Source organism: Staurois parvus, unplaced genomic scaffold (assembly GCF_062004578.1).
Source record: "Staurois parvus isolate SC_StPar_1 unplaced genomic scaffold, SC_StPar_1.0 ptg000931l, whole genome shotgun sequence".
NCBI classification, from domain to species: domain Eukaryota; kingdom Metazoa; phylum Chordata; class Amphibia; order Anura; family Ranidae; genus Staurois; species Staurois parvus.
In genome coordinates this window covers 528,600-600,688 of record NW_028318727.1, presented here as the reverse complement: position 1 = coordinate 600,688, position 72,089 = coordinate 528,600, and the positions used below count along the sequence as shown (strand labels likewise).

The window sequence follows — 72,089 nt, the reverse complement described above, 5'->3', positions numbered from 1 at the left end:
CCACCGCCAATGGCGTGTAGCTGGTGGAAGAAACAAAAGAGTAGTCAGACAAGCCGGGGTCAACAACAATAGGACAAAACAGTACAGGACAGCAGACGAGAATCACAGGTCACAAGCCGGGTTCAGCAACAGAGGGTCAGATCAAAGGAGAATACAAAGAATAGTCAAGTCACAAGCCAAATCAGAATACCAGGAGAGTCACGAGAGTCAGAACAGAGTAATAGTAACCACAAGACACAAGTGCAAAGAGCATGTGCGGGCCACAGGCTTATATGTCATCAGCCACGCCCCTCTGGGGGGTGGACCTCAGAGACCTGAAGGCATAAAAAGGATTCCCATCATGCACAGCAGAATCCAAAATGGACGCCAGCACATGGAGTAACATAACCTCAGGGAAAAGGTAGGACCTTGACACAAACTTTTTAGGAACCTACCAAAGCTGGTCCTTCAAGTGCTTGGTGGTGGGAATACACACTTGGTTGAGGAAAGAAAAAGACCTGAAGGCCAAAGTTTATTGAGTCACAGGAGTGACTGTGCCTGGCTGTGGGTGAAACTACGGGAAAAGACCTCATGGACCTAAACAGCAGGCATATTCAAGCCATTTTTAAGACACCACAGGGTTTATTTACTAAAGCTGGAGAGTCCAAAATCAGACTCACTTCTGCATAGAAACCAATCAGCTTCCAGGTTTCATTGCCAAAGCTTCATTGAACAAGCTGAGGTTAGAAGCTGATTGGTTTCTATGCAGAAGGGAGTCTGATTTTGGACTCTCCAGCTTTAGTAAATAAACACCCACCTGTCTATATGCACTAGCTCCAGCATGGGTTGCACCTCATTACCCTGGACCGGCTGCCGGATAGTGACCATGGTGGACCACCCAATGGTTGTCACCAAGGCCGTTCATATTCTGCACCAATGTGACAACACAAGAGCATAATTGGAAGTCAGGGACAGAGCGTAGTCACCCCACAAAAGGAAGTGCCTAAACAAAGGACCTTCTTGGCAGGTCCCCATGTGCCATTTTAAAAATAATTTTCCAATTGAAGTCTATGGGAGGCATTTTCCCGTTGAAGTCTATGGGAGGCATTTTCCTATTGAAGTCCGTGGGGCAGGACTTCCCTTTGAAGTCCGTGGGGCAGGACTTCCCTTTGAAGTCCGTGGGGCAGGACTTCCCTTTGAAGTCCGTGGGGCAGGACTTCCCTTTGAAGTCCGTGGGGCAGGACTTCCCTTTGAAGTCCGTGGGGCAGGACTTCCCTTTGAAGTCCGTGGGGCAGGACTTCCCTTTGAAGTCCGTGGGGCAGGACTTCCCTTTGAAGTCCGTGGGGCAGGACTTCCCATTGAAGTGCGTGGGGCAGGACTTCCCATTGAAGTGCGTGGGGCAGGACTTCCCATTGAAGTGCGTGGGGCAGGACTTCCCATTGAAGTGCGTGGGGCGCGACTTCCCATTGAAGTGCGTGGGGCGCGACTTCCCATTGAAGTGCGTGGGGCGCGACTTCCCATTGACGTGCGTGGGGCGCGACTTCCCATTGACGTGCGTGGGGCGCGACTTCCCATTGACGTGCGTGGGGCGCGACTTCCCATTGACGTGCGTGGGGCGCGACTTCCCATTGACGTGCGTGGGGCGCGACTTCCCATTGACGTGCGTGGGGCGCGACTTCCCATTGACGTGCGTGGGGCGCGACTTCCCATTGACGTGCGTGGGAGAGAGTGTGCAAACCCAGGCGTCAGGATGCAATTTCTAGTCGCCATGGCAACCTGGCACCTGGGATTTGTTGAGCCCTGTTTGGGGTGGTTGGCTGAGGGTGGTCACAGCGAGGGCCGGAGGGGTGAGCGTTCTGGTGGTGGTGGGGAGCCCCCAATTTTAGTGTTGCCAAGTTCTGTATTCATGAATGAACCCTTACTTGTATTTTTTGTTTAAAACAAGCAGTGTAAGTACCCAAATTTGAGTTGATATCAGCTTCTTGCACAGCAAATCTCAGACTGTAAGTGTAAGGAGAAGGATAAGGAGCCAATCAGGTGTGCTGCAAGTCAAGGAGCATGCTGATAGGAGGTGAGAGCAGAGATGAACTCATCACTGTGCTTCTTCTCCTTTTACAAGGTGGGGGAGGGGACAAAACCTACAACTGTAACAAATAAAAATCAGGTCTTCTGCCCCACTAAAAGGGGGTGTACTGTGTGGCAGAGCTGTGTAATTCTTATACCTGGATGGACAAAAAGACAAACTCCTTGGCAGGCAGCAAAACTCCCGTATATGGAGTTCAGCTTTAGCACCAAAGCAGACTTTCTCTTGGGAACCGAAGACTCAGGTGGTGTTTTCTCAAACGCAGAACTTACTGTACGGCGAGCGGAGACAAGTAGATTGACACAAGTGACATAAGAATCCTCATGAACACATAAAACAAACAATAAAGACATCGGAGCAACAATTGAAACAACAATTACAGCCAGACGGAAGAGTTATATAAGCCGCCGATCTTCGCTACCCAAGTACTGGCGGAGGGCATGCCGGGGCGGGAAGTCCTTCTTTGGAAAGGCTGCATTAGGTAAAATGCGTTACGTAACTTCAATCTTCTTAAAACTTTGCCATTGAAACAGCAGCAGCTGACCCCAGGATAATAAACATGGGAGGTTCATTAACCGCTTGCCCCCCGCACTATAGCAGAAGTACCGCTACATGGCGGCAGGGCAGCGCAAAATCACCTATATATATATATATATACATGATTTGTATTTCTGGGTAGTGGGCGTGCATGCATGCAGCCCTACCCACGCCGCTATTGGTGGCTAGAGATGTCAATCAGCGATGCCCGGCCATTACTCAGTAATCATCGAAAGCTGACAGGGGAGAGACCGGTGTGTAAACAACACAGGTCTCTCTCCTCTCAGCACGGACATGCTGCTTTGTATCTCTCTGCACAGAAGAGAGATACAAAGCAGCGTGTCTCCCTAGTAAAACACACACAGCACACAGTTAACCCTTTGATCACCCCAAATACTGAAAATTGTAAGTGAGAAATGATAACCTCAGAATTTTAACCACATCCCGCCGCCCTATAGCAGATATACTGCTACAAGGCAGCAGGGGTGTGCAAAAACACGTATATATATGTGATTTTGCAATTCCAGGTTAGGGGCACTTGCGAGTGCGCCGCCATTCACGGCCACGGCTGTCAATCACTGGGTCCTGGCTGGTGATTACCCTCCGGCACCCGGTGAATATCGAGGATCTCCGATGGGGAAGGGGGCTGCTTTGTTTATTAACAGCCCTCCTCCCTGTCGGCTCGAGCACACTGCTTTGGATGGCTGGGCACAGCACAGCTATCCAGAGCAGTGTGATTAAAGTAAAGCCCACACACACCACCAGTAAAACACTCCCACTGCACAGTTAACCCTTTGGTTGCCCCAGATGTTAACTCCTTCCTGCCCAGTACCATTAGTACAGTGTCAGTGCTTTTTATTAGCACTGATCACTGTATTGGTGTCACTGGGGATGTCAGTGGCAGTTAGTTCCTTCCCCCCCACTGTCAGAATGTCCACCACAGTTCCGCTATAAGTCGCTGATCGCCACCTTACTAGTATATATATTAAAAAAAACAGTTTGTCTATATACTGCCATTTGTAGACACCATGTTAGTTCCCCTCCCCCAGTGTCAGAATGTCCGCCGCAGTCCCGCTAAAAGTCGCTGATCGCCGCCATTACTATTAGAAAAAAAAATCCCATTATCTATACCGCCATTTGTAAACGCTATAATTTTCACTTAAACCAATTAATTTACATGTATTGGGATTTTTTTTTAACAAAGACACGGAGCAGAATACATTTTGGCCTAAATTTACGAAAAAATTAGATTTTTACGATTTTTTTATTTTATATTTTACTGTTTTATAGCAAAAAGTCAATAATATGTTTTTTTTCCTTCAAAATTGTCGGTCATTTTTTGTTTACAGCACAAAAAAAAAACAAAAAACGCACAGGCTATCAAATACCACCAAAAGAAAGATCTATCCGTGGGGAAAAAAGACATACATTTCATTTATGTGCAGCGTTGCATGACCGCACAATTGTCAGTTAAAGTAACGCCGTGCCGTATCACAAAAAATGGCCCGGTCAGGAAGGGGGGTAAATCCTCTGGAGGGCGAGGGGTTAAAGACTTGCATCACACCAAAATAAACTGGACAGGGCAATTAGGCAACACATTTTATTATGGAGCTCAATATAGGCTCTGCGATGGTCCAACTGCACCACCCAGTGGACATGAGAGGAACTTCTAGAGGCAGGTATAGGAACAACAGGGAACACTAGGTTTTGCTTTTTCATTTTTTTAGATAGCCAAGTATACACCATCAACTTAAAGTATTTGCAAAAGAAAACTTTTCTCTGCTTATAGATTGACTAGGGAAGGATTAAACCCTCAGTTGCTAAAATAATGGACCCAAGATGGAAATGCCACACCACAGTTTAACCCCTTGACCTCCAGAGGATTTACCCCCCTTCCTGACCACGCCTCTTTTTGCTACTCGGCGCTGCAGTAATTCAACTGATAATTGCGCGGTCATGCAATGCTGCACCCAAACGAAATTTACGTCCTTTTTTTCACACAAATAGAGCTTTCTTTTGGTGGTATTTGATCGCCTGTGCGCTTTTTATTTTTCACGCTATAAACAAAAAAAGGCCAAAAATTTTGAAGAAAAACAATATTTTTTACTTTCAGCTATAACAAATATATAGTAAACTCAAAGTTGGTTATAAATTTAGGCCAAAATGTATTCTGCTCCATGTTTTTGGTATAAAAAAAATCCCAATAAGTGTATATTGATTGCTTTGTGTGACAGTTATAGCGTCTACAAACTATGGTATAGATACTGCAATTTACGCCATTTTTCTGCTATACAGCGCTGCACTAGTTTAATGGACAATTGCGCGGTCATGCAATACGGTACATAAATGAAATTTACATCCTTTTTTTTTCCCACAAATTGAGCTTTCTTTCGGTGGTATTTGATTGCCTGTGCGGTTTTATTTTTTGCGCTATAAAAAAAAAAGCTGACAATTTTGAGGAATAAAAACAATATTTTGGACTTTTTGCTATAAAACATGTCCAGTAAAAAAAAATTTAAAAATCAAATTTAGTCATAAATTTCTGCCAAAATGTATTCTGCTCCATGTCTTTGCTAAAAAAAAAAAGCCAATACGTGTAAATTAATTGGTTTACATGAAAGTTATAGCGTTTACAAATGGCGGGAAAGATACTGGGATTTTTAGTTTTTTTTTATACTAATAATGGCGGCGATCAGCGACTTATGGCGGGAATGCGGCGGACATTCTGACATTGGGGGGTATTGATTTGGGTCACTGACATCCCCAGTGACACCAATACAGTGATCAGTGCAAAAAAAAAACACTGACACTGTACTAATGGCACTGGGGAGGAAGGGGTTAAGTTTATTTTTCAGGGAAGGGTTATCTGTGTGAGGGGAGTGTTTTACTAGGGGGCGGGGGTGTGCTGGATGAAGACAGGCTGACCGGGAGAGAGAAACTCTTCTGTCTCAATCAGCGTGTCCTGGAGCTGTCAGGGAAGTGACAGAAAGCGCAGCTACTGCAGCTGTGCTCTCTGTCACTGATTGCCGCCGATCGCCGGGAGATAGCCGGTAAGGACCGGCTGTGACCCGGCGACTGACATCCGCGGCTGTGATCGGTGGGAGAGGTAGGGCAGCGGCGCGCGCGCGTCCCCTACCTGTTTACAAAACACACGTTTTAAAATGTGGTTTTACCTGCCCGTGCCGCCCTGCCGCCGTATTTCTACAGTGGCTGGGCGGCATGTGGTTAATAGTCCAGATACAAGTTTGTTCCAATGTAAGGTCCGGTAGACAATCAAATGAAGGAGGCAACACTTTTTGGGGGCCTGATATCATCCCCTTTACCTGGGCTTAAAAAATGTACATAGATGAAGGCTCCATTCACACCAAGGCGTTTTTTAGTGCTTTTTGGAGAAACACACTACAGTCCATTTAGCATAGTTTCCTATGGAACATGTTCCCATCAATGATTTTTGAAAAGCAAAAAGCAGCATTTTTGCTACAATAGCGTTCAATGGAGAAGCTGCTGAAATGCGTAGTAATGCAGTTTTGCTGCCTGCTGCATTTTTATTCTGCCCAGCAACAAAAAAAAGTCCACTTTACAAAAAAAAAAAAAAAGAGCTGAACAAAAACACAAAACACAGTAAAAACGAGTGTATAAAAATGCAAAAAACCCTGCAAAAAGTACCGGAAAAAGCATGAAATGCAAAATGCATATACAGTATCTCCCAGAAGTGAGTCCACCCCTCACATTTTTGTAAATATTGTATTCTATCTTTTCATGTGACAACACTGAAGAAATGACACTTTGCTACAATGTGACGTAGTCAGTGTACGGACAGTGTTTGCTGTCCCCTCAAAATAACTCAACACACCGCCATTAATGTCTAAACCGCTGGCAACAAAAGTGTGTCCACCACAGGGGCGGACTGACTATTCGAAAACTTGGGCACTGCCCGAGGGCCCGGGGTCAGTAAGGGGCCCCATGAGATGCCCCTGGTAGCTTTCATAGGCTTTTTTTGGGTGTGGTTTGAGTGTGGGCAAGGACACAGGGGCCCCATGATTCCCTATTGCCCGGGGGCCCCATGAGTTGCCAGTCCGCCCCTGGTCCACCCCTAAGTGAAAATGTCCAAATTGGGCCCAATCAGCCATTTTCCCTCCCCGGGGTCATGTGACTCATTAGTGTTACAAGGTGTCAGGTGTGAATGGGGAGCAGGGGGGGGTTAAATTTGGTGTTATCGCTCCCACTCTCTCATACTGGTCACTGGAAGTTCAGCATGGCACCTCATGGCCAAGAACTCTCTGAGGATCTGAAAAAAAGAATTGTTGCTCTACATAAAGATGGCTGAGGCTATAAGAAGATTGCCCAGACCCTGAAACTGAGCTGCAGCATGGTGGCCAAGACCATACAGCGGTTTAACAGGACAGGTTCCACTCAGAACCACTCAAAAGACAGAGAGTGTGAAGTCGCATCAAAGTTGTATCAAAGTCACACTCAATACATTTCTTTTGGCAAAAAAAGAAAAGCAAAACGCATCAACTGCAACACTTGCATTTTTGTGGTTCAATTGAAGTCTATAGCACCAAAAACTCAATCTGCTATGGAAAAAAAAGTCCCTGTCAATTTTCAAAAACGCAGCAGCTGAAAACGCATAGATGTGAATGTGTCACATAGGAAACCATATTAAATGTACTGTAGTGAACTTCTGAAAAATGCAATTAAAAAGGCATACGTGTGAACCAGGCCTAAGTCTAGGTTCACACCTATACGTTTTCCGTTGCGTTTTGCAGAAACGCACAGCTGTCCATTTAACATGATTTCCTATGGGACAGGTTCACATCTCTATGTTTTCACCCAATGCGTCTTTTGGAAAGGGTCAGGGCAAAACACTGCGTTTTTGGTTCTATAGACTTCAATGGAGATACTGCAGAAAAGCATGTAGTGCATTTTTGATGCATTTTTTATGTGTTTTGCAGTTTAATCTGCACAGCAACGAGTTAGAAAAAAAATGCTTAAAAAAACGCACCCGCAAAAAGCATTGCAGAAATAGATCAAACACAAACTGCATAGGTGTGAACCTAGCCTGAATGAGGCCTAACCCTTGGTTCACATCTTTGCTGGTGTTGCCACTGGGACCCGCACAAATACCTGCAGCTGCACCACCCACACTGACGAATGTGAGATCCGCAAACAGGTTCCATTAATTCTAATGGCACGTCGCCCGCACTGGAAATGGTAACCGTACTGGGAACCTTGGTTTCCGTGCAGGCTGCGGTTTCCTAAGTAGTGCAGGGACTTCTTCCCTGGGTGTCCTGGGCACAGGAGTCCATTCAAATAATTGGGCTCTCGTGCCCGCTGAAATTGTGGCCCGCACGGCCGCACAGATGTGAACGAGGGGTAAGGCTATGTTCACATTTGAGTGTGTCAGAAAAAAAAAATTGCACGCTTTCCCACCATGCACAGAAATGCCGTGCCCTTCAGCAGACGCACAGTGGTGTGATTCATTCTTACTGACACTCCTACACATCTGCCAACACACCCGTTTTTGTGCATGCCAAAATGCATGGTTTCACAGCACCAAGCGGGTCAGTGTGGCACAATTCCGCAAAAGGGTCCGAGATTTCTTTGGTGCATTTCTTGCTCTAGAAATTAATGGTCTGCCCTACGTGCGCTGCATGGGAACGTGTGTGCATTCTGCCGCACCTGCGTAGTGTGACCAGTGCCCAGGGGCGGACTGACAACTCATGGGGCCCCCGGGCAATAGGGGATCATGGGGCCCCTGTGTCCTTGCCAAAACTCAAAAAAGCCTATGAAAAGGTACCAGGGGCATCTCATGGGGCCCCCTACTGACCCCGGACCCTTGGGCAGTGCCTGAGTTTCCAAATGGTCAGTCCGCCCCTGCCAGTGCCTAAGTATCCCGCACATCTCCCCTATGAAAAATGGTTCCCGCAGTAGCTAAATGGTTAGCACTTCCACCTGGCAGTACTAGGGTCATTGGTTCCAATCCCAACCACGGCACCACCTGCCTGGAGATTATATGTTCTCCCTGTGCCTGTGTGGGTTTCCTCCAGGTACTCCAGTTTCCTTCCACACTCCAAAGACATGCTGGTAGGTGAATTGGCTCCTGTCTAAATTGTCCCTAGTATGTGTATGTATGAATGTGAGTTAGGGACCTTAGATTGTACGCTCCTTGAGGGTTAGGGACCTTAGATTGTACACTCCTTGAGGGTTAGGGACCTTAGATTGTACGCCCCTTGAGGGTTAGGGACCTTAGATTGTATGCCCCTTGAGGGTTAGGGACCTTAGATTGTACGCCCCTTGAGGGTTAGGACCTTAGATTGTACGCCCCTTGAGGGTTAGGACCTTAGATTGTACGCCCCTTGAGGGTTAGGGACCTTAGATTGTACACCCCTTGAGGGTTAGGACCTTAGATTGTACGCTCCTTGAGGGTTAGGGACCTTAGATTGTACGCCCCTTGAGGGTTAGGGACCTTAGATTGTACCCCCCTTGAGGGCTAGGGACTGATGTGAATGTACAATATATCTGTAAATTGATGGCGCTATACAGTACCTGTAATAATAATTATCTTCAATGTCCCAGTTCTCCCCATTCTCACGCCGCATGACATCATCAAATTTTTTGCGTCCGGCGTGGATGTTTGCCCTCGCTGTATAAAGCATGAGCGTACAATAGAGGGATATTTTATTGACGGTAATGAAATTGCATTTATTGGTTTCGGTAATAAAGAGAAGACAAGCGGCTTTGATGAAATGTTTGTCTTCTAGTTCTGAGTTAATATAAAACCCCCGGGAGAGCCGAGTCTGCCCACCAGCTGACAACACGGGATCTCTCTGTCCCCAAACACAGTCCCGGCTACGTCACTCCCTCCAGAAGAGAACTTCACAACACCCAAAGCTGAACTGTACATACATCAATAGGAGCCATCTTACCTGTCAAAGGATTTCTATGTCTGTCCATGCAGTCCTGAGATTTACACAGCTCTGCCACTTTGGTGACCTGACTGCTGCAGTTGGGCAGCATGGCTAAGTAATCTCCCCGCCCACTGCCTGTGATTGGACAGTAAAGGAGAAGTAGCAGACTAATGAGCAGGGGCGGACTGACCATTTGGGAACTCGGGCACTGCCCGAGGGCCCTGGGTCAGTAGGGGGCCCCATGAGATGCCCCTGGTACATTTTCATAGGCTTTTTTGGGTGTGGTTTCATTGTGGGAGAGGACACAGGGGCTCCATGATCCCCTATTGCCCGGGGGCCCCATGAGTAGTCAGTCCGCCCCTGCTAATGAGATCATCTCTCTGCTTTTCTCTGCTGTGAGTTCCTTATCAGCACATGTGTATGCAGAGAATTCGCTGGGACCCGGTGATTGGCATATCCAGCAGCCAATAACGCCGCGGGTAAGGTGGTGTGCACGCACGCCCCTATCAGTAAAAATGCTAAATTGCATATACAGAGGTGGACTGACAACTCATGGGGCCCCCGGGCAATAGGGGATCATGGGGCCCCTGTGTCCTTGCCCAAACTCAAAAAGCCTATGAAAAAGGTACCAGGGGCATCTCTTGGAGCCCCCTCCTGACCCAGGGCCCTCAGGCAGTGCCATTATATGTGTAGCATTATATCTGCTATGGGGCGACTCTTAAGTGGTTAAATAAAGCCTTTCTATTTTCAATATATACCTTATTTTAGACCCACTGAGTCTCTGTTCTTCTCTATGCAATGCAAGCAGATCATGGCTGGTGGGAGGGGCCGGCAGGGTGCTGTACATAGCTTCTTAAAAACATCACAGATCCCTGCCTTAGCACTCCTCTACAGAGCCCTGACTCAAGCAGTGGGCTGGCTCTTGGGAGGAGTTATGCAAATATTAAAATGACTTGATGGAGGAGTGGGCGTACCCAGGCACGTTGTATTTGCATTCAGACCACCCTTGATAACACCCCATAGGATGCTGAGCCTCCAATAATTGAAAACAAATTCAAAGAATGAAAGGGGCGTGGCCAGGGACAGTCAGGCTGGGGAGGAAAGCGCTAGATGATGCCGGAGGGCCTCCAGCCAGGAAATGAGGCGGAGCTCTATCTGACTTGCTGCAGCTTCTAATGCACATTGTGAGGAGCTCACAGTGTGCAGTGAAATCAAAGGAAGTAATTTCAGTCCAGGAGAGGAGCCGGTACAACTGCGGGAAGTGACACTGCAAGAGTTAACCCCGAGGCGTGAGTCACCCACGATGGGGTCATTGATACGCTTGGGGTGATTCCCGCATTCCACCTTATCTCTGTTTGGGTTCCTCCTGACGAGGATGTTTGGACGCTCTGTGTGTCCTCGCTGGAGACACGCGGTTCTGTGCTACCGGAACACCTCCTGGCAAAGGCAGCCAATGGGTGCTGACAGCGGCCGAGGATTATGGGAACGTGGTGACGATAAAGCCGGGCTTGGCATCCCTGCGCGGGCGGCCGGACATTCATCATCCCGGGGTTGTTTACAAGACGAGACCTTGGACTCTGCGTTCTGTTTCTACACAAGACGTCTGTCAATAAATGAATGTGATACTCCACACACCCAAACCAGCCATTAACCGCTTGTGACCGCGCAACGCATCAGCCATTAACCGCTTGTGACCGCGCAACGCATCAGCCATTAACCGCTTGTGACCGCGCAACGCATCAGCCATTAACCGCTTGTGACCGCACAACGCATCACGCATCAGCCATTAACCGCTTGTGACCGCGCAACGCATCAGCCATTAACCGCTTGTGACCACGCAACGCATCAGCCATTAACCGCTTGTGACCGCACAACGCATCACGCATCAGCCATTAACCGCTTGTGACCGCGCAACGCATCAGCCATTAACCGCTTGTGACCGCGCAACACATCAGCCATTAACCGCTTGTGACCGCGCAACGCATCACGCATCAGCCATTAACCGCTTGTGACCGCGCAACGCATCACGCATCAGCCATTAACCGCTTGTGACCGCGCAACGCATCAGCCATTAACCGCTTGTGACCGCGCAACGCATCAGCCATTAACCGCTTGTGACCGCGCAACGCATCAGCCATTAACCGCTTGTGACCGCGCAACGCATCAGCCATTAACCGCTTGTGACCGCGCAACGCATCAGCCATTAACCGCTTGTGACCGCACAACGCATCACGCATCAGCCATTAACCGCTTGTGACCGCGCAACGCATCAGCCATTAACCGCTTGTGACCGCACAACGCATCAGCCATTAACCGCTTGTGACCGCGCAACGCATCACGCATCAGCCATTAACCGCTTGTGACCGCGCAACGCATCACGCATCAGCCATTAACCGCTTGTGACCGCGCAACGCATCAGCCATTAACCGCTTGTGACCGCGCAACGCATCATGCATCAGCCATTAACCGCTTGTGACCGCGCAACGCATCACGCATCAGCCATTAACCGCTTGTGACCGCGCAACGCATCACGCATCAGCCATTAACCGCTTGTGACCGCGCAACGCATCACGCATCAGCCATTAACCGCTTGTGACCGCGCAACGCATCACGCATCAGCCATTAACCGCTTGTGACCGCGCAACGCATCACGCATCAGCCATTAACCGCTTGTGACCGCGCAACGCACAGAAAGTGGGCTTCCCTGCCCAGCCACTGCACGCATCGGCCATGGCCGCTTGTGACCGCGCAACGCACGGAGAGTGGGCTTCCCTGCCCAGTCACTGCAAGCATCAGCCATGGCAGGATGAGGGTTGGGCGCTGAGAGCACGCTCAATTCACGCTCACAGTTGTCACTGTCAAGGCTCCTGATTTGTAGCCAATCATAGCTGAAGCCACGCCCCCTTCTGGGCATTAAAGCCCACCTAGTGGCCCATCAAGAGGAGGTGCTAAAGGGTTAACAAATAATGAAATTGTTGACTGTGGATCTGTGACTAGTTTCCACATGGAAAGTTTATTGATGAGATAAGCAGCCTTGATTCATGGTGGATACACAGGTATCAGTACGATCATTCAATCGAACATTCACTGCGACTAAACGGATCAAATCTAATAAAAACTGCACACCGCAGACCCTTCATTCCATCAATTTAAAGTATAACTAAAGGCCAAACTTTCTTTTTTTTGAGAGGGAGAGGGAGAGGGAGAGGGAGAGGGAGAGGGAGAGGGAGATGTCTGTTTTGGTTACAGCAGTCAACCAGTCTTTTACTTTCATCTTCCAGCTGAAAAGTGAGAAGTGGAATCTGATTGGTTGCTATCGCATACACAGACATTTACAATTTCATACGGGGGACGTGGCGGGGGGTGCTTTAGCCAAGATTCTTATATATTCACACATTTTCCTGATCTGAGATGAATCGGTAGGTGGAAAGCAGAACTAGTGGAACTAGTTACAGGATATTTGTTTTTCTCTTTTATATATGTAACATTTATTCAGCTCCATCTTTGGACTGCACACAGTTGCTCCTAAGAAATCACATACAACCATAGAACTCTTGCAGGAAGCCATATATCTGATCACAAGGAGGCTGCCAATGAGACTGAGATGTGTGTATAAATGGTGCTACACTGCCCCTGCGTGGACAGATGAGATACTGCATGTGGTGAGAAATTGTTAGGAATAGTATACCCCAGGCACAAGTTGTGCCCTGCCTTCCTGATCTTGTGTCCCGGATCTGGAACAGACATGTGTACAGGGGTGGAATGACCATTTGGAAACTCAAGCACTGCCCGAGGCTTTTTTGAGTTTGGGCAAGGACACAGGGGCCCCATGATCCCCTATTGCCCGGGGGCCCCATGAGTTGTCAGTCCGCCCCTGCATGTGTATCACATGTTGGGAACATGAATCTTAAAACAAAAACAGCGATGACAGCAGCTGCCTTATTCGTCTTACATCCCTAAAGCCTCACAGTATCATTATGTTCAATTTGTCCTATGAAATCAGACTGCATAAAATATTCTTTTGTATCTTTTTTTTTTTTTCAAGAATACTGCTCCAGCCATGTGTCTAGCTGCCTTTTCCTGGCATGGTATACAGATATTCTTGATACTTTCTGATGCAGGGTGTGCTCACACCAGGCGCAGTGCGGGAACATGTGCAAAATCACGTGTTTTCCTGCACTGCAGAAACGCACAGTGCCTCTTGCAGACATGTGCAGTGCTGTTAATTCCTAATGGCACCCCCCTCACAGATCTAGCAATGCACGTGGGTTAAGTGACCACCAAAATGCAAAAGACATCAGTTCCATGCGTTTTTTTGCAAAGTATTTTTTATTTTTTTTTATAAATCATGCCGGCACCTTTTTTTTGCATGTTTCACACACATAGAGCAGCACTCTGAAATTGGTCTTGGATGTGCCTCCTGGTGTGAACAAACCCTAAATCACAAACACAACTGTACTAGATGAAAACATGGTTATGGTTGGATCTTCTATTGCAGAAACCATCTATTGCCACCAGTTGTGTATATTGTTGGGGATACTGGGTAAGAATGAGAAAAAGGGGGAGATGGAGAAGAAAAAAAAGTGAGGGGAGGGCTGAGGAGAGAAGGTAGGAAAGGGTGGGGGATAGAGAGGGGTTGTAAAGTGGAGAATGGGGGATAAATATATTGCAAGAGTAAGGAAGGGGGCAGAGAGGGAGGAGAGAGGGGGGTAGAGAGGAGAAGGAGAGGGGGAGATTGAGAGGGAGGAAGGGAAAGACAGGAGAGGGGAGGGGGAAAAGAAAGATGGAGGAGAGAGTGGGGGGGGGGGAGTGGAGGGAAGGAGAGACAGAAGAAGGGGGGGGGAAGGAAGGGAGGGGAGAGGTATGAAGAGCGGGAGGGGGGAGAGAGAGAGAGGAGGGGAGGTAGACAGAGAGAGAAGTGCAGGAGGTGGTGGGAAGAAGAGGGGGAGAGGGAAGGTAAGACAGAGGGAGGATGAGGGAGAGAGGAAAGGGAAGGGGGAGAGGAGGGGGAAAGAGTGGGGAGAGAGAGAGGAGGGGAGGGAGACAGAGAGAGGAGTGCAGGAGGTGGGAGGGGGAAGAAGAGGGGGAGAGGGAAGCTAAGACAGAGGGGGAGAGGAAAGGGGAGGGGGATGGAGGAGAGGGGAGAGAAGGGGGAAAGAGGGGGGAGAGAGAGAGGAGGGGAAGAGAGAAAGGGGTGATAGAGAAGGGGAGGGATGGAGAGAGAAGGTGGATGAGAGAGGGAAGAAGGGGGGGAGGGAAGGAGAGGCAGAGAGAGGGAGAGAGAAAATGGGGAGTGAGGAGAGAGAAACAGAGGGGAGAGAGAGGGGGGAGGGAGAGAGGGAGGGAGGGAAAGACAGGAAAGGGGAGGGGGGAAAGAAAGAGGGAGGAGAGGGGGAGATTGGAGGGGAGGGGGGGAGGGAAGGAGAGACAGAAGAAGGGGGGGATAGGAAGGGAGGGTAGAGGGATGAAGAGGGGGGGGGAGAGAGAGGAGGGGAGGGAGACAGAGAGAGGACTGCTGGAGGCGGGGGAAGAAGAGGGGGAGAGGGAAGCTAAGACAGAGGGAGGATGCGGGAGAGAGGAAAGGGGAGGGGGAGAGAGAGAGGAGGGGAGGGGGAGAGAAGGGGGGAGCGAAAGAGGAGGGGAAGTGAAGAAAGATAAGGATGATAGAGGAGAGGGCTGGAGAGAAAAGGGGGATGAGAGAGGGAAGAAGGGGGGGAGGGAAGGAGAGAGAGAGAGAAGAAGCGAGGAAAGAGAAAAGGGGAGAGTGAGGAAGGGAGAGAGATGGGGGAGAAAGGGAGAGAGACAGGAGGGGGGGAGGGGGTGGATAGGGAGGAGAGGGGGAAGAAGGAGAGAGGGAGGAGGATAAGAGAGGGAAGGGGAGATAAATATATTGCGAGAGAATGGGAGGGAGAAGAAAAAAGAAAGTTATAGATATAATAACAAGAGCAAGAGAGTCATTGATTCATCCAGGGCTGCTATTAGAAACCACGGGGCCTAACACAGCCAGCCTGGCAGGTCCCCCTCCCCCCTAAAAAAAACAGTTTACTATGCTTCAGTTATGAATGAACAGAGTGAATGATCGGTACCGATCACTCATTGTGATCATTCAGGAAAGGAAGGGGCTGGTAAATGTCACATATTAATCGAACCCTTCCCCCCTCTCCATCCTGAAGGATCTTGTTGTGTACTTGCAGATGCCAGTGATAAGGAGAGGAGGAAAGCTGGCAGCACTGAGGGGGAGGGGACACACGGCGGAAATGTATGGTGCAAAGGGAGGGTGATGGGTGTGCTGGGGGGGCAATTACTGGAATCATTGGGAAAGAGAGAAGCCAGGTTTCAGCTGCTGCAGAGGGAACCATAGAGGGGAACAGTTCCAGTAATGCCCCACCCCCTTCCTGGTGTGCCACTCACCCTCCTTGCTCACATCCAATTACCCAGCTGCCTGGGCCCCGAAGGACTGGTGGTACTCCCTTATCCATGGCCCCGGATTCATAGCAAGCACACAGATCGGGATTAACGGCTTTTCTCTGACTGCACTAGCTGCATGCTTGTTGTTGGGGGTACAACAGCATGTACTATATAGTATTGTGTGTTAATATCACTTGACCAGTAGATGGCACTGTACACTAAGGTTACCAGTTGTGCATATGTGTAAAACGTGTTGGTTCCCTCTCTTCTCTCTCTCTCTTCATTAACCAAGATGTCTGCTGTTACAGTCTGCTGAAATGTTTTGTATGTTTGCAACTTAAGCCACACAAGTAAACCAAGTTCTGCCTCATCACAAGCTACTAGTGTCTTCTCTAACACATAACCAACACTTGTTTCATGTGAATAGCTGTCACAGAGGCCAGAGTCAGCCAGGCAACTAATATTTTCAGAAGGAACCCAGTGATGGCAGCTTCCTATCAGCGCAGTGATTCCTTTAGACTCAGTTCACACTATGTTTCAGACAGGAAGACGCAGCGCATTCCTCTGCAATTCACACGCTGCAATTTTAGCCCATTCATTGTGATGCATGCACTACTTTTGGAAATACGCTGCCACTGGATTGCATGGGAAAACGCACTGTGTTTGCGACCTGCCTTTGGGGTGTTGTTAACCACTTCAAGTCCGGATACTTTCACCTCCTTCCTGTCCAGGCCAGTTTTCAACCCTTGAATGACAATTGCGCGGTCATGCAATACTGTACCCATATGAATTTGTTAGCATTTTTTTGAGACAGATAAAACTTTATTTTGGTGGTATTTATTCACCACTGGGATTTTTTTTTTGTTTTGCTATATAAATGAAAAAATCCAAACATTTTGAAAAAAAGTGTTTTTCTTATAAAATTTAGCAAATAAATAATCTTTCTTCATAAATCTTGGCCATAATGTATTCAGTTATATTTTTAGTAAAAAAAATAACTTAGATTAGTTTATAACCAAAAATTATAATTTTTATACATTTTTATGTCATTTTTTTCATATTATTCATGTTTTTTTTTTTTAAACATACCGTCACCCTAGCAGTACAGTGTCACCACGGTGTCACCTAGCAGTACAGTGTCACCACATACTATTCATGTGATCTCTAAATGGCCAATCAGTGATCACATGATCGGGACCTCACATAGAGGTCCCGTACAGTGATCAAATTGCAGTGCCGTACACTCCCAGGGAGCGCGCACAGGCAGTGAATGTGGGCACCATTTATAAACGGCCACCCACTTCAGCACTGCTCTCGTCCAGCCGTTTATGTACATGGGCCAGGCGGGAAGTGGTTAACATTGACACCCGCTGCAGGCTGCACCCGCAGTGCGTTTTGAATGCCGATTGCGAGTTTCCCACACCATGCTCTGGTTTGAATCTAGCTTTAACCCCTCGCCTACAGGGCACTTATACCTCCTTCCTGCCCAGACCAATTTCCAGCTTTCAGCGCTGTCACACTTTGAATGACAATTGCGACACTGTACCCATAATACATTTTTATCATTTTTATTTTTTCTTAAACAAACCAAAAACCACAAAAAATTTTGAAAAAAAAGTTTTTTCTTAGTTTTTGTTATAAAATTTTGTAAATAAGTGACTTTTCTCCTTCACTGATATGCGCTAATGAGGCTGCACTGATGGGCACTGATAGACTGCACTGATGGGCACTGATAGACTGCACTGATGGGCACTGATAGGTGGCACTGATGGGCACTGATGAGGAGGCACTGGTAGGTGGCACTGATGGGCATTGACAGGCATCACTGACTGGCACTGTTAAGTGGCACTGACTGGCACTGTTGAGTGGCACTGACTGGCACTGATAGGCGGAACTGACTGGCACTGATAGGCAGCACTGACTGGCACTGATAGGCAGCACTGACTGGCACTGATAGGCAGCACTGACTGGCACTGATAGGCAGCACTGACTGGCACTGATAGGCAGCACTGACTGGCACTGATAGGCGGCACTGACTGGCACTGATAGGCGGCACTGACTGGCACTGATAGGCGGCACTGATAGGCGGCACTGACTGGCACTGATAGATGGCACTGATTGGCAGCACTGATTGGCATTGATAGGTGGTACTGATGGGTGACACTGAAAGGCTGCTCAGATGGGCACTGATATGTGGCATTTGATGTGCACTGGTAGGCACTGATATGTGGCATTGATGGGGCACTGGCACAAGGCACTGATGAGCACTGATACAAGGCACTGATGGACACTCCTCTTCTCTGTCAGCGTGACAGCTCAAGAGGAGAGAAATGCCGATAACCGGCATTTCCCTGTTTACATGTGATCAGCTGTGATTGGACACAGCTGATCACATGACCGAGCCGACATCTTCGGCTGTTTCCGTGATCGGTAATCAGCTGTGTCCGAGGGACACAGCGCACCGCCGATCGACGCGCTGCGCGCTTCCTGAGCCGCGCATGCGCAGTGAGAATGGGAGGACGTCATATGATGTTCTCCCAGAATGAGAGAACCGCCTTGTGTCCATCATATTACTATATGGCGGGCGGGAGGTGGTTAACAGCGTGCCACCCAGGAGCAATGCTTCTAACCTGAGCTCTGTTTGTGATGATCAGGCTGCTTCTGGCCTCCATAGGTGTCGATAATATTCACCTCCAGCCATCAAAGTCGATCGTTGTCATGCATTGGTTGGAAATCCCCCACGTGAGTCATACTTCCCGATGGCGTGTATGCAGCCGAATAGCAGGGTGAGCCGCAGTTCAGTATCATCGGAGGATGGGCACATGTCTCTAAAGCCAAGAATACACGGTAAGAAAATCATACAAAAAATTTAGTTGATCAAATGACCGACCGATTTTCTCTTCGTTGATGAGCAGGATGTTATAACCGATAACGATATTGTGAACGAAAAAATCCGGTTGAACAACAGTGAAAAATGTCATTTCACATGCATACCACTGATTTTTTTTTTTATGCGGTGGTATGACGGTCGTCCAAAAAAATCTATCAAGCGCTATCATGCATGAGCGGAAACAGAAGATGACCCGGATGTTTATGTCCAAGGATCCATACATCCAATTCATTCCAATTATGTCCAAGGATCCATAAATCCAATTCATTCCAATTATGTCCAAGGATTCATAAATCCAATTAATTCCAAGGATTTATGTCCAATCACTCGTTCTGGGCGGCAGGGCGTTGAGCGCTCGTTCTGGGCGGAAGGTCGTGGCTACAAGGTCACATGCACACTACATCACTTCCACTTGTATGGAAGACATCAACACTACGTATTGCTCGACGAATGTTTTTTTTCCATTGGTTAATGTGGGCCACGGTTTCGACCAACGAACGTACGCCGATCAGTCGTCAGATGACCGATCGGTCGATTTTCTTACCGTGTATTCCTGCCATTACTTTGGACAGCCTTGGTTGGTTGAGGTGCAGATTGGATTATCCAGATTTCCCTTTATTTTGCAGTCGGCACAGTGAGAAGCCATTACTGTCAGGTTGCTATGGGTGATTGCACTTTGCTAAACAAGCTGAGATGAGTCCCGCGACTCGACGTTAGTAATGAGCGCCAAATAACGACACCACCACACAGAGGGATAAATATGATATCTTTATTAAATATTATATATTTCCACACTTCTCATGGCTACCCGTGCATTCCTTACAATGAGACGCTCCATCCCTCACCTCATATCACAGTTTCATCACATTGCACACCGGAATCGTCTGAGGGAAGAATTACCTCAGTCTGTGGTGCCCATAGCAACCAATCAGACGTCTCAGACAATTCTAGCCCTTTCAGAATTGTGGCCCTTAGTTGGGGCCCCCTTTATCACTGTCTCTGAGAGGTCCCTTCATGCTACAATGGAAGAATATAAGAGGTAATAGGGTTGCTATGGACAACAAGAAAAATCCTCCTTCCAGACACATCGCTAGGCCCGAATTCCGGCTCCCATTGTCGGGCTGTATACATAGGCAGTGTCCGTATAGTGATGGTTTACAGTGACTGAGGTGCAAAAGCCAAAATGTACATAGCAGGGGACATTTATAAAACCAGCATGGCTGACAACACGGCAAGCTTGATTCTTCATGATGACTGTCATTTTCTGACGTATGCAGATTCACCAGTGGGCACTTTTTTTTTTTTTTTTACGTTTTCTGAGGTAAATAATTAGCAAAATAGAAATTTGCTCAAACTGCCCAGCTCTCAGCTTGTTCAGCACATCGTTTTTTTGCTTTTTCATGAGGTAAATATTGAGTTTTTCCTCAAAACTTACAACGCAATTTGCATCTTTCTATAACTCCAAACATAGAACTCTAAGGCTTCATTTACTTGGGTCATACTAAAGCGTACACTTGTGGACGGCCATGTTTACCCACACAGGGATGTACAGATGTACCATGTATCCCGACCCATACATTGGGATGCAGTAGATGCACGTTCAGGGGCCTGCACCATCACCCGCACCCACACAGATGTCAGACTGGCCGCTACGTTCTGGCTGGCATGACTGGGCCTGCCTGCATGGGAATGTATAGAACACCAGTACATCCCTGTGTGGGTAAACATGGCCCTCCATGGGCGTAGGCTTAGTACGCCACGTGTAAACAAGGCCTAATTTCCAGGAACAGTTTATCACTTTGGAAATGTATCCTTTAACCCCTTCGCGTCTCCCGGCCCTTTAAGAGGTATCAGACGCTGGGAGGCGGGGAGGAGTTTAGGGTCACATGACCGCTGTGACTAGCTGTCATGGCGGTCACATGATCGGAAAAGGTCCCGATCTCAAGAAGAGATCACTGAAACGTGCTGGGAGCGCACAGGCCTGTGCGCTCTCAGCACATGTTTGTTTACAAACGGTACACAAATATGCGTCAAGGCCCAGCCGCCAAGAGGCCATATATTTGAGTATGCTCGGCATGAAGGGGTCAGACAAGTAATCCTCAACCACCAGGCCATAGACAGCTTCCAGGCCATGGCCTCCCTCTTCCCAGGACTCTAACTAGCTTCAGATCCCCTAACCTTCCACAGTGCCTCCCAGCTCCCATAGAGCCACAACCTCCCATAACTGCCCAGAGTGGCCTTCTGCCGCCCACCGTTGGGGCATGGAAGGTTTTGAAAGAATTTACGGGACCGTGGTCTCAAAATGGGGTTGAGAACACCCAGTCTAGAGATGGTATAAATACAACTGGTCATCTTTCACTGGTTGATCAGCAAAGTGACCCTAGAAATGAATTTAAAATGTTAGTAACTATATCTCATATGTTAATATAAGAACTATAGGACTTAACCAGCACTCTACCACCATTAGAGGCCCCCTGCTGCCTTTGCCCATGTCATAAATGGCTGACAGAGTGGGACCAGGCCTTAAATCTAAAAGAAAACCACTTGTGTTGCCTATAGCAACTAACTCTCCTCTGAGAGGCGTCAGTGTAGAATTAAAATGGAAGGAAAAATCTGGTTGCTAGGGGCAACCCAGACAGTTTTGCATTCAGAGGCCTTCTTTCATGTCTGGACCATAGACAAGACTCAGCAACGACCATTTATAATACTCTGGTATCACCAAAATCGGAAGATAGGTACCTGTGCTGCCACTAATCAAATTATAGTTTTTCATGAAGCAGTAAGGCCTCATTTAGACATGTGGACGAGGGGTGTTAAAAAGCACAGTTGAGCCACATTTTATCGCCCCCCCATAAGCTGCAATGGCAATGGTTGCAGTGCTTAACAGCAAAATTCATCCAACCCGTAGTGATCGGTCCAAAAAGTGCAACCTATTTGAGTGAATGGGGAAGCACCATAAATGCCCTGCATGCGGTTGAGGCACATTTGTTCAGCAATAATGAGGTTAAAACAGGCGGTGGGGAGGCTTCATATCGCCTCCTCACCTGTCAATAAAAAGTGATCTAAACACAGATTGTTTTTCAGAGGTGCGGCATTTTAGAGGCAGGTCTTCACCCAGCCTTAAAGGGCTATTTGTTCAATATAGGTGTGGATTTATTCAGAAATGCCGCAAATGCACCAAAAACTTTAGTGGCTTTTTTTTGTTGTTTTTGAACCAGCAAAATCAAAGCAACGCGTGAATTCTCTAATGTAGCAAAGGCCTGTTAGTTATCCGTCGGAAATAACAGGATTCATTCACCCCTAGATCAAAAAACAGGAACACAAACCCTGAGGAATGGGAACTAGGGTAGAAGCTAAAGCTAAGGCTGAACTAGTAACTCAATGACAAAAAAGCAGTAAAAATGGGAGAAATAATCACATAACTCCTAAAAGTAGGACAAGTTTAGTCAGAAATACACTGACTCTGAAAAAAAAAATTGTTGAACGAATGTCACATGCATTTGTGTACGCTGCACAAATTTTGGCCGTAATTTCACTAATAGGGCAGCACAGTGGCTAAGTGGTTAGCACTTATGCCTGGCAGTACTAGGGTTGTTTGTTCATATCCCAACCACAGCACCACCTGCCTGGAGTTTGCATGTTCTCCCTGTGGCTTCTGGGTTTTCTCCAGTTTCTTTCCACGCTCCAAAGACATGCTGGTAGGTTAATTGGCTCCTGTCTAAACTGGCCCTAATATGTGTATGTATGAATGTGAGTTAGGGACCTTAGATTGTACACCCCTTGAGGGCTAGGGACTGATGTGAATGTACTATATATATATATATATATATATATATATATATATATATATATATATATATATATAGTACACACACACGTAAAGCACTGTGTAAATTGACAGCACTATAGGAGTACCTGTAATAAGTAAAATAGATTTATTCCAATGATCATTAGCTCCATCTAGTGACTAAAATGCAGTATAGTTTCTCATTAAGGTATTTCAGAAAGTAGTGCTGCATTTTGGCCACCAGATGGAGCTGATAATCAGAGGAATTAATCCATTGCAGAAATTACGGCCAACGTTTGTGCCCAAACGTGAGTGACATTCGTCCGATGAATGCTTTATAAACAGATACCTTTCAGTTCCCCAAGGATTCATAAACTGCCCACCAAGGAAAGTCTGGCTCAGATCTGTGCAAGGTGCAGAAGACACCCAAAATACAAGTTCACCACGCAAATCTATTGTTCGCAAAAAGCACCATAAACTAAAACAAAGGAAAAAAAAGGCAAAACCAAGATCAAAGTTTAAAAGTATTGGTAGTAATTAAAAACTATAACATGCTATCTTATTTATTCCTTCACTCCCCCCCCCCCCTCCCCTAACGGTCTTTAACCCCCAGTTTACATCTATGTGGCTGTGCGGGCTGCATTTTGCACGAACACGAGACCCCATTCATTTAAATGGACTCCCGTGCCCGTGACCCCCAGTTCATATATATGCGGGCTCGCATTTTGCATGGGCATGAGAGCCCATTCATTTGAATGGACTCCTGTGTCTGTGACACGCAGAGAAGAAGTCCCTGCACTTCTTTGGAAAATGCAGCCGAGGTTCCCAGTACGGTTGCGTTTCCCAGTGCGGGCAGCATGCCATTAGAACTAATTGCAACCGCCCGCGGGTCCACAATTCTCTGTGCGGGTGGTGCGGCTGCATGGATTTTCGTGCGGATCTGCAGTGGCACCACCCGCACAGATGTGAGCCTAGGGTAAAAGGATCTAAAGGCCAGGAGGCAGAGACAGGTTTTCCAAATTTCTGAGCGCTGCAATTGGCTGTCACAGCAGTCACATGATCGGAAACTCTCAATCACAGTATGCATCGGTAGCTGCCTGTGACAGCTTAGTTACTGTACAGTGAGCGCATTCTCAGCACAGAAAAGTCGTTCCCCATGGACGCCTATGTGTGGCAGTTCGATGTTAACGCAAATTGCGAACAGGCAGGCTCTCCTGCAATAAGATACACCTACCTGCCTGTTGGCTGTCTTCTCTGGCATGCAAACTGAGCTGTGCATGCACAGTTCAGCCCACACGACAGGCACTATCACTGTGTCCCAGGATGACAGACTCCTGTGCAGTGACGTCATCCCGCACCAGCCAATGAAGATAGCCAAAGATTGGCACACAGGAGGAGATGACAACTCCAGCGAGGGTTGGGACTGTTGAAGTAAAGGTAAGTTTAGTTCCCTGTTCACACCTGGGCAATTTGTTGCACTTCAAGAATCAATGCACCACAAGAAAAATCCCATTTATGTCTACAGGCCTTTTCACATCAATGCACCGTGGTTCCATGTGACTTGGACAGAGGTGCAGGTGAGTCTTTTGGGGCAACATTTTGTGCATTTTTGGCCCCATAGACTTCAATGGGAGTGCATGAAAAACATATGAAAACCACATAGAAAACGCATAAAAAAAGCACCTGAATAACACATTAAAAAGTGTCAACCTAATAAAAGATGACTGTGCTCAAACCACAGATCCTTTTGATGCTTTTTGAAATGTATGGACCTCTACCAGGCTGGACAGCCAACATGGTGACACCACCTTCTCTATAACCCCTGGTTCACATATCCGCGTTCCTGCGGGGGCCGTGTTTTGCCCAGGCACGAGAGCCCATTCATTTGAAGGACTCCCGTGCCACGCAGGGAAGAAATCCCTGCACTTCTTCTGAAAACACAGCCCGCACAGGAACCTCAGTTCCCAGTACGTTTGCGTTTCCCAGTGCGGGCGGCGTGCCATTAGAATTAATGGCACCCGCCCGCGGGTCCGCATTCTTCTGTCTGGGTGGTGCGGCTGCACGGATTTTTGTGCAGATCCGCAGCGGCACCACCTGCACAGATGTGAACCTAGCCTTAGAGATAAAGGAATACAGTGGTGTCACCATCCTGCCCCTTTCCAGTGACTTGGGCAGTGAAGGTGCAGCAACACAGAAAGGAGTTATTGCAGCAGCACGCTGCTTTGCAGAGGAGGCTAACATAAAGACGGACTGAGGCACTAACACTAGCTGTATTTTAAAACAAAATCTGATATGTTTCTGGTATACACAACTGCATTTTTAAGATTTGCCTAGATCTCTGGGCTCATTCACACTGTTAGCTGAGAGCCGGTAAAACCCCACAGTTAAGCCGCCTTATTACCGCTCCAATTCACTACCCTCCTTAGCTGAAAAGTCAGCGGCCAGGTGGTGTACATATGCTGTGGCTATGATGCTTTGCTTCTTGGCCATAGCAGGAATTATACCCCCTGCTGTTTATGGAAGGCATAGCATCTGCGGAGCACAACCCATTGGGGTTGCAAGCGCCCCGAAAACGCAAGCAATTGCAGCACGCTAGTGCGGGATGCTGCCTGTCCAATGCTCTCTGACCCCCGGTTCACATCTATGCGGGTGGTGCCGCTGCGGATCCGCACGAAAATCCGTGCAGCCGCACCACCCGCACAGAGAATTGCGGACCTGCGGGTGGGTGCCATTAGTTCTATCGGCACGCGCCCGCAATGGAAAACGCAACCGTACTGGGAACCGAGGTTCTCGTGCGGGCTGCGTTTTCCAAAGTAGTGCAGGGACTTCTTTCCCTGAGTGTCACAGGCACGGTAGTCCATTCAAATGAATGGGCTCTCGTTCCCGAGCAAAACGGGGCCCGCGTGGCCGCATAGGTGTCAACCGGGGGCTTCATATCGCCTCCTCACCTGTCAATAAAAAGTGATCTAAACACGGATCATTTTTCAGAGCATAGGTCGCATAGGTGTGAACCGGGGGTGAAACCTTACAACTTAAAAACAGCCAGGACCACTACAGGAAACATTAACTGCCCACTCACCATTATTAGGGGTGTTGTTCTTGAGGCCGAAATATATCCAACCAAAAAAAACAAAATAAATAATGCAAGCAAAGAGCTCACTCTAAAAGATGTCCCAAAAGGAACCAAACCACGGCTTAGAAAAAAAACGCAAATTTATGAGTTTATTAAATAAAAAATTATAACATTGGTATATGCTCTCTGAAGAATGATCCGAATGTGGATCACTCTTCAAGGATGAAAGCACATCTGAATGTGCTGTAAGCAGTGTACGTATCTAAATGTGAAATCAGCATCTTGTACAACTGAGCTCACACGGCAGGAAGGAGAAGCAGCACAAGGAGTCAATCAGTTTTACTGCAGTGCAAGGAGCATGCCAATAGGAGGAGACAGAAAAGTGACCTCACGTGTCTGCTGCATCTCTTTGCACTGTCCAGTCACAGGCTGGGGGAGGGACTAGACCTGTAAGTGTAACTGAAATGCAATGGAGAAAACCCGGCCTTGCTCCCCTGCCAAACAGGGCCGTGCTGTACGACAGAGCTGTGTAATTCTCAGGACAGGATGGCCAGAAAACAAATGTTTTGACAAACAGTTCCTTTATGTATTTCACTTGTATATTTAGCTGTTTGCCTGGAGTTCAGCCACTATCTCTGAAAAAGGCACCAACACCCCCATGCACTCAGAGTCCATGGGGTGAACCTATGGAAAGAAACCAAATGCATTAAAGCAGCTGTAGCAAAAAAAAAAAAAAAAAAAATATATATATATATATATATATATATATATATATATATATATATACTGTATATATATCTATATCTATATATATCCTCATATTAGTTCTCTCTTTGATACACTCATAGGTATCCATTTTACAAGGCATCTTTAAAAAACATCTATCTATTCTATATATGGAGTAAAACTCAATAAATATACTCAAAATATCAACAAGAAAAAATGTAAAAAACATAAATGAATATGTTAAGATTCTCGATATGGTAGAGTGCTGCTTATGATCCCACCTTTACCTTTCTGTTCTATTACTAGAGAGGAAACAATTAAATATTCCCTAAAAAAAAAAAAAAACAAAACAGGATAAGAAAATAATAATGCCTAAGAGGTTGTGCGTATAAATTCGAATACAGTGTAATTCAGGCACTCCCCCACCCCGTCTTATGTAATGGAATGGCCCATTACGGGAAATGTGTTTGGACCGTCTTCCCCATTGGCATCCACAGCTTCAGAGAACCAGACTCATCCAATTACATCCAAAAGGGGAGGAGAGATTTGTAGATGGCTTTGTTCTGATTGGTTAATTAATCCCTCGGCTCTGTTTGACGGGTTTCCCTGCATCCTTCGGAAAGCTGAGAACGCTTACTTTCTAGGATTCCCTTCCATTCATCCCGCCACGACTGGAGCCTCCTGAGGGGTGAGGTCGTATGAAGATGGCGATTGTGGCAGGCCGTGAAGAGGATGTGTTCCCAGCTGGGGTTGGCTTCTGCTCCTGTGAAGGAAAGAGACTGATTGAGGAATGAAAGTCTCACAATGTTGTACATAGTTAATGTAGCACTACCCCCTTAGGAGTCGCTGAAGTTTTGGGTCCTGCACAGCCAGTCAACACGCATTTTCACATAGACCTGCATCCAGGTGACAGTAACCAGTCCTTGAATTTTTTTTTTTTTCAAGGGGAATTCAACTTGGATGGGATAAAGGGTGTATGAGATGCCCAAAGGGTATAGTAACTGAGGACAAACTTTTCTGGAACTATATACAAGTCTTTACAGCAAAATTTATCTTCTGGAGAGCTAGCCAGCATCTCCTGTAGTACCACCCCAGACCCCAGATTCTCTTAATCTGGCTGTTCTGGGTGAATCCCTGGGCAGGGGATCCAGTGCCTGTCACTGTAAATGTAGGACAGTCCTGGGTAGTTGTTAATCCAGTTTCCCACTAGTGTGCTCTTTCCCCTTACTGGCCCAGGAGGTGCAGGTCTACTCACGCAGTCCTTCTCCCATGCTGCTGGTGGGTCAATGGCTGCTACCAAGCCATCTAGCTGGGCCGCTACTTCCCTGCTGCAAAGGTGGTCCTCTCTCTGGGGGCCAGTGAAGTCCCGAGCTTTCCTCCTTCCAAGATCCTCTACCTGTAGGTGAGCCTCTCTCCATCTGGACCCCCTCCCAGGCTCCTGGTAGGTCAATGGCTGCTACCAAGCCATCTAGCTGGGCCGCTTCTTCCCTGCTGCAAAGGTGGTCCTCTCTCTGGGGGCCAGGGAAGTCCTGAGCTTTCCTCCTTCCAAGATCCTCTGCCTGTAGGTGAGCCCCTCTTCATCTGGGCCCCCTCCCAGGCTCCTGCTCTCCAGCCTCACTTCTCCATCTTCCACCCAAACTCTCCTGCTACTGAGCAGGCTCGCTCACTCTTAAGGGCTGTCATGGCCCCAAGCCAATCCTCCTGTTGGATGTTGGCCAAGAGAGTGCAGACCAGCCACTCCTCACCTCCTCCCACTGCTTCTAGAACTTTCTCCAAAGTTCTAGTGCAGGGGGAAGTCCCAGATAGCTGATCTACACAGCCTCTCAGCTCTGAACCAAATTTGACCACTGCTAGCTATCACACCCAGGCTGCTACTCAGCCCTCCTGACTAACAATTAAAACTTTAGCTCCCCCTAGCTGACTAGGAGGGTGCTACATTAAAGTGACACTCAATTATATCCTTTTTCTCCCAAAATCCACTTTAACCACTTGAGTTCTGGAAAGTTTTACACCCTTCATGACCAGGAACTTTTTTGCTAATTCTCACTGCGCTACTTTAACTGGTAATTGTGTGGTCATGCGATGATGTACCCATTTGAAATTGATATTTTTTTTGCACACAAATAGAGCTTTCTTTTGGTGGTATTTTATCACCACTGGGTTTTTTTTATATTTTTGCAATATAAACAAAAAAAATACCAAAAATGTAAAAAAAACCCCAAAAAACTTTTTTTTTGCTTTCTGCAATAAAACATCCAATAAAATTAAAAAAATCAAATTTCTTCATAAATTTAGGCCAAAATGTATTCTGCTACATGTCTTTGGTAACAAAAAAATCCCAATAAGTGTATATTGATTGGTTTGCGTGAAAGTTATAGCGTCTACAAACTATGGTATAAAGACTAGAATTTGTATTTATTTTATTTTTTTTATATTACTCATGACGGTGATCAGCGACTTATAACTGCGGCGGGCAATCTGACACTCACGCTAGGAGGGGGATCTGACTAACTGCAACTGGTATCACCAGTGCCATTAATACAGTGATCACTGATAATGCTCTTCACTGTCACTGTATTAATGGCACTGGCTAGGAAGGGGTTAACCTCTAGGTCGATCAGAGTTAAACATGTGTCTAACGATGTGTAATTTGTGTACAGTGTGCTGCTTTTACTACTAGATCCCTCAGTTTCTCATCCCTGGTTTGCAGGGATGAGAAACTGACAGATCGCTCCCTCTGTACACAGCTCTGTGTTGTTTACCAACACAGAGCTCTGGGCTGTGATTGTACACAGCCTATCAACATTTCCCGGACGTGAATCGTTGGCCGGAACTTGCTGGCAGTGGGTGCGGGCGAGGGGGGACATGTGCGCATGCCTGATACCCGGAAGTAGGCGGCGACAAATGAGTACGTTGCTTTGCCTACAGCGTCCACCTGTCCACAGTACATTGTAGGCGGGAGGTCGTTAAGAGGTTAAAGTTAGATAATGCCCTTGCTGAAGGTAGAGGCCAGTTAAGTACCTACTGAAGCCTGGCCAAAAAACTCCCAGAGATGGAATCATGCCTTGTTGCTAGGATGTTGCTAAGACACTCCCAACTGTTACTGTGACAGGGTATAGAAAGCTCATGGAAGGAAGTTTGAATTGGCTGGGAGTGTCTTAGCAACATCCTAGAAACAAGGCAGGAAGGGATGATGTCATCTCTGGGGGTTTTTTTTTTGGCCAGGCTTCAGGTCATTACTTTGGTCAAAGTGGCACAGTTTGTTTTTACATACAGGTGCTCCATGTTCAGGTGTGATTCACATGTGATTCAATGCGGTGCGATTTTAGACCATTAAATTTGAAGAGGCTGAATTGCACCATAATGCAGCAAAAGTAAGGCATGCACTGCTTTAAAAAACGCAGAGCAACCAGATTGCATGGTACTTCAGCACCATGTGATCCAGGACATGCAAATGCACTGCGTTTAGGGTGTCATTGACTTAACACTGACACTCGCTGCAGAACGCAGGTTTCCTGCACCGCATTGTGCCATGAACTGGTCTTAGGGTTCATGTACACTGCAGCTGATAAACTCACGTTTAGGAGCTGTTCAGTGTTTTTTTCAGCAGCCCCTGAACTCCCTCTAATGTTTTCCTATGTGTCCATGTACACATCGTCCTTTACAGTTGTTTACAGCCATTTTAGTTTACAGTAGTTTTTTTAATGCAGTCGATTTTATCAGCGTTTCAAACGCAAAACCTTGTAAACGCGGCAAATCGCGTTTATAAGCATTCACGACTGAAATATTTTTTTAACTCTTCCAGTTCCCGATGCTGGCCAGAGCCTTTTTTCATAATTAAAAATGCATGCAAAGCGTTTTCAAGGTACTCAGATGGACAAAACACTGAACACAGGATGTTCCCACCAAGTTTGTCACACATTGTAATGACCAATTCACACCTCAGACCTCTCCCACCCTTGGAAACAAAAGATATGTTAATGACCATTCACACCTCAAATTCCTCATGAAGACCCCCCGCCAGGTGGCCTTAATGACTCCCTCCACCAGACACCTTTCCCACCCTTGGAAACAAAAGAAATGTTAATGAGCAACTCACACCTAAGTTAATCTCAACACATACTGCTGTCTCTGCTTCTACTCCCTGTATTTCTCTGAAACAGTCTGAAATAGTTAATAATTTACCACTTTTCAGTGCATTCTGGGCATTTGGGAGGTTCTCCTGTGCTTATCTTCAAAAAACGCTTCTAAACGCAAACGCGCATAAACGCGGTATGCAAACGTGGCTAAAAAGACGTTTTTTTAACCTACATTTTCCAGCAGTCAGTTTCCATCGTTCAGAAGTGTCCCGTGTACATGGGGCCGTAAATGCAATGAAAGAACAATGTGGACTTCTAATAACCAGCAGACACTTTGCTGTGTATACATGGAAGATGAATGCAGACGGGCATCTCACAGCTTTGTAATTTCACTAACACACACACAGCACCCTCCTGGGTACAGGGAAGGGAAGAGCGCCACCCACAGTCAGCTGATTGTACAGTATCTCAGCTAAAGTGGTGTAAGGTGCGCACTAGCTGTTCATGGCCATCGCTATTACCTGTTATATCAGGCCGGTCATCAATCAGAAGGTCGGCAGAAACCACAGTTTTATCTCTAGTCAGAATAATCTGCTCCAAAAACTCGTGTCCAAAGTGCTTCTCCACCCAGGCATACTGCCAATGAGAAAGACAACAGCATTAGCATCAGAGTTTACCTACTTACTCCTTGGTACTTATTTTCTTTACTCTCCATTTTTCTGCTACAAGGGTGCTACACAAATGATGAAACACAAAATTTAACAGTTTACATATGAATTGTTAAAAAATAGTTAAAGTGGTTGTAAACCTCAGACATGAAATATGAACAAAGCATATCCCTCTATAGTGTGTACATGTCTCAGCCCAGAGCAGACATGAAATAGGAACAAAGCATATCCCTCTATAGTGTGTACCTGTCTCAGTCCAGAGCAGACATGAAATATGAACAAAGCTTATCCCTCTATAGTGTGTACTTGTCTCAGTCCAGAGCAGACATTAAATATGAACAAAGCATATCCCTCTATAGCAGTGGTTCTCAACCTTTCTAATGCCGCGACCCCTTAATACAGTTCCTCATGTTGTGGTGACCCCCAACCATAAAATTATTTTCGTTGCTACTTCATAACTGTAATTTTGCAGTGGGAGGACTAGTGCCACATCATTGGTGTCAGTGGGATGAATAGTGCCCCATCGTTGGTGTCAGTGGGGGGAATAGTGCCCCATCGTTGGTGTCAGTGGGGGGAATAGTGCCCCATCGTTGGTGTCAGTGGGGGGAATAGTGCCCCATCGTTGGTGTCAGTGGGGGGAATAGTGCCCCATCGTTGGTGTCAGTGGGGGGAATAGTGCCCCATCGTTGCATCGTTGGTGTCAGTGGGGGAATAGTGCCCCATCGTTGGTGTCAGTGGGGGGAATAGTGCCCCATCGTTGGTGTCAGTGGGGGGAATAGTGCCCCATCGTTGGTGTCAGTGGGGGGAATAGTGCCCCATCGTTGGTGTCAGTGGGGGGAATAGTGCCCCATCGTTGGTGTCAGTGGGGGGAATAGTGCCCCATCGTTGGTGTCAGTGGGGGGAATAGTGCCCCATCGTTGGTGTCAGTGGGAGGAATAGTGCCCCATCGTTGGTGTCAGTGGGAGGAATAGTGCCCCATCATTGATGTCAGTGTGGTGGAGGGGGAAATAGTGCCCCATCTTTGGGGTCAGGGGGGGGAATAGTGCCCCATCGTTGGTGTCGGTGGGGGGAGGAATAGTGCCCCATCGTTGGTGTCGGTGGGGGGAGGAATAGTGCCCCATTCTTGGTGTCGGTGGGGGGAGGAATAGTGCCCCATCGTTGGTGTCTGTGGGGGGGAGGAATAGTGCCCCATCGTTGGTGTCAGTGGGGAGGAGGAATAGTGCCCCATCATTGATGTCAGTGTGGTGGAGGGGGAAATAGTGCCCCATCTTTGGGGTCAGGGGGGGGAATAGTGCCCCATCGTTGGTGTCGGTGGGGGGAGGAATAGTGCCCCATCGTTGGTGTCGGTGGGGGGAGGAATAGTGCCCCATTCTTGGTGTCAGTGGGGGGGAGGAATAGTGCCCCATCGTTGGTGTCAGTGCGGGGGGGGGGGAGGAAATAGTGCCCCATCATTGGTGTCAGTGGGAGAAATAGTGCCCCATTGTTGGTATTAGTCACACAAATGATGGGGCACTATTCCTCCCACTGACACCAATGATACTTACCTTGCTGACCCCTGCTCCAGCCTGGGCTCGCTCTCTCACTTACCTGTCAGCTGTCTTCCTTCTCTGGCCGCTCTCCTCTTCACTTACTCCGGCAGTTCCCTCGATCTTCTTAGATCTACGCGCGCTGCTGCTCGGCTCCTCCTCTCCAAGCTCCACCTCCTCGCCGGTGATTGGCCGCCTGTGTGCCTCTCCTGAGCTACAGTTCCGGTGGCCAATCAGCGGCGAGGAGGCGGAGTTGTTGAGGTGTGGCCAGGTGACAGGGCAGCGTGTCATCCCGCCCACACATCGACTGAGTCAGAGGAGCGGTGTCTCGGTTCCTAAGACCATCGGAAATATGTGTTTTCCGATGGTCTTAGGCGACCCCTGGTAAATGGTCGTTCGACCCCCAGGTTGAGAACCGCTGCTCTATAGTGTGTACCTGTCTCAGTCCAGAGCAGACATTAAATATGAACAAAGCCTATCCCTCTATAGTGTGTACCTGTCTCAGTCCAGAGCAGACATTAAATATGAACAAAGCATATCCCTCTATAGTGTGTACCTGTCTCAGTCCAGAGCAGACATGAAATATGAACAAAGCATATCCCTCTATAGTGTGTACCTGTCTCAGTCCAGAGCAGACATGAAATATGAACAAAGCATATCCCTCTATAGTGTGTACCTGTCTCAGTCCAGAGCAGACATGAAATATGAACAAAGCATATCCCTCTATAGTGTGTACCTGTCTCAGTCCAGAGCAGACATGAAATATGAACAAAGCATATCCCTCTATAGTGTGTACCTGTCTCAGTCCAGAGCAGACATGAAATATGAACAAAGCATATCCCTCTATAGTGTGTACCTGTCTCAGTCCAGAGCAGACATGAAATGTGAACAAAGCATATCCCTCTATACTGTGTACCTGTCTCAGTCCAGAGCAGACATGAAACGTGAACAAAGCATATCCCTCTATACTGTGTACCTGTCTCAGTCCAGAGCAGACATGAAACATGAACAAAGCATATCCCTCTATAGTGTGTACTTGTCTCAGTCCAGAGCACTAAGTGTCAATTCTGTCTGCTGCCTTGTTCCTCTGCTATCAGCATGAGTCACTTCTGAAAAGTTTTCCTGACACCAAGAGAAAAAAAGGTGACAGGGGAGGGATCTCCAGCACATAACCTGTGACTGACTCAGCTCTGTTCCTGTGTGCTGTGTGAAGGGCAATGTGTCCCTTCCCTCCAATCAGTTTTCAGCTCTCCTCATGGAGCTCTGCAGAGTGTAACTTCAGCTCCTCTCCTCCACTTTCTGAAAGCTCAGACAAGCTTTATAAATTGTGCACTTCGAATGGCTGTAGAGAAGTAAAGACTGCAGATACTTCAAACAGATGTTGCTGGCAAAAAGCCTGGGGAATATTTGCATCTACACATGTAGAAATGTCCATACATCTCAATCGCCCCCCCCCCCCCCCTTTCCTGCCCTGCCAGGCCTGTGCTTGAATCAAGGGTCTGGTAGGAATTTAGGGAGGACCCCACACCCTTTGCTTTGAGACCACTGAATATTGTTCTCTAACGATAGGAGAGACGGATGGCTGTATCAGCCAGTGAGGGAGCAGTTCCATAGGGACAGACAGCAGCTCTTAGCCATCCCACCTCTGTCAATGTCTTACTAGTGGCAGAAAATTGTCCTTGGAAATGTTTTCTTACCTTTTCATATGGACAGTACTGATATCGTTTGATTGGACTGGTGCAAATGAAGACATCCGTGCTATAGGACAGAACAACAACACAGTTAGTATACCATTTACACTTAGAGCTGAAGTTTCATGTGCTTATATTGTGTCTTCCCTGATTCCTCCCTCCTCTTATCGACATGCTAATAAACATTTTAAATAAAACCTTTCCATTTGCAAATACATTATTTTAGACCCAGTGGTGTCATCATTGGGTCTCTGTCCTTCTCTGTGCAATGCAGGCACAGGTACATCCACGGGTACACTGACCAGCCAGGGGGTACACCAACCAGTCAGGGATACAATGACCAGCCAGGGGGTACACCAACCAGCCAGGGATACAATGACCAGCTAGGGGGTACACCAACCAGCCAGGGATACAATGACCAGCTAGGGGGTACACCAACCAGCCAGGGGTACACTGACCAGCCAGGGGGTACACCAACCAGCCAGGGATACAATGACCAGCTAGGGGGTACACCGATCAGCCAGGGATACAATGACCAGCTAGGGGGTACACCAACCAGCCAGGGGTACACCAACCAGCCAGGGATACAATGACCAGCTAGGGGCTACACCAACCAGCTAGGGATACAATGACCAGCTAGGGGGTACACCAACCAGCCAGGGATACATTGACCAGCTAGGGGGTACACCAACCAGCCAGGGATACATTGACCAGCCAGGGGGTACACCAACCAGCCAGGGATACATTGACCAGCCAGGGGGTACACCAACCAGCCAGGGATACATTGACCAGCCAGGGGGTACACCAACCAGCCAGGGATACAATGACCAGCCAGGGGGTACACCGACCAGCCAGGGATACAATGACCAGCTAGGGGGTACACCGACCAGCCAGGGATACAATGACCAGCTAGGGGGTACACCGACCAGCCAGGGATACATTGACCAGCTAGGGGGTACACTGATCAGCCAGGGATACATTGACCAGCTAGGGGGTACACCGATCAGCCAGGGATACATTGACCAGCCAGGGGGTACACCGATCAGCCAGGGATACATTGACCAGCCAGGGGGTACACCAACCAGCCAGGGATACAATGACCAGCTAGGGGGTACACCGATCAGGCAGGGATACAATGACCAGCTAGGGGGTACACCAACCAGCCAGGGGTACACTGACCAGCCAGGGGGTACACCAACCAGCCAGGGATACAATGACCAGCTAGGGGGTACACCGATCAGGCAGGGATACAATGACCAGCTAGGGGGTACACCGATCAGCCACGGGGTACACTGAACAGCCAGGGATACAATGACCAACCAAGGATAGAATGACCAGCCAGGGGGTACACCGACCAGCCAGGGACACAACAACCAGCCAGGGGGTACACCGACCAGCCAGGGGGTACACTGACCAGCCAGGGGTACAGTGACCATCCAGGGATACATTCACCAGCCAGGGGGTGCACCAACCAGCCAGGGGGTACACTAACCAGCCAGGGGATACACCGACCAGTCAGAGGATACACCAGCTAGCCAGGGGGTACACTGACCAGCCAGGGGGTACACTTTTCTGCCAGAGGATATACCGACCAGTCAGAGGATACACCAGCTAGTCAGGGGGTACACTGACCTGCCAGGGGGTAAACCGACCAGCCAGGGGTACACTGACATGCCAAGGGCTAAGAATGACCAGCCTGGGGGTAAACTGACCAGCCAGGGAACGCATTGTCCAGCTAGGGGGTTAGCTGACCTGCCAGGGTATACATTGACCATCTAGGGGGCACATTGACCAGCCAGGGGTACACTGAGAAGCCAGGGGCTAAGACTGGCTAGCCAGGGGGTAAACTGACCATATAGGGGGTATACCAACCATCCAGGGAATTTACTGTCCAGCTAGGGGGTACACCAACCAGCCAGGGGGGTACACTGACATGCCAAGGGCTAAGAATGACCAGCCTGGGGGTAAACTGACCAGCCAGGGAACTCATTGTCCAGTCAGGGGGTACACTGACCAGCCAGGGGGTATACCAACCATCCAGGGAATTCATTGTCCTGCCAGGGGGTACACTTACCAGCTGAAAACTGAAATCTTCAACCTGTTCTGTGCATTACACAGTTCTGACCCTGCACTGTGACTGCTGGACTATATACCCTCTGTCCTAAACTAAACAATTTTGGGGGTGTCTATACTCTACTGGCATTTTCAGGCCTGAAGAAAAGCGACAGGCAGCCAGATCATCACATTTTTTTTCTAATTTTTGCCCTTTTTTTAATTACATAGAAAAAAAAAATCCATGTGGTTAATAAACCAACAAAAAAACTCTATACATCTAAAAAATATGATGTAAAATGTTTTCGGGTAAAATGTTGAATAAATAAGTAATTGTCAAACTATCACAGCACTGAAAACTGGAAAACGGCCCAGTAATGAAGAGTTTTACTGGCTAGTGCACCGCTGGTCACACTAAACACCACAATCTGAACTAGAAATAATCTGAGCATGAACAGTCAGGACCAGGCTGCAGCGTGCCACGTCTCTACCCAGCTGCAGCATTAATCGCTATTATAGAATATTGGCAGCGATAACATGATGGACTGCGTTCCGCATTTCAGATTGCCACATCTTGCAGTGTGGATGGAGTACAGTACATACAGTACATGTCAACACTAGAAGCTGACCGATTATTCAGAGAGATAAGCGGCAGTCGCTTTCTTTGCCTAAGGCACGATTGTGTTTACCACATAAACAAACAATATAAACCAACACTTACTGCAAGACATATATCCATAGGGTATATAGAAGTCCCTGCACTTCTTCTGAAAACGCAGCCCGCACGGGAACCTCAGTTCCCAGTACAGTTGCGATTTCCAGTGCATGACATTAGCACTAATGGCACCCGCCTGCAGGTCCGCATTTCTCTGTTTGGGTGGTGCACGGATTTGTTTGCAGATCCGCAGCGGCACCTCGCGCACAAATGTGAACCTAGCCTAAAGGTTCTTTTTTTTTAATAGCAAACATGTCTATATGTACCTGCTCTGTGTGGTGGTTTTGCACAGAGCAGCCTGGATCCTCCTCTTGTCGGGTCCCCCGCAGGCTCTTCTGACCCCTCCCTCCTGTCGGATGCCCACACAGCAAGCAGCTTGCTGTGGGGGCACCCACTGCTCCATATCTCCATTCACACACAGAGCAGCGGCTTAGCATCGCCCCCTCTCTCTCCTCATTGGCTGACTAGCTGTGATTAACAGCAACGGGAGCCATTGGCTGTCTCAGCCAATGAGGAGGCAGAGACCCGGGACAGTTGAGGCTGTCACTCACATCGCTGGATCGCGATGAGGCTCAGGTAAGTATTTAGGGGGCTGGGGGCACTGCTGCACACAGAAGGTTTTTACCTTCATGCACATAATGCATGTAAACAACCTTCAGCCTTTGCAACCGCTTTAATTGAACAAGCTGAGGCTACCATGCACAGCAGCGCCAAATTCTGAGTGCACCTTTTTTAGTTGGTCCCCCCTATGTCTTCTTACACTTCAAAAGACTAGAAAAACATCCTCTGTTCTGCAATTAGCTGATGTAAAATTGTGTTGTATTCAACTGTGTTGAGTTAAGCTGCCTGTGGATGGTGCCGAGTAAGCAGGTGACCATACTATCCAGACAGACTGGTCAAAGGAGGTGTGTCAATGGATAAACCAGCATTTGAACCAGAACAAGGGTAGTGATAGGAGATTTGGATCTCACACGCAGGCTCAGATCTAGAGGTGTGCTGGAGTTGGCTATGCCCCTCCAAATTTTAGTGGTGTGAATTCACAAATCCAAGAGACCAGATGGGGACAATTGATGTAAGAGGACTCTGATGGGGACAATTGATGTAAGAGGACACTCTGATGGGGACAATTGATGTAAGAGGACACTCTGATGGGGACAATTGATGTAAGAGGACACTCTGATGGGGACAGTTGATGTAAGGGGCACTCTGATGGGGACAGTTGATGTAAGGGGACACTGATGGGGACAATTGATGTAAGAGGACACTCTGATGGGGACAATTGATGTAAGTGGACTCTGATGGGGACAATTGATGTAAGAGGACACTCTGATGGGGACAGTTGATGTAAGAGGACACTCTGATGGGGACAATTGATGTAAGGGGACACTGATGGGGACAATTGATGTAAGGGGACACTGATGGGGACAATTGATGTAAGGGGACACTGATGGGGACAATTGATGTAAGTGGACTCTGATGGGGACAATTGATGTAAGGGGACACTGATGGGGACAATTGATGTAAGGGGACACTGATGGGGACAATTGATGTAAGAGGACTCTGATGGGGACAATTGATGTAAGGGGACACTGATGGGGACAATTGATGTAAGGGGACACTGATGGGGACCATTGATGTAAGGGGCACTCTGATGGGCACAATTGATGTAAGGGGACACTGATGGGGACAATTGATGTAAGGGGACACTGATGGGGACAATTGATGTAAGGGGCACTCTGATGGGGACAATTGATGTAAGGGGACACTGATGGGGACAATTGATGTAAGGGGACACTGATGGGGACAATTGATGTAAGGGGACACTGATGGGGACAATTGATGTAAGTGGACTCTGATGGGGACAATTGATGTAAGGGGACACTGATGGGGACAATTGATGTAAGGGGACACTGATGGGGACAATTGATGTAAGAGGACACTGATGGGGACAATTGATGTAAGGGGACACTGATGGGGACAATTGATGTAAGGGGACACTGATGGGGACCATTGATGTAAGGGGCACTCTGATGGGCACAATTGATGTAAGGGGACACTGATGGGGACAATTGATGTAAGGGGACACTGATGGGGACAATTGATGTAAGGGGCACTCTGATGGGGGCAATTGATGTAAGGGGACACTCTGATGGGGACAATTGATGTAAGGGGACACTGATGGGGACAATTGATGTAAGAGGCCACTGATGGGGACAATTGATGTAAGAGGACTCTGATGGGGACAATTGATGTAAGGGGACACTGATGGGGACAATTGATGTAAGGGGACACTGATGGGGACAATTGATGTAAGGGGACACTGATGGGGACAATTGATGTAAGAGGACACTGATGGGGACAATTGATGTAAGAGGACACTGATGGGGACAATTGATGTAAGAGGACACTCTGATGGGCACAATTGATGTAAGGGGACACTGATGGGGACAATTGATGTAAGGGGACACTGATGGGGACAATTGATGTAAGAGGACACTCTGATGGGCACAATTGATGTAAGGGGACACTGATGCGGACAGTTGATGTAAGGGGCACTCTGATGGGGACAATTGATGTAAGAGGACACTCTGATGGGGACAATTGATGTAAGAGGACACTCTGATGGGGACAATTGATGTAAGGGGACACTGATGGGGACAATTGATGTAAGGGGCACTCTGATGGGGACAGTTGATGCAAGGGTGACTCTGATGGGGACAGTTGATGTAAGGGGGCACTCTGATGGGGACAATTGATGCAAGGGGCACTCTGATGGGGACCGTTGATGTAAGAGGACACTCTGATGGGGACAATTGATGTAAGAGGACACTCTGATGGGCACAATTGATGTAAGGGGACACTGATGCGGACAGTTGATGTAAGGGGCACTCTGATGGGGACAATTGATGTAAGAGGACACTGATGGGGACCATTGATGTAAGAGGACACTCTGATGGGGACAATTGATGTAAGAGGACACTCTGAGGGGGACAGTTGATGTCAGGGGGCACTCTGATGAGGACAATTGATGTAAGGGGGCACTCTGATGGGGACAATTGATGTAAGGGGACACTGATGGGGACAATTGATGTAAGAGGACACTCTGATGGGGACCGTTGATGTAAGAGGACACTCTGATGGGGACAATTGATGTAAGGGGGCACTCTGATGGGGACAATTGATGTAAGAGGACACTCTCAGGGGGACAGTTGATGTCAGGGGGCACTCTGATGAGGACAGTTGATGTAAGGGGGCTCTCTGATGGGGACAGTTGATATAAGGGTGACTCTGATGGGGACATTTGATGTATGGGGGCACTCTGATGGGGACAGTTGATGTAAGGGGACACAGATGGGGACAATTGATGTAAGGGGACACTCTGATGAGGACAGTTGATGTAAGGGGACACAGATGGGGACAGTTGATGTAAGGGGGCACTCTGATGAGGACAATTGATGTAAGGGGACACAGATGGGGACAGTTGATGTAAGGGGACACTCTGATGGGGACAATTGATGTAAGAGGACACTCTGATGGGGACAATTGATGTAAGAGGACACTCTGATGGGGACAATTGATGTAAGGGGACACTGATGGGGACCATTGATGTAAGGGGCACTCTGATGGGGACAATTGATTTAAGAGGACACTCTGATGGGGACAATTGATGTAAGGGGACACTGATGGGGACCATTGATGTAAGGGGACACTGATGGGGACAATTGATGTAAGAGGACACTCTGATGGGGACAATTGATGTAAGAGGACACTCTGATGGGGACAATTGATGTAAGGGGACACTGATGGGGACCATTGATGTAAGGGGCACTCTGATGGGGACAATTGATGTAAGAGGACACTCTGATGAGGACAATTGATGTAAGAGGACACTCTGATGGGGACAATTGATGTAAAAGGGGGCACTCTGATGGGGACAATTGATGTCAGGGGGCACTCTGATGAGGACAGTTGATGTAAGGGGGCACTCTGATGAGAACAGTTGATGTAAGGGTGACTCTGATGGGGACATTTGATGTATGGGGGCACTCTGATGGGGACAGTTGATATAAGGGTGACTCTGATGGGGACATTTGATGTAAGGGGATACTGATGGGGACCACTGATGTAAGGTACACTCTGATGGGGACAATTGATGTAAGGGGGCACTCTGATGGGGACAATTGATGTAAGAGGACACTCTGAGGGGGACAGTTGATGTAAGGGTGACTCTGATGGGGACACTTGATGTATGGGGGCACTCTGATGGGGACATTTCATGTATGGGAGCACTCTGCTGGGGACATTTGATGTATGGGGGCACTCTGATGGGGAGAGTTGATGTAAGGGTGACTCTGATGGGGAGAGTTGATGTAAGGGTGACTCTGATGGGGAGAGTTGATGTAAGGAGGAACTCTTAGAAGAACTCCTGATATAAGGAGGGTCTCTGTTGGGGACAGCATTCCCAGTTCACTCCTGCACCACCTCTGCAGTACCTGTAAGATGTTACTTCCAGGTTAGGACCCGTGGTACAGAAGTTTGCCGAGTGAACAGGGAATACCGGTTCCATGCATCCCTGTCACACTACTGACATTCTGCCCCCTGACGTTTTGTACCGCACCCCCAGATCAGACAGGCTAGATCCGGCCCTGCTCTCACATGCAGGAACTTTGTGCTGTCTGATGCATTTTTTATGAAACGAAGTTCAAAGTATTCAACTTCCAGCATAGTGCATTACTTTGCTACGTTTAGGTAAAAGTGCGGAAGTGGCTGTTCCTGTGAAATGTAATCAGCCGTGAGATAATGAAGAAGGTTTCCAGGGTGGAGGTAAACAAATCAGCACTGTGGCACAGCAAACCCCAGGGGCCACCCCCAGGGGCCCACACCTTTGTAATTTACCATGGAGAGACTGCTGTTCTTGGCTGAGTGGAAATCACTTAAAGCAGAACTGTGGCCTGGAGACAAAGAATTCCAAGCAGAAAAGATTTGTTTTCTTATAGAGGAGATATACCGTATTTTTCGCTCCATAAGACGCACCTAGGTTTTAGAGGTGAAAAACAAGAAAAAAAAAATATTCTGAACCAATGGACTGCAGACACAGTACAGGGGATGACCAGAGACTGCGGACACAGTACAGGAGATGACCAGAGACTGCGGACACAGTACAGGAGATGACCAGAGACTGCGGACATAGTACAGGAGATGACCAGAGACTGCGGACACAGTACAGGAGATGACCAGAGACTGCGGACACAGTACAGGAGATGACCAGAGACTGCGGACATAGTACAGGAGATGACCAGAGACTGCGGACACAGTGCAGGAGATGACCGGAGAGTGCGGACATAGTACAGGAGATGACCAGAGACTGCGGACATAGTACAGGGGATGACCAGAGACTGCGGACACAGTGCAGGGGATGACCAGAGACTGCGGACACAGTGCAGGGGATGACCAGAGACTGCGGACACAGTGCAGGGGATGACCAGAGACTGCGGACACAGTGCAGGGGATGACCAGAGACTGCGGACACAGTGCAGGGGATGACCAGAGACTGCGGACACAGTGCAGGGGATGACCAGAGACTGCGGACACAGTGCAGGGGATGACCAGAGACTGCAGACAGTGCAGGGAATGACCAGAGACTGCAGACAGTGCAGGGAATGACCAGAGACTGCAGACATAGTACAGGAGATGACCAGAGACTGCGGACACAGTGCAGGAGATTACCAGAGACTGCGGACACAGTGCAGGAGATGACCAGAGACTGCGGACACAGTGCAGGGGATGACCAGAGACTGCGGACAGTGCAGGGAATGACCAGAGACTGCGGACAGTGCAGGGAATGACCAGAGACTGCAGACAGTGCAGGGAATGACCAGAGACTGCAGACAGTGCAGGGAATGACCAGAGACTGCAGACAGTGCAGGGAATGACCAGAGACTGCAGACAGTGAAGAGAATGACCAGAGACTGCTGACCTTTGGGGAGGGAGGGGGAGCGGGTACCTGAATTTGACAGATACCCGCTCCCACTTTTGCGGAGTTGTCCTTCCCTCTTCTTCCCGGGCCGGCTTCTGTGACAGGCGGGTGCCCACTGCGCATGTGCGAGAAGCGCTGCGCTTTGTGAATGGCCCGGCGCCTTCTGGGACCTGTCATGTGTCCCAGAAGACACCGGATCATTCACAAAGTGCAGCACATGCGCAGTGGGCACCCGGCTGTCACAGAAGCCAGCGCGGGAAGACTGTGCAGCGCTGGAGCGAGGAACAGGTAAGGCCCTGCAGGAGAGAACAGCTGAGCGGCCGGCCCGGTATTCTGACATGATGGCGGCAAAAATACCGGACCGGCCGCTTTATATTCGCTCCATAAGACGCACTGATATTTCCCCCCTTTTTTGGGGGGAAAAAAAGTGCGTCTTATGGAGCGAAAAATACGGTGCTATATCTGTCCTGCAATACAGGCATCTTACGTCCTCCAGGCAGCTTTCCTCACACTGCACACTGAGCTGCACAGGCACGGTTCAGTGTTCAGTTCTGGCCGGAACTAATCACAGCTGAGCTCCAGGATCAGCAAATATTATCTATATCCATTCATGTGTATTCCTCCTTGAATCTCGGTGTGCTTTGTGTATTTCCTCCAGATCTGTGCAGGAATCCAGTATAAGACTTTCCCTTCCTGTAACAAAGACCGCTCACTGCTGCTCTCTCTCCTTGCGCAGGGTGACTGGTCTGGTCCCTCCTGTAATTTTCTGCAGGCAGCCTCTAATGGGTGGGGTCTACTGGACCCCTCCCATTGCTGTGCTCTCTGCACAGGCTATGTACAGTACAGTGATGATGTCACTGCTACTTTTACTAGGTAATATCTGGCTTTGAAAAGGCATGTGGTGCACTCACAATGGATTTATAATCTTTGTGGCTATTAAGTAATACGCTTAGAGTTTTTATGCCCAGAGCCCAGCTTTAATTCCCGGGTGTATGCGGTGAGAGTTGCATCCTCCCGTGCTGGCCAGTCAAGATGGCCATAGACCCTGTAGCCATGAGAAGCCAGGGTGGAGACAGAGATGTCGCATGCGCTTAGAGCCAGAATTCAAGAGCGCTGCCTGTGACAACACTGAACGCCATTTTGTGATTCCAGCATTGTCACAGGAACAAACAACCCAACCTAAGATCCTGAAAAAGTGTAGAAGATGTACGGTGCACTGCATGCTTCATTAATGGTTAGTGGCAGCGGACACCCTCCCTCCCCATCAATAGGTGATGGTCAATGAGAGTCATTGGTGGTCAGTAGCAATAAACAAACTGCCACCCCTTACCCATTCATTGGTGGTCAGTGGCAGTAAACATTTGCCTCCCCCACCCTATGCAATGGTGTTCAGTGGCAGTATATAGTCCTTCCCCTCCTCCTCAATCATTGGTAATCAGTGGCAGTGTACAATCCTTTGCGCTCAATCATTGGTGGTCAGTGGCAGTATACAGTCCTTCGCCCTCAATCATTGGTGGTCAGTGGCAATATAAGTCCTCCTTCTTTCCCTTCAATCATTGGTGGTCAGTGGCAGTGTACAATCCTTTGCCCTCAATCATTGGTGGTCAGTAGCAGTATACAGTCCTTCGCCCTCAATCATTGGTGGTCAGTGGCAGTATAAGTCCTTCTTCATCTCCTTCAATCATTGGTGGTCAGTGGCGGTATTCAGTCCTTCCCCCTCCTCCTCAATCATTGGTGGTCAGTGGCAGCATACAGTCCTTCCCCATCCTCCTCAATCATTGGTGGTCAGTGGCAGCATACAGTCCTTCCCCCTCCTCCTCAATCATTGGTGGTCAGTGGAAGTATACAGTCCATCCCCCTCAATCATTGGTGGTCAGTGGAAGTATACAGTCCATCCCCCTCAATCATTGGTGGTCACTGGCAGTATATAGTCCTTCCCTTTCCCCCTCAATCATTGGTGGTCAGTGGTGGTATACAATCCTTCCCTCGCAATCATTGGTGGTCAGTTGCAGTATACAGTCCTTCCCTCTCAATCATTGGTGGTCAGTGGCAGTATACAGTCCTTTCCTCTCAATCATTAGTGGTCAGTAGCAGTATACAGTCCTTCCCTCTCAATCATTAGTGGTCAGTGGCAGTATACTGTCCTTCCCTCTCAATCATTGGTGGTCAGTGGCAGTATACAATTACCTCCCCACCCTAATTTTTAGTGGTCAATGGGAGGAAAAAAATGCTTCCCTACCCAATTCATTGGTGGTCAGTGACAATAAACAATTTCCTTCCCCACCCTATTCATTGGTGATCAGTGGCAGTATACAGTCTTCCCCCCCCCCCCCCTCATTCGTTGGTGGTCAGTGGCAGTAAAATATTTACCTGCTCCCAATCATTGATAGTCAATGGCTGTAAACAATTACCCCCCCTACATTCAATGGTCAATGGCAGTAAACAGTTTCCTCCCCCACACTCTATACATTGGTAGTCAGTGGATGTAAACAATTACCAACCCATCCATTCATTGGTGGTCAGTGGCTGTAAACAATTGCCTCCCCTCCATTCCTTTGTGCTCAGTGGCTGTAAACAATTACTTCCTCTCCAGTCATTGGTGGTCAATGGCTGTAAACAATTACCTCTCTTCCATTCCTTTGTGGTCAGTGGCTGTAACCAATTACCTCCTCTCCAGTCATTGGTGGTCAATGGCTGTAAACAATTACCTCTCTTCCATTCCTTTGTGGTCAGTGGCTGTAAACAATTACCTCCTCTTCATTTATTGGTGGCCAGTGGCAGTGAACAGTTTCCTCCTCCACCCTATTTTTTGGTGGTCAGTGGCTGTAAACAATTACCTCCCCATCCATTCATTGGTGGTCAGTGGCTGTAAACAGTCACCTCCCCTCCATTCATTGGTGTCAGTGGCTGTAAACAATTAACTCCCCTCCATTCATTGGTGATCGGTGGCTGTAAACAAATACCTCCCCTCCATTCATTGGTGGTCAGTGGCTGTAAACAAATACCTCCCCTGTATTCATTAGTGGTCAGTGGCAGTAAACAGTTTCTTCCCCCACCCTATTCATTGGTGTCAGTGGCTGGTAAAAATTACCTCCCCTCCATTCATTGGTGATCAGTGGCTGTAAACAATTACCTCCCCACCCATTCATTGGTGGTCAGTGGCTGTAAAGAAATACCTCCCCTCCATTCATTGGTGGTCAGTGGCTGTAAAAAATGACCTCCCCTCAATTCATTGGTGGCCAGTGGCTGTAAACAAATACCTCCCCTCCATTCATTGTTGGTCAGTGGATGAATACAGTTGCCTCCCCTCCATTCATTGGTGGTCAGTGGCTGTAAACAATTATCTCCCCATCCATTCATTGGTGGTCAGTGGCAGTAAACAATTACCTCCCCTCCATTCATTGGTGGTCAGTGGAAGCATGGTGAGAAAAAGATTGCAGGAAGAGCTCAACAACGGAGCCTCCAAGTGACAAAAGGAAGCCGCCAGTGCCCACCTAAATCTGGAACTGCAGATCTGAGCAGAGTTCTCTTTTATATCGAAAGTAAACTTACTTGGGTAAGCTGGCCATTTCTTTTACTGCCTCCACGGCGCCATCTATAGGATCCAGTTCTAAGAAGAAGTTCTTTGATTCCCAGATGCTAATAGCTTTCCCCTGCAAAAAAGTAAATGAAAAAGTTTAAATGCTTTTTTTTTTTTTTCTGATAGCATGGTTTTTGTTGTTGTGTGTGACCAAAGGGACAGAAGGTGATGGAAATCCAAAATTTTAAAGTGGTCACAAAAAACACAGGGTGAAGGGAAGGTCACCATGAGCGGAGGAACAAAAGCCGTAGCAGCCTGTGCTCAGCTGGCAGTTTGGGGCCTGGGGTGGGAAAAGGGGCCCCATTAGGGAGGCTGTTCATAAAAGAAAAAAAAAACCTAAACAGCGAAGTTTCTAGTATAGAAGAGCTCAGGGATTGTCAGCAGTCACAGATCCCCCTCTGTGCAGGAAGAAGCATTTGTTGAGCCGCCTTAGTGGTCCATTTACTGCCCTCTGAGCATCTGCAACAGACAGACATTACCCCTCTATGCCTGACGTCATCGAGAAGCATGTACTGTCAGCTGACATCAGAAGTTTAATATGGGGCCCCTTGACTCATAGTTACGTCCCTGATCAATATAGCAGCCAGGCAACCAGCATTTGCAGCAGCATGTCAGCTATGACAGCCCCATAGTTCTCTCATTATAGGCTGACCTTAACTTGTAAGGAAACCCGAAAAATAACCTTCTCTTATTTGTTCCCTTTTAATAGATTAAATAGAACAAATATATATATATATATACACTATATTGCCAAAAGTATTGGGCCGCCTGCCTTTACACCGACGCGGACTTTAACCTAGATTGTAAGCTCCAAGGATCAGGGCCCTCAAATCCCTCTTGTATTGAACTGTATTGTCTCCCACTACAATGTAAAGCGCTGAGCAAACCGTTGGCACAATATAAATCCTGTATTATAATAGTAATAATAATGGCATCCCTTCTACACCCTTGGGGCCTACAGGAGAGAGGGCTGTTAGGTGGAATACGTAACCCGTTCTGGAGACAGTCCTGCATGCCTGTCATGGAATCTCTTGCTCCAGGATATTCTTCCAAAGACAGCCAGGTGGATGGGCATTTCCTAGCTGGGGTCTGAAGAGAATTCACTTAGAGGGGACCAGATTCTCCTCACAAAGACTGTGCTATTGATTCATTAATAGACTCTGCCACTCCGCCTGGAGTAGAAAGTTCAGGATTTGCCTCAGAGTTATTACAACAAGTCAAGTTGGGCATCCCATATATCCATAACCCAAGTTGTTTATCCAATAAATAAAACAACAAAAACAAGCCCATGGATTGGTTACTGACTCTAAGTGTGGAAGTTGAAAAATGTGTGTTTCCTGGCTGTGCAGGATATAGGGGGACCCAATACTCAGCAGCTCCTTCATGGGTGAGCGCTACAAATGTGTTAGAGGAGTGGGGGAAGAAGAGGATGAATTGTACTTTCACTTTATGGTGATTTAATTAATGTCTAAATATATCATTATTTGATAGATTCACCTTCACTCGCACATGAACTTTAATGCCCTCCAGTCTTAGTCTGTAGGGTTCAATATTGAGTTGGCCCCGACCTTTCCCCGCACAGGACCTTTAATGACCCCCCAGTCTTAGTCTGTAGGGTTCAATATTGAGTTGGCCCCGACCTTTCCACACACATGACCTTTAATGACCCCCCAGTCTTAGTCTGTAGGGTTCAATATTGAGTTGGCCCCGCCCTTTCCACACACATGAACTTTAATGGCCTCCCAGTCTTAGTCCGTAGGGTTCAATATTGAGTTGGCCCCGCCCTTTGCAGCTATAACAGCTTCAACTCTTCTGGGAAGGCCGTCCACAAGGTTTAGGAGGGTGTCTATGGGAAGGTTGGACCATTCTTCCAGAAGCACATTTGTCAGGTCAGGCACTGATGTCGGGGGAGGAGGCCTGGCTCGCAGTCTCCGCTCTAATTCATCCCAAAGGTGTTCTATGGGGTTGAGGTCAGGACTCTGTGCAGGACAGTCAAGTTCCTCCACCCCAAACTGGCTCCTCCATGTCTTTATGGACCTTGCTTTGTGCACTGGTGGGCAGTCATGTTGGAACAGGAAGGGGCCATCCCCAAACTCTTCCCACAAAGTTGGGAGCATGAAATTGTCCAAAATGTCGCCTTAAAAGTTCCCTTCACTGGAACTAGGGGGCCAAGCCCAACCCCTGAAAAACAACCCCACACCATAATTCCCCTCCACCCAACTTTACACTTGGCATAATGCAGTCAGGCAAGTACCATTCTCCTGACAACTGCCAAACCCAGACACGTCCATCAGATTGCCAGACAGAGAAGCGTGACTCGTCACTCCAGAGAACACGTCTCCACTGCTCTAGAGTCCAGTGGCGGCGTGCTTTACACCATGGCATCTGACGCTTTTCATTGCACTTGGTGATGTAAGGCTTGGATGCAGCTGCTCGGCCATGGAAACCCATTCCATGAAGCTCTCTACGCACTGTTTTGGGCTCATCTGAAGGCCACACCAAGTTTGGAGGTCTTTAGCTATTGACTCTGCAGACAGTTGGCGACTTCTGCGCACTTCAGCATGCGCTGACCCCACTCTGTCATGTGACGTGGCCTACCACTTGGTGGCTGAGTTGCTGTTGTTCCCAGTTGCTTCCACTTTGTTATAATCCCACTAACAGTTGAGCGTGGAATATTTAGTATCCAGGAAATGTCACGGATGGACTTATTGCGCAGGTGGCCACCTATCACGGGACCACGCTTGGAGTCACTGAGCTCCTGAGAGCGACCCATTCTTTCACCAATGTTTGTAGAAGCAGTCTAGGGGCTTGATTGTATACACCTGTGTCCGTGGAGGGGATTGGAACACCTGAATCACATGATATAGAGGGGATTGGAACACCTGAATCACATGATTTGGAGGGCTGCCCCAATGCTTTTGGCGACATAGTGTGCATATATATATATAAAATTGTCCCTAGTATGTGTATGTATGAATGTGAGTTAGGGACCTTAGATTGTACGCCCCTTGAGGGTCAGGGACCTTAGATTGTACGCCCCTTGAGGGTTAGGGACCTTAGATTGTACGCTCCTTGAGGGTTAGGGACTGATGTGAATGTACAATAGATAAGTAAAGCGCTGTGTACATTGATGGCGCTATATAAGTACCTGGAATAATTCCGGTATATATATATATATCTCCCCTGGTTTAACTCTGTGCAGTGCCAGGACAAGGTCATCTAGAGCCCGGGAAGAACATGTCCCCACTAGCAAAAATCCCCCCCCCCCAAAAAAAAAAAATCCCCTCCTAGCACAAATCTCCTCCCTTCTACCATATTACTGTTATAGCACAAAACCCCTCTAATTCCCCCTCCTAGCACAAATCCTCTTCGCCCATCTCCCTCCCAAATTCCCCCCCCAGAACAAATTTTACCTCCTACATGCTTACCTCTTAAGCATAAATTCCCCTTCCTTTCAGTACAAATCTCTCTACCTCTAAACACAAATCTTTGCGCCCCCCCCCCCCCCAATTTCCCTTCTGAGCACAAATCTTCTTCCCCCACTCCATCTTCTCTCTCCAAGCACAAATTCTCCTCCCTCAATTCACCATCCTAGCACAAATCCCCCCCCCCCCCCCACACAAATTTTCCCCTTCTAGCAAAAATCCCCCTCAATCATCCCTACTAGCACAACCCCCCCAAAACCCCCCCCCCTAGCACAAATCCTCTGCCCCTCAATAACCCCTCTGAGCACAAATCCTTCCCCCCACTCCAAACCCCCCACCCAGCAGAAACTCTCCTCCCCAATCCACCATCCTAGCAAAAACTGCCTCCCCCCACACACACACAAATTCCCCCTCCCAGCACAACCCCCTCCCCCCAATCATCCCTACTAGCACAAATCCCCCCCCCCAAAAAAAAAATCCCCTCCTAGCACAACTCTCCCCCCCTCTACCATATTACTGTTATAGCACAAACCCCCTCTAATTCCCCCTCCTAGCACAAATCCTCTTCGCCGATCTCCCTCCCAAAATCCCCCCCAGAACAAATTTTACCTCCTGCTGGCCCCAAATTTACCCTCCCAACACAAATTCCCTCCCCCCAATCTCCCTGTGGTGAACCCCCATCTCGCATGATACACAGTACCCAGGGCGGCCATCCCTTCTGCCCACCCCTTGTCCTGGCCCTGACTCAGTGTACTAGAACAAAACGTAGGTGTGCTGTTGTCCAAATCAGGGCGGCCTAGAGTGACAACGCTCCTTCAGAGATACAGTGAGCGTTGTCACCTTAGAACAGGAAGTGTATTACTGGCGTAGTCACCAGGAAAAAATAAAGGGTGGTGCACTTTCAACACCCTCTTAAAAGCGATCTGCCACAGATCCCTTTTCAGAGGATCGGCTATGTTAGACACACTTGTGAACAGGGGCGGACTGACCATTTGGAACTCGGGCACTGCCCGAGGGCCCGGGGTCAGTAGGGGACCCATGAGATGCCCCTGGTATCTTTTTCATAGGATTTTTTTAGTTTGGGCAAGGACACAGGGGCCCCATGATCCCCTATTGGCCGGGGGCCCCATAAGTTGTCAGTCCACCCCTGCTTGTGAACAAGTTCTACACCTCGCATGTATATGACTTTTTTGTTTTTTTAAAGGTTAGCCATGCGTTTTGTCAATGTGTGTTGCTACAATTTACAAGTGTGAATGGGCCCAATAGAAAACATGAAGATTGCTGCTGTTGAGCTTTCTTTCTGAAAATGCCAGTTGCCTGAAGTATGAAGAGAAAAACAGATTCCTCTCATTTCTCTGGTCTATTTCCTGCAGATACTAAGACAGTATTAGAGCCGGGGGTTAGCCTAACAGCCAGTCATCTAGCATTTTCTAAAGAAGGTCACTGGCATCCCCCATATTTCTCTCAATACAGGTTTGGACTTTTTTTTTTCTTTTGCTGGGAAGGTTTTACTGCTGTTGGTGCTTTTCTGTCCTGGTGACAACTGCCCTACAAGTCTATTCTATTCTATAATAGGAGTGTCACAATTACAGGAAGTGAGGTATATCTACCTAATAGAGAATGGAAATGTCAGCACCCCCGCTCTATCCAAAATCTAAAAAAACAAAACTGACAGGTGTTAGCTCTGGTTCACATCTGTGCGGGTGGTGCCGCTGCGGAATCCGCAGGAAAATCCATGCAGCCGCACCACCCACACAGAGAAATGTGGACCCGCAGGCGGCTGTCATCAGTTCTAACGGCACGTCGCCCGTACTGGAAAACGCAACCGTACTGGGAACCGAGGTTCCTGTGAGGGCTGTGTTTTCAGAAGAAGTGCAGGGACTTCTCTGCGTGTCACGGGAGTCCGCATATATGTGAACCGGGGGTTAAGGTCTGCTTTGGTGCAATAAGAGAAAGTGACAACGTGGGAGATGCAATTTAGAAGACGGTTGTCACCCTAAAAGAGGAAGTGCCTGAACAAAGACCTTTATGGCAGGATCCCCAAGAATTATTTTACTGCAATATGCAGATTGAAAAAATTAAAAACAATTTATTGAAATTATTTTCACGTACAGGAGATTATAGGGTCCAGCCACTAGATCTATTTGCGGTCACGCGTGTATGCGCCATTTTCTGGGAGCACTCTGAATTGCACATTAACGCATTGCACTGATCTGCAAAGCGCATCCCTCAACAAGTGCATTGAGCTGCCATTCAGAATAGATGACAGCGTTTCACACCAACGCATTAAATGTGCGTCGCCGCACGCTGCAATAACAGGCATCGCGATAACGCATGCGATCACAAATACATGGTGTGAACAGGTTCTCAGTGATTGGGTTTACATTTACTTCCTATCAAATATAAGGCTTGGTTCACATCTATACAAGTGCGACCGAGCGTACGCATTTCCGTTTTCAGCGCATTTCCAAGCATCACTGATTCGTCAGCCCATTCATTTCAATAGGCTGCCCTACGCGCAAGAAACACCAAAAAAAAAAAGTCCCTGACTCTCACACATTTGTAGATGCATGGGGGGTGCAATGAAGAATTACGGGCACCGCCGTGCTTCTGCTACAGGACAACGCGTTTCTCTGCTTGTCAAGAAAGCACATGATTTTGCGCACGGTCCTCACATGCAAAGGTCTGGACCTAGCTTAAGGGCCGGTTCATGCTATAGAAACGCAGTCCAGATGCGTTCCAGATGCATTTCTACATGTGCGTTTTTGGAGTGTTCTGGTGCGTTTTTTATGTGTTCCAGTTCATTTCCCCCCCCCCCTCTCTTTTTCTTCAATTTTATAGGGACATGTGCATTTCAGTGCTTTTTTGATGTGTTCCAGTTCATTTTTTCCCTCCTCTTTTTCTTCAAATTATAGAGACATGTGCGTTCCAGTGTGTTTTTTGGTGCGTTCCAGTGCGTTTTTTGGTGCGTTCCAGTGCGTTTTTTGGTGCATTTCAGTGCGTTTTACTGTGTTCCAGTACAGTTCTCGAAAAATGCAGCAAGTCCTACTTTTTTTTCTGCATTCGGAACGCACTGCAAGTACTGATGTGAACTATGACATTGACAACCATGTAACACTTTCTGTGCATTTTGGATGCAGAAAAAAAACAACAGAAATGCATGGAGTGTGAACCGGACCTAAAAGCTGCCCATACATTACACAATTTTCTTATTCAATTTCCTTTAGATTTATCTTCAACTATGCAGAGCAAGGGCCCGGCCGGATTGCATACAGATTGAAAGTGCTTAGATATTTATTTATTTCAGGTACTTCTATAACGCCGTCAATTTACGCAGTGCTTTACATATATATTGTACATTCACATCAGTCCCCGCCCCCGAGGAGCATACAGTCTAAGGTCCCTAACGCACATTCATACATATACTGGGGCCAAATAAACTACCAGCATGTCTTTGGAGTGTGGGAGGAAACTGGAACACCTAGAGGAAACCCACACAGGCACAGGGAGAACATGAAAACTCCAGGCAGGTGGTGCCGTGGTTGCGATTTGAACCAACCCTAGTACTGCCAGGCGGAAGTGCTAACCATTTAACTGCTGTGCTGCCCACTTATTATTTCAGGTACTTATATAGCGCCATCAATTTACGCAGCACTTTACATATATATTATACATTCACATCAGTCCCTAACCCTCAAGGGGTGTACAATCTAAGGTCCCTAACCCTCAAGGGGCGTACAATCTAAGGTCCCTAACTCACATTCATACATACACATACCAGGGCCAATTTAGACAGGATCCAATTAACCTACCAGCATGTCTTTGGAGTGTTGGAGGAAACCGGAGTACCCAGAGAAAACCCACGCAGGCACAGGGAGAACATGCAAACTCCAGGCAGGAGGTGCCGTGGTTGGGATTTGAACCAACGACCCCAGTACTGCCAGACAGAAGTGCTAACCACTTAGCCACTGTGCTGCCCATGTATATATTGTACATTCACATCAGTCCCTAACCCTCAAGGGGCGTACAATCTAAGGTCCCCAACTCACATTCATACATACACATACTAGGGACAATTTAGACAGGATCCAATTCACCTACCAGCATGTCTTTGGAGTGTGGGAGGAAACTGGAGTACCTGGAGGAAACCCACGCAGGCAAAGGGAGAACATGCAAACTCCAGGCAGGTGGTGCTGTGGCTGGGATTTGAACCAACGACCCTAGTACTGTCAGGTGGAAGTGATAGCCATTTATCCACTGTGCTGGTATAACCTCAGATTATATGGTTTTAGTAAATCTAAAGGAAAATTGTACAAGAAAATTGTATAATGTATGGCCAGCCTAACACCAATGCTTTAGATCAGATCTCTTTATTGTATTCATACAAGTGAAAGATAAACATAGATAGATGATAGATAGATAGATAGATAGATAGATAGATAGATAGATAGATAGATAGATGGATAATAGATAGATAGATAGATAATAGATAGATAGATAGATAGATAGATAGATAGATGGATAATAGATAGATAGATAGATAGATAGATAGATAGATAGATAAATAGATAATAGATAGATAGATAAATAGATAATAGATAGATAGATAGATAGATAGATAGATAGATAGATAATAGATAGATAGAAAGATGGATAGATAGATAATAGATAGATAGATAGATGGATAGATAGATATGGATAGATAGATAGATAATAGATAGATAGAGATAGATAGATAGATAGATAGATAGATAGATAGATAGATAAATAGATAATAGATAGATAGATAGATAGATAGATAGATAGATAGATAGATAGATAGATAGATAATAGATAGATAGATAGATGGATAGATAGATATGGATAGATAGATAATAGATAGATAGATAGATAGATAGATAGATAGATAGATAGATAGATAGATAGATAGATAATAGATAGATAGAGATAGATAGATAGATAATAGATAGATAGATAGATAGATAGATAGATAGATAATAGATAGATAGAGATAGATAGATAGATAATAGATAGATATGAGTACCTCATGTACAAAGTGACTTACGCTAAGTCCGGGTTTTAGATGTTCATACTGCTCAGACACCCAGAATCCTCGGCGTTCCTCCAACTCGATGTAGGGCTCCTGGGGGTATCGAGTTCTATACTTTTTTAAGAAGCCACCTTCAAAGTCAGCCAACACACCATCCATGTCGACCAGCACGCGCAGGCACCTCCCGTGCGGAGCAGCCGAAGGGCGCGTCCTGAAACCTCGCAGGCCGGCAGACAGAGCCCCTCCCCCGCGGAGCAGCTTGGGCAGGTACATGGCGTCGGGGGAACTAGGTGCGCATTCTACGGAACTGACCTCTTCGTTCATAGAGCTCCGGATCTTCCGCTAGATAACCAAGAGGGACTTGATCTAAGAATCATGTTCAGCAAAGCTTCCCAGGAGGACCCCTAGACATCACGCATGTGCAGCGCGTTCACAAACAAGGTCACCATTCATTCCCTGAAGGGATTCCCTCTTTGGCTGGCGACACGTTCCGTGAAAAAGCGCAAATCCGTTCTGCCAAAAAAGAAGTGTAAACAAGTCATCCTGGCGGGTTTCAGGCTACATGATCTAAAAGTCACCGAGGACGGTCCTGAATGGTCACAGGCAGGCGGTCGGCAGTGCACAGCTGTCAGTTGCAGATGCTGCAGCAACAGTGTGCCCGCTTGGAGCGTACCCTGTGATTGCAGCAGGATGCAGCAGCTGGCCGTCCTATGGTTGCAGCAGAATGGAAGGGCTCGGCGTGCTTTCTTGCAGCGTTATATAACTTGACTGTCATGTCCCCCCCTGTGTCCTACATTCCCAGGGAGGGCTCTGCAGTGCAGTCACAGGCAGCAGATTGCAGCCAGGGCTCAGCAGTTCCTGTCCTGCTGCACCGCCATTACCTTGTAAGGACAAGCTGCCTCCTCTTCTTAAAGGGACATTCCCCTTCTATTCTGTTACTGGGCTGCATAGCAACTCACCAGGGGAGGCAGGATGGTAAAAGATTAACTCCTTCCAACCTTGACTGTAGACAAGCCCAGGTCATATTTTACAGTAGTCATGGAGGTTTAATGTGTGGAGGGAGAGCCAGACCTCGGCACCACGTCCCCGATTCTTATCAAAGGGATACAAACCAGGAGAAGGAAAATGGGACTTCTAAGGTGTCATTAAACACATACAGATCATTGCAATAAATGCGATTGCAAAAAATAAAAACTCATACAAATGTTATATGCAACTTTAAAAACAATTATAATGGACACAATAATATGTACAAATATAAGAATATATAATACATAATATATAACTATATATATATAGTATATATTATACATATATTAAAAAAATATATTTTACATATATATATATATATATATATATATATAACTAAAGGTACTCGTATAGCGCCATCAATTTATGCAGCACATATAGGTATATACATATATACTGGAGATATACGAACATATACATAGATACTGGAGATATACGAACATATACATAGATACTGGAGATATACAAACATATACATAGATACTGGAGATATACGAACATATACATAGATACTGGAGATATACAAACATATACATACATACTGGAGATATACGAACATATACATATATACTGGAGATATACGAACATATACATACATACTGGAGATATACGAACATATACATACATACTGGAGATATACGAACATATACATAGCTGTCCACCATACTGCCCCGAACTACATCACTGACCTAATATCCAAGTACTGCCCAGCACGCACACTCTGCTCCTCACAAGACCTCCTTCTCTCTAGTTCCCTGGTCTCCTCTTCCCATGCCCGCCTCCAGGACTTTTCCAGGGTGTCACCCATCCTCTGGAACTCCCTGCCCCAACCCATCAGATTATCACCTACCCTCCTCTCCTTTAGGCGCACCCTGAAAACCCATCTCATCAGGGAAGCCTACCCCACCCCCTGCTAACTTGCAGACCTCCTCCACTCTTCCTACCACCCCATCCCCCACAGCTATCTCCTCCTGTATCACTATCCCCTCCCTCTTAGATTGTAAGCTCCAAGGAGCAGGGCCCTCAATCCCCTCATGTTTTGCATTGTATTGGTATTGTTCTGTCACATGTTCTGTCCCCCTTTGTAATGTACAGCGCTGAGCGAACTATTGGCGCTTTATAAATATTGTATAATAATATACATATATACTGGAGATATACAAACATATACATATATACTGGAGATATACGAACATATACATATATACTGGAGATATACGAACATATACATACATATATACTTGAGATATACGAATATATACATATATACTGGAGATATACAAACATATACATATATACTGGAGATATACGAACATATAAATACATATATACTTGAGATATATGAACATATACATATATACTGGAGATATATAAACATATACATATATACTGGAGATATATAAACATATACATATAAACTGGAGATATATAAACATATACATATATACTGGAGATATACGAACATATAAATATATTATGGAGATATATAAACATATACATACAGTATATTTTGGAGATATACGAACATATACATATATACTGGAGATATATAAACATATACATATATACTGGAGATATATAAACATATACATATATACTGGAGATATATGAACATATACAAACATATACATATATACTGGAGATATATAAACATATACATATATACTGGAGATATATGAACATATACATACAGTATACAAGTACCTGACATAAAAAAAAAAAATAACAGAACAGTATACAAACGGACCGCCTGCAGGACCGGTGGTGTGATGACATCAGCACTAGCTCCCTAATCAGCTAATCCCCTTGAATACGTCTCCTATGACAAAACACGTTGGGGGGAGTTTATATGTATTCTCTAAAAGGAGCCGTACTGGGAGGTGGGTAGGGGGACGGAAACATAAAGTGACTCAGAAGGGGGGAGTTCTTGCACCTATTTTTTGATAAAAAAACCCTGGCAATTACTGTATACACTCACTGGCCTCTTTATAAGGTACACCTTTTCAGTTTTCGGGAACTCAAATTACTAATCAGCCAATCACATGGCACAACTCAATGCATTTAGGCATGTAGATGTGGTGAAGACGACCTGCTGAAGTTCAAACCGAGCACCAGAATAGGGAAGAAAGGGGATTTAAGTGACTTTGAACGTGGCATGGTTGTTGGTGCCAGACGGGCTGGTCTGAGTATTTACTGCTGATCTACTGGGATTTTCACACACAACCATCTCTAGGATTTACAGAGAATGGTCCGAAAAGGGGAAAATATCCAGAGAGCAGCATTTGTGTGGATGAAAATGCCTTGTTGATGTCAGAGGAGAATGGGCAGACTGGTTTCAGATGATAGAAAGGCAACAGTAACTCAAATAACCCAACAAACATGAAAGCATGGATCCATCCTGCCTTTTATCAACGGTTCAGGCTGGTGGTGTTATGGTGTCATGGCATGGAGGAGATTTTCTTGGCACTAGCAAGGTGCACCTTATAAAGTGGCCGGTGAGTGTACTTCCTTATCTACCCTTGCAGTCCACTGCTTGCTCCTCTGGGTTTGGTTGGGGTGTCCAGTCCGGGGGGGCCTTTCTCCCTTGGGGTTCCAGACTTCCAGAGGTGTACATGAGGATAGGCGGCCTTGGTAGGCCTTTCTCCTCCCCTCTTACTATGGCACACAAAATATTGGTGATAATATGGATGCTAACAACAAAAAATATATAGTGTGATTTTTAATTCTGTTCTTTTTTTTTGTGTGCAGCGTTCTAATAAACTTTGTGGCTTCCTGATGAAGTGAAAGAATGAAGCGCGTCGAAACCACAAATGACAGATAAAACTTTTTATCTGCCGACTGTGGATAAGTGAAGTTCTGTTATGATTCCAACATATATTGTGCTGTGCCTTTAAATCTTAATCTGCCATAAACTCCCCCCCCCACGTGTTTCGTCATAGGAGACGTATTCAAGGGGATTAGCTGAAAAACTTCTCCTATGACAAAACGCATAGGGAGCTAGTGCTGATGTCATCACACCACCGGTCCTGCAGGCGGTCCGTTTGTATACTGTTCTGTTTTTTTTTTTTATTTCAGGTACTTATATAGTGCCGTCAATTTACGCAGCACTTTACATATATATTGTATGTGATTTTTTAATTCTGTTCTTTTTTTTGTGTGTGTGCAGTGTTCTAATAAACTTTGTGGCTTCCTGATGAAGCGAAAGAATGAAGTGCGTCGAAACCACAAATGACAGATAAAACTTTTTATCTGCGACTGTGGATAAGTGAAGTTCTGTGGTGGCACCCGGAGCCCACCTTTGAACAAGTATACTATTCTTTAAGTGTCCATTATCACTGTTTTAAAGATGCATGTAACATTTGTATGAGGGTTTCTTTTGTAACAGCTTTTATATGTGTGTAATGGTACCCTAAATGTCCCATTGTCAGGGATGCAGGTGTGACCAGAAGTGTGTGGACTGACACAGGGAAACGTAGGCTTCAGATATAGTAAATAATATAATTTATTGAGACTAACAATACAAACATAAACGCAGTGCACCAAACCCCAAGCTAATACAAATACATACAACAAGGTGAAACAAACCCAAACCTAAACTGATATAGATACACAGGTACATACACATATAGAGCACAGCGTAGTCAGGCAGGCCGGGTCGATAACTATCGGGCAGGTAAGTACAGGAGGAGCAGGCAGAGAGAATGGTCAGGGTCACAAGCCAGGGATCAAACAGGAGAAGTCAGCAGAGGTCAGGATCAGGCAGGGTCGGCAACAAGTCAGGCAGAAACAGGAAGAGGAATGCAGGTTACAAGATACAGGGGCCCATGGGAAAACACACACCAAGGCTGTGACTGTGAGTCTGGCCATTCCCTAAATACAACCCCTGCAATCAGCTTCAGGTGTTTTGGCTGACTGCAGGGGTGAGTCTCTGATTGCTGAGAGCACCCGCTGGCCAGCCCTGGTACTGCAGCCCACAAGGCAGGTGAGTCCCACCGTTATTGGCAAGTCCATTCCTGACACCCATTTTCCGTTTTCTGGTTTGTAACCCTTTGGTAATTTACAGTAGAACAGGTTATAATATGTATTCTTTATTGTAGACACTATACCAGGGGCGGACTGACAACTCCTGGGGCCCCCCGGGCAATAGGGGATCATGGGGCCCCTGTGTCCTTGCCCACACTCAAAAAAGCCTATAAAAAAGGTACCAGGGGCATTTCATGGGGCCCCCTACTGACCCCGGACCCTTGGGCAGTGCCCGAGTGCTCGAATGGTCAGTCCGCCCCTTCACTATACATAGTCACCTCTATTGCAGCTTTCAAAGCCCCCCTCCCTCCACCCTTGGATCCCCTCCATCATGAGATGTGTGTACATTATTTCCACAATGTTCTGATATATCCTATTTTTTTTATTTGTACTGTATTGTATAGATAAGAAAATAATAATGACATTTTAATGCAACAACAAAAAAAAATCTCCCTCTCCCTCTCTCTTTCTCTCTCTCCCCACCTCCCATCCTTGAATCCCCTCCATTATGAGATGTGTGTACATTATTTCCACAATATTCTGGTATATTTTTTTAAATGTGTCCTGTATTATATGGATACAAATTTAATAATCATATACATATATTTATACAAACAAAAATAAATATGGGGAAATATATCTTACCCTACAAGTTAAGCCCCGCCCCCTCTGTTGCAGCTTTCAATGCCCCCTCCCTCCACCCTTGGATCCCCTCCATCATGGGATGTTTGTGCACTATTTCCACAATATTCTGGTATATTTTTTTTAAAATGTGTCCTGTATTATATAGATAAAAAGTTAATAAACATATACATATATTTATACAAACAAAAATAAATATGGAGAAATATATCTTACCCTACAAGTTAAGCCCCGCCCCAAAGTTACAAGTTAAGCAAAATTTCAGTTTTTAGGCCTCATTCACACCTAAGCATAGCCATGTGAGGTGCATTTTATTGCGAATCGAAATTCGGATATATCGCTGAACTTTATGACTCGGTCGGCCAATTTTCGAAATCATTGATGGCGCCATCGGATTACCGAGCGAACAACGTTTTTGATTTTAGGACAAAAAATCATTCGGAATTCGAACCATGTATGGCCTGCATTAGTGTTTGGGTCAAGTCAAGGTCAAAGGTCAGGGTCAGTATATTTTGAGCAGGATTTTTTTTCCTTTCTTCCATTAGTATCAGTGTGATTTAGGCTAGGTTCACACCTATGCAGTTTGCGTTTGATCCATTTCTGCGGTGCGGTTTTGATGCAGTTTTGATGCATTTTGCATTTTTTTTTTCCAACTTGTTGCTGGGCAGATGAAAACGAGTCAAAAATGCATCAAAAACACACTACATGCTTTTCTGCAGCATCTCCATTGAAGTCTATAGAACCAAAAATGCAACATTTTGCATTTAAAAAAGTCCCTGACCCTTTCCGAAAATACGCACCAGGTGAAACCGAAGATGTGAACCTGTCCCATAGGAAATCTTGTTAAATGGACTGCTGTGCGTTTCTGAAAAAAAAAGGCAACAGAAAACGCATAGGTGTGAACCTCAACTAAGCCTGGGTTCACACTGATGCGGTGCGGAACATCGCATGTGATACGCACAGAACCTGCTTCACATGTCATTCAAATAGGAACTGCACCACATTCCTGTGCAAATCACATGCGATTTGTGTTCGGTGCGATTTCAGCCATATATTTTGTATGGCTCAAATCGCACCACACCCGCACCAAAAAGATGCAGGACCCTTTTTTGGTCCGCACTAGAATCGAATCGCATGGGTATTCACACCTATGCGATTCGATTCTGCACATCGCACCGTGTTTTGCAGACCGATTTCTGGGTGTCGTTAACTTAACATACACCCCCGCATCGGTTTGCATGAAAGGGGTGCGATTCTGATGCGATGCAAATTCCACACTGCATCAGTGTGAACCCGGACTCAGCTTGGAATGCGGTACGGTTCCTGTGCGAATCACATGCGATTTCTGTGCGGTGCAATCTGAGCCGTACATTTCGTATGGTTCAAATCACACTGCAGGACCCTTTTTTTTGTCCTCACCAGAATAGGATCGCATGGGTGTGAACAGCCATGCGATCTGATTTTGCACATCCCACTGCATTTTGCAAACTGATTTCGGCGTGTCAACTTAAAATACACACCTGCAGCAGTTCCTATGAACGGGGTGCGATTGCGATGCGGTGCAGAAATTGCACAGAAAGCGGTGTGAACTCCGCACCACATCAGTGTGAATCCGGGCTAAAGTAGGACAAAAAAAAAGCAAATTGCGTACTTTTGTTTCTGGGCTGTACTTCGGGTACAAACAACAAATAACATTCACATATGTGGTATCGCTGCGATCTTCAGGAGCTGGAGAATTTATTTTGGGTTGTGCTTTGGTGGTCGGTTATGGTAGTAACAAGAAATATACAGTTAACTTTAAAAAATGACTTTTTTTTACTATTTTGGGCCAGTTTTCCTTTGCTAAAAAAAACAAAACAAGAGGATATCCATTACCATTCACCACCAAATGAAAGCTCAATTTGTCCTAAAAAAAACGCGGTATAATCCACCTGGATGTACGAAGTAGTTGTGATGATCTGTATGGTTTTACTAACACATGTCAGACTTGCAAAATTGTGCTTAGGCGTTAGGATTTGTTTTACCCTCAGGCTTGAAGGAGTTAAAGTCCAACTCCGGACATAACCTGAAATTTTCCCAATTTTTTTTTTTTACTGGTGAAGCAAAGTATATTCACCCAAGGTCTGTCACTCCAAATATCCTTGCGATGACATCACTCCTCTGAATCCTGAGAGTACCCGCCATTGGACAGCCAAGAGGAAATGTGCACATCACACAGTCAATGATGTGGACACATAAAGAAAGACGGCTTCTACAAACATTGGTGAAAGAATGGGTCGCTCTCAGGAGCTCAGTGACTCCAAGCGTGGTCCCGTGATAGGTGGTCACCTGTGCAATAAGTCCATCCGTGACATTTCCTGGCTACTAAATATTCCACGCTCAACTGTTAGTGGGAATCTAACAAAGTGGAAACAACTGGGAACAGCCACTCAGCCACCAAGTGGTAGGCCACGTCACATGACAGGGCGGGGTCAGCGCATGCTGAAGCGCACAGTGCGCAGAAGTCACCAACTGTCTGCAGAGTCAATAGCTAAAGACCTCCAAACTTGGTGTGGCCTTCAGATGAGCCCAACAACAGTGCGTAGAGAGCTTCATGGAATGGGTTTCCATCGCCGAGCAGCTGCATCCAACTGCAATGCAAAGTGTCGGATGCAGTGGTGTAAAGCACGCCGCCACTGGACTCTAGAGTGGTGGAGACGTGTTTTCTGGAGTGACCAATCACGCTTCTCTGTCTGGCAATCCAATGGACGTGTCTGGGTTGGCGGTTGCCAGGAGAACGGTACTTGCCTGACTGCATTGTGCCAAGTGTAAAGGTGGAGGGGGATTATGGTGTGGGGTTGTTTTTCAGGGGTTGGGCTTGGCCCCCTAGTTCCAGTGAAGGGAACTCTTAAGGTGACATTTTGGACAATATCATGCTCCCAACTTTGTGGGAAGAGTTAAGGGGATGGCCCCTTCCTGTTCCAACATGACTGCACACCAGTGCACAAAGCAAGGTCCATAAAGACATGGAGGAGCCAGTTTGGGGTGGAGGAACTTGACTGTCCTGCACAGAGTCCTGACCTCAACCCCATAGAACACCTTTGGGATGAATTAGAGCGGAGACTGCGAGCCAGGCCTCCTCCCCCGACATCAGTGCCTGACCTGACAAATGTGCTTCTGGAAGAATGGTCCAACCTTCCCATAGACACCCTCCTAAACCTTGTGGACGGCCTTCCCAGAAGAGTTGAAGCTGTTATAGCTGCGAAGGGCGGGGCCAACTCCATATTGAACCCTACGGACTAAGACTGGGAGGCCATTAAAGGTCATGTGCATGGAAAGGGCGGGGCCAACTCAATATTGAACCCTACGGACTAATGCCAGGTTCACATCTGTGTGGGTGGTGCCACTGCGGACCCGCACAAAAGTACCTGCAGCCACACCACCCGCACAGAGAATGCGGGACCCACCAGCAGGTGCCATTAATTCTGTAAATCACAACCATATCGGGAACCTCGATTCCAAAGAAGTGCTGGGACTTCTTCCCTGAATGTCCCGGGGCACGGGAGTCCATTCAAATGATTGGGCTCTTGTCCCCGCACGGCCGCACAGATGTGATCCTAGCGTCAGACTGGGACGCCATTGAAGTTCATGTGTGTGGAAAGGCCGGCGGCCCAATGCTTTCAGCAATATACTGTATATATATATATGTACACACACAGAGGCTGCCAGCATATTGACCTTCTTCTGAAAATACAATCTGCCTGGCTGTCTCCGGCCTGAATACTCGCTAACACGGTGTCATAGAGAAGGAAGTTGTCACCCTTTTACACTGCATGTCCCTTTAAATGATTGTACCATTCAGTGCCTCCCCGGTGCAATCTGATTGGTCGCTCCGAATACCTTCTGCCGTCTCCGCCCACTGCAGAATGCAGATAGCCACCGGCCTGCGCCCCGCCCCCCCAAACGTCACTCTCCAGGAAGAGGAAGTTCTGCGGTTCCCGCGAGAAGTGGCGGGAATGTCATCGCGAGCCCGGCCCGGGAAGTCTCGCGAGCTCCGGGCGCTGCTGAGTGTTGGAGTGAGTTCGGCCCGCACTCCGCTCTGCCCCGGTACCGGCCTCACCGCGGAGGGAGGCGGACACCCCGGACATGGCCTCCGCCCTGGAGCAGTTCGTCACCAGCGTCCGCCAACTCTCCTCCCAAGGTGAGAGATAGGAGGGGGGCGGGGGCGGCCTGGGGCCTACCTTGGTGTACCTCATCCCTGCCGGAGTGTACGCTGTGCCTCATTCCTGCCTGTACTCTGTGCCTCTTGCCTGGCCTGCACTCCTACCGTGCCTCACTGGTACACAGGTTGCACACTGTAGGGATCGGTAGGAGGAGGAGAAGTAGGTTGCACTCTGTAGGGATCAATAGGAGGAGAAGCAGGTTGCACTCTGTAGGGATCAATAGGAGGAGAAGCAGGTTGCACACTGTAGGGATCAATAGGAGGAGAAGCAGGTTGCACTCTGTAGGGATCGGTAGGAGGAGAAGCAGGTTGCACACTGTAGGGATCAGGAGGAGAAGCAGGTTGCACTCTGTAGGGATCAATAGGAGGAGAAGCAGGTTGCACTCTGTAGGGATCGGTAGGAGGAGAAGCAGGTTGCACTCTGTAGGGATCGGTAGGAGAAGTAGGTTGCACTCTGTAGGGATCGGTAGGAGGAGAAGCAGGTTGCACTCTGTAGGGATCGGTAGGAGGAGAAGCAGGTTGCACTCTGTAGGGATCAATAGGAGGAGAAGCAGGTTGCACTCTGTAGGGATCGGTAGGAGGAGAAGCAGGTTGCACACTGTAGGGATCAATAGGAGGAGAAGCAGGTTGCACTCTGTAGGGATCAATAGGAGGAGAAGCAGGTTGCACACTGTAGGGATCAATAGGAGGAGAAGCAGGTTGCACTCTGTAGGGATCGGTAGGAGGAGAAGCAGGTTGCACTCTGTAGGGATCAGTAGGAGGAGAAGCAGGTTGCACAATGTAGGGATCGGTAGGAGGAGAAGCAGGTTGCACTCTGTAGGGATCAGGAGGAGAAGCAGGTTGCACTCTGTAGGGATCAATAGGAGGAGAAGCAGGTTGCACTCTGTAGGGATCGGTAGGAGGAGAAGCAGGTTGCACACTGTAGGGATCAATAGGAGGAGAAGCAGGTTGCACTCTGTAGGGATCAATAGGAGGAGAAGCAGGTTGCACACTGTAGGGATCAATAGGAGGAGAAGCAGGTTGCACTCTGTAGGGATCGGTAGGAGGAGAAGCAGGTTGCACTCTGTAGGGATCGGTAGGAGGAGAAGCAGGTTGCACTCTGTAGGGATCGGTAGAAGTAGGTTGCACTCTGTAGGGATCGGTAGGAGGAGAAGCAGGTTGCACTCTGTAGGGATCGGTAGGAGAAGTAGGTTGCACTCTGTAGGGATCGGTAGGAGGAGAAGCAGGTTGCACACTGTAGGGATCGGTAGGAGGAGAAGTAGGTTGCACACTGTAGGGATCAGTAGGAGGAGGAGAAGTAGGTTGCACACTGTAGGGATCAGTAGGAGGAGGAGAAGTAGGTTGCACACTGTAGGGATCAGTAGGAGGAGGAGAAGTAGGTTGCACACTGTAGGGATCAGTAGGAGGAGGAGAAGCAGGTTGCACACTGTAGGGATCAGTAGGAGGAGGAGAAGTAGGTTGCACACTGTAGGGATCAGTAGGAGGAGAAGCAGGTTGCACAATGTAGGGATCGGTAGGAGGAGAAGCAGGTTGCACACTGTAGGGATCAATAGGAGGAGAAGCAGGTTGCACTCTGTAGGGATCAATAGGAGGAGAAGCAGGTTGCACTCTGTAGGGATCGGTAGGAGGAGAAGCAGGTTGCACACTGTAGGGATCAATAGGAGGAGAAGCAGGTTGCACTCTGTAGGGATCAATAGGAGGAGAAGCAGGTTGCACACTGTAGGGATCAATAGGAGGAGAAGCAGGTTGCACTCTGTAGGGATCGGTAGGAGGAGAAGCAGGTTGCACTCTGTAGGGATCGGTAGGAGGAGAAGCAGGTTGCACAATGTAGGGATCGGTAGGAGGAGAAGCAGGTTGCACTCTGTAGGGATCAGGAGGAGAAGCAGGTTGCACTCTGTAGGGATCAATAGGAGGAGAAGCAGGTTGCACTCTGTAGGGATCGGTAGGAGGAGAAGCAGGTTGCACACTGTAGGGATCAATAGGAGGAGAAGCAGGTTGCACTCTGTAGGGATCAATAGGAGGAGAAGCAGGTTGCACACTGTAGGGATCAATAGGAGGAGAAGCAGGTTGCACTCTGTAGGGATCGGTAGGAGAAGAAGCAGGTTGCACTCTGTAGGGATCGGTAGAAGTAGGTTGCACTCTGTAGGGATCGGTAGGAGGAGAAGCAGGTTGCACTCTGTAGGGATCGGTAGGAGAAGTAGGTTGCACTCTGTAGGGATCGGTAGGAGGAGAAGCAGGTTGCACACTGTAGGGATCGGTAGGAGGAGAAGTAGGTTGCACACTGTAGGGATCAGTAGGAGGAGGAGAAGTAGGTTGCACACTGTAGGGATCAGTAGGAGAAGCAGGTTGCACAATGTAGGGATCGGTAGGAGGAGAAGCAGGTTGCACACTGTAGGGATCAGGAGGAGAAGTAGGTTGCACTCTGTAGGGATCAATAGGAGGAGAAGCAGGTTGCACACTGTAGGGATCAATAGGAGGAGAAGCAGGTTGCACTCTGTAGGGATCGGTAGGAGTAGAAGCAGGTTGCACACTGTAGGGATCAGTAGGAGGAGGAGAAGTAGGTTGCACACTGTAGGGATCAGTAGGAGGAGGAGAAGTAGGTTGCACACTGTAGGGATCAGTAGGAGGAGGAGAAGTAGGTTGCACACTGTAGGGATCAATAGGAGGAGAAGCAGGTTGCACAATGTAGGGATCGGTAGGAGAAGCAGGTTGCACTGTAGGGATCGGTAGGAGAAGCAGGTTGCACTCTGTAGGGATCGGTAGGAGGGGAAGCAGGTTGCACTCTGTAGGGATCGGTAGGAGGAGAAGCAGGTTGCACTCTGTAGGGATCGGTAGGAGGAGAAGCAGGTTGCACTCTGTAGGGATCGGTAGGAGGGGAAGCAGGTTGCACTCTGTAGGGATCGGTAGGAGGAGAAGCAGGTTGCACTCTGTAGGGATCGGTAGGAGGAGAAGCAGGTTGCACCCTGTAGGGATCGGTAGGAGGAGAAGCAGGTTGCACTCTGTAGGGATCAGTGTGTGTGTGGGGGTTGCCCTCACAGTACAGTGTTGATCTCCTGTGTCTCTCCCCCTGTGTGGCGCCCCCTCCTGGATCTGACTCAGCGATGACCTCGTCATACAGAAGTCTCCGTTTTGTACTCTGGGCCCTCTTATTTTCTCATTAAACCCTCAGATCGGACGGTTGGGCTGCCCACACACGACACCATTTCATTGTACAATTTTCCTTTAGATTTACCAGAAGCACATAATCTGAGGGCGTATCTGAGCGCTTCCAATGTGTACGCAGTCAGGCCGGCCCTCGCACTGTATAGTTGAAGGTAAATCTAAAGGAAATTGAATAAGAAAATTGTACAATGTATGGGCAGATCTCACCCCCCCTCCCCCCGCAGAGCACTTCCTGGTGTGTGCAGCACTACGGCCCGTCCATCCAAACCTTCATGGACCTCATTCGGAGTATGTGTGACCCCTCACCTTATAACACAACCCATTCCATTTAAAATAGAAATGAAAAGTAAAACATTTGTGAATAGATATAAAATACATTATAAATACTTTTTCCAAAGAGCTCAGAGAGCTGGGGGAGGAGCAGCAGCAGCACACTGATCTTCCCAGTGAATGGCTGTGCAGGGTGGGGGAAGGTTTGTTAGAACAAGTCTGATCATTGGAGGGGAGCAGGCTGAGTTCCCAGCACAACTAGAGAACTGACCACACTGTGCTCTCATATATAGTGTGGTCAGTTTTTAATAGGAAAGCAGAGGACGACTGGCAGGATCACCGGGGATTTCACACAAAGGAAGCAGTACAGAGAGAACAGAAGACTTCTTCGCACTTTGCTACAATGAGACGTAGTCAGTGTACAGCTTGTATAACATGGAGATTTGCTGTCCCCTCAAAATAACTCAACACACCCCCATTAATGTCTAAACCGCTGGCAACAAAAGTGACTCCACCCCTCAGTGACAAGGTCCAAATTGGGCCCAATCAGCCATTGTCCCTCCCCGGTGTCATGTGACTCGTTGGTGTTACAAGGTCTCAGGTGTGAATGGGGAGCGGGGGGGGGGGGTACATTTGGTGTTATCGCTCTCACTCATATTGGTCACTGGAAGTTCAGCATGGCACCTCATGGCAAAGAACTCTCTGAGAATATGAAAAAAAGAATTGTTGCTCTACATAAAGATGGCCGAGGCTATAAGAAGATTGCCGAGACCCTGAAACTGAGCTGCAGCACGGGGGCCAAGACCATACAGCGGTGTAACAGGACAGGTTCCCCTCAGGACAGGCCTCGCCATGGTCCACCACAGAGGTTGAGTGCACGTGCTCAGCGTGATATCCAGAGGTTGTCTTTGGGAAATAGACGTATGAGTGCTGCCAGCATTGCTGCAGAGGGTGTGGGGGTGGGGGTCAGCCTGTCAGTGGTGCCAGCATTGCTGCAGAGGGTGAAGGGGGGGGGGGGGGGGTCAGCCTGTCAGTGGTGCCAGCATTGCTGCAGAGGGTGAAGGGGGGGGGGTCAGCCTGTCAGTGGTGTCAGCATTGCTGCAGAGGGTGAAGGGGGGGGGGGGGGGTCAGCCTGTCAGTGGTGCCAGCATTGCTGCAGAGGGTGAAGGGGGGGGGGGTCAGCCTGTCAGTGGTGCCAGCATTGCTGCAGAGGGTGAAGGGGGGGGGGTCAGCCTGTCAGGGCTCAGACCATACACCGCACACCGCATCACGTTGGTCTGCATGGCTGTCGTCCCAGAAGGAAGCCTCTTCTACAGATGATGACCAAGAAAGCCGCAAACAGTTTGCTGAAGACAAGCAGACTAAGGACATGGAGTACTGGAACCGTCTCCTGTGGTCTGATGACACCAACAACTGATTGGGTTCAGATGGTGTCAGGCGTGTGTGGTGGCAACCAGGTGAGGAGTACAAAGACAAGTGTGTGTTGCCTACAGACAAGCATGGTGGTGGGAGTGTCATGGTCTGGGGCCCCATGGTGGTGGGAGTGTCATGGTCTGGGGCCCCATGGTGGTGGGAGTGTCATGGTCTGGGGCCCCATGGTGGTGGGAGTGTCATGGTCTGGGGCCCCATGGTGGTGGGAGTGCCATGGTCTGGGGCCCCATGGTGGTGGGAGTGCCATGGTCTGGGGCCCCATGGTGGTGGGAGTGCCATGGTCTGGGGCCCCGTGGTGGTGGGAGTGCCATGGTCTGGGGCCCCGTGTTGGTGGGAGTGCCATGGTCTGGGGCCCCGTGGTGGTGGGAGTGCCATGGTCTGGGGCCCCGTGGTGGTGGGAGTGCCATGGTCTGGGGCCCCGTGGTGGTGGGAGTGCCATGGTCTGGGGCCCCGTGGTGGTGGGAGTGCCATGGTCTGGGGCCCCGTGGTGGTGGGAGTGCCATGGTCTGGGGCCCCGTGGTGGTGGGAGTGCCATGGTCTGGGGCCCCCATGGTGGTGGGAGTGTCATGGTCTGGGGCTGCATGAGAGCTGCCGGCACTGGGGGGCTACAGTTCATTGAGGGAACCATGAATGCCAACATGTACTGCGACATACTGAAGCAAAGCATGATCCCCTCCCTTCAGAGACTGGGCCGCAGGGCAGTATTCCAACATAACGACCCCAAACACACCTCCAAGACCACCACTGCCTTGCTAAAGAAGCTGAGGGTAAAGGTGATGGACTGGCCAAGCATGTCTCCAGACCTGAACCCTATTGACCATCTGTGGGGCATCCTCAAACGGAAGATGGAGGAGCGCAAGGCCTCTAACATCCACCAGCTACATGATGACGTCATGGAGGAGTGGCAACCTGTGACGCTCTGGTGAACTCCATGCCCAAGAGGGTGAAAGCAGTGCTAGAAAATAATGGTGACCACACAAAATATTGACACTTTGGGCCCAATTTGGACCTTGTCACTCAGGGGTGGACACACTTTTGTTGCCAGCGGTTTAGACATTAATGGCGGTGTGTTGAGTTATTTTGAGGGGACAGCAAATTTCCATGTTATACAAGCTGTACACTGACTACGTCACATTGTAGCAAAGTGTCATTTCTTCAGTGTTGTCACATGAAAAGAGAATATCAAATATTTACAAACGTGAGGGGGGGGACTCGTTTCTGGGAGATGCTGTGTCTGTATGTATGTGCGCACCGCCATTGGCCGCCTCAGCTGGCGATCGCAGAGTATCACTGACGAGGGAGAGACACGTATGTAAACAATACAGATCTCTCCCGTCAGCTCCAACACACTGCTTTGTATGGCTCTGCATAGTAGTGTGCTTACTGTGGAAAGCACTCAGTAAAACGCACACAGTTCACCCTTTGATCGCCCCTCATGTTTACCCCTTCCTGCCCAGTGCCATTAGTACAGTGTCAGTGCTTTTTATTAGCATTGATCACTGTATTGGTGTCACTGGGGATGTCAGTGACACCAAGTCCGTTCCCTCCCAGTGTCAGAATGCCCGCCGCAGTCCTGCAATAATCTGCTGATTGCCACCATTGCTAGTATTCCATTTTTTTTTTTTTTTAAATCCCAGTATCTATACCGCCATTTGTAAACGCTATAACTTTCACGTAAACCAATTAATTTACACCTATCGGGATATTTTTTTTTTTTAGCAAAGACGTCACAGAATACATTTTGGCCTAAATTTATGAAGAAATTTTTATTTTTTAAAATGTTTTTACAAAAAGTCAAATATAGTTTTTTTTTTTTCCTCAAAACTGTCTTTTTTTTGTTTATGGCACGCACCATCTACCCGGAACTGCAAAATCCCGTATATATAGGTGATTTTTCGCACCCGTGCCGCCCTGTAGCTGTACTTCTGCTATAGGGTGGACGGGAAGCGGTTAATAACCTTTTCGGTTACATTTGGTCTCCAGTTTCCGGAGGCGCTGGTGTGACATACTGAGGACCCCACAGGTGCACCCTGGGAACTCCACTACACCAGTGCCTCAAGGAAATCTCACGCATGTACTTTTCAAGATGGAGGTGCTTCGTAATTAACCTCTTCACGCCGAGCGTATGAAATATGCGTCCTCTCGAGGGCTGGGCTGCGTATTTGTGTACCACA

The 72,089-nt window shown here is 47.6% G+C and overlaps 2 protein-coding genes across 4 annotated transcripts in view; one reads left to right on the top strand and one right to left on the bottom strand.

Annotated features, from left to right (window-relative positions):
- Window positions 1-19,563: 19,563 nt before the first annotated feature.
- NT5M (5',3'-nucleotidase, mitochondrial) lies at window positions 19,564-56,054 on the bottom strand. 2 transcript variants are annotated; one of them, XM_089656724.1, is made up of 6 exons: window positions 55,831-56,054; window positions 55,173-55,670; window positions 46,655-46,755; window positions 34,365-34,425; window positions 30,995-31,109; window positions 19,564-27,157 (listed from the first exon to the last, which is right to left on the bottom strand). In XM_089656724.1, the coding sequence occupies exons 2-6, from the start codon at window positions 55,479-55,481 to the stop codon at window positions 26,970-26,972; spliced, it is 774 nt and encodes a 257-aa protein (XP_089512850.1). In that variant the 5' UTR covers window positions 55,482-55,670; window positions 55,831-56,054; the 3' UTR covers window positions 19,564-26,969. The 2 variants fall into 2 exon arrangements, with proteins under 2 accessions (XP_089512850.1, XP_089512849.1); XM_089656723.1 differs by having other exon boundaries at window positions 55,173-56,054.
- An 8,788-nt stretch (window positions 56,055-64,842) lies between these two features.
- COPS3 (COP9 signalosome subunit 3) overlaps window positions 64,843-72,089 on the top strand; it is a 40,417-nt gene continuing 33,170 nt past the window's right edge. Inside the window, exon 1 of one of the 2 annotated variants that reach the window (XM_089656720.1) lies at window positions 64,843-65,031. In XM_089656720.1, coding sequence (XP_089512846.1) covers window positions 64,977-65,031 — 55 coding nt within the window. In that variant the 5' untranslated portion in view covers window positions 64,843-64,976. The remainder of the gene's footprint in view (window positions 65,032-72,089) is intronic. The other variant, XM_089656721.1, reaches the window with a different exon arrangement.

What these genes read in the sequence shown, in the direction of transcription:
- NT5M (XM_089656723.1), bottom strand. Translation starts at nt 55,481, where the DNA reads ATGAACGAAGAGGTCAGTTCCGTAGAATGCGCACCTAGTTCCCCCGAC. An exon ending in GAAATGGCCAGCTTACCCAA is followed by an intron (nt 34,426 to 46,654) that starts GTAAGTTTACTT and finishes TCTGTCCTATAG; the next exon opens with CACGGATGTCTTCATTTGCA. An exon ending in TGACCGGCCTGATATAACAG is followed by an intron (nt 27,158 to 30,994) that starts GTAATAGCGATG and finishes TTTCCTTCACAG; the next exon opens with GAGCAGAAGCCAACCCCAGC.